This window comes from Coregonus clupeaformis, chromosome 15 (assembly GCF_020615455.1).
Source record: "Coregonus clupeaformis isolate EN_2021a chromosome 15, ASM2061545v1, whole genome shotgun sequence".
NCBI classification, from domain to species: domain Eukaryota; kingdom Metazoa; phylum Chordata; class Actinopteri; order Salmoniformes; family Salmonidae; genus Coregonus; species Coregonus clupeaformis.
The window spans coordinates 33618749-33690837 of NC_059206.1; the positions used below are offsets into that span (position 1 = coordinate 33618749).

General features: G+C 43.8%; 2 protein-coding genes and 1 long non-coding RNA gene across 3 annotated transcripts; 1 reads left to right on the forward strand and 2 right to left on the reverse strand.

Annotated features, from left to right (window-relative positions):
- Positions 1 to 578: 578 nt before the first annotated feature.
- LOC121583489 (transmembrane protein 132C-like) lies at positions 579 to 53951 on the reverse strand. Its single transcript, XM_045225110.1, has 9 exons — positions 53462 to 53951; positions 44216 to 45125; positions 14783 to 14926; positions 10989 to 11160; positions 9737 to 9880; positions 4820 to 5028; positions 3564 to 3861; positions 3291 to 3482; positions 579 to 2116 (listed from the first exon to the last, which is right to left on the reverse strand). Exons 1-9 carry the CDS (start codon positions 53526 to 53528, stop codon positions 659 to 661), a joined length of 3594 nt encoding a protein of 1197 aa, XP_045081045.1. The 5' UTR covers positions 53529 to 53951; the 3' UTR covers positions 579 to 658.
- On the forward strand, positions 36213 to 37922 carry LOC121582572. The gene is made up of 2 exons (XR_006003375.2): positions 36213 to 37154; positions 37598 to 37922. It is a non-coding gene; the product is annotated as an uncharacterized LOC121582572 (long non-coding RNA).
- A 12300-nt stretch (positions 53952 to 66251) lies between the features above and the next one.
- LOC121583336 (F-box only protein 15) lies at positions 66252 to 70650 on the reverse strand. Its single transcript, XM_041899515.1, has 12 exons — positions 70303 to 70650; positions 69992 to 70150; positions 69719 to 69823; positions 69543 to 69615; positions 69258 to 69424; positions 68840 to 69040; positions 68625 to 68754; positions 68441 to 68523; positions 68148 to 68293; positions 67917 to 68041; positions 67048 to 67206; positions 66252 to 66792 (listed from the first exon to the last, which is right to left on the reverse strand). The coding sequence occupies exons 1-12, from the start codon at positions 70446 to 70448 to the stop codon at positions 66682 to 66684; spliced, it is 1605 nt and encodes a 534-aa protein (XP_041755449.1). The 5' UTR covers positions 70449 to 70650; the 3' UTR covers positions 66252 to 66681.
- Between the last annotated feature and the right edge of the window lie 1439 nt (positions 70651 to 72089).

Sequence of the window (72089 nt, forward strand, 5' to 3'; positions counted from 1 at the left end):
TTTGAATAAATATCCACTCAAAAGGGAGGTCTGTATAAAATAACTTTACAATAATATATTTGATAAATATTGCATTTTCTCTGACAAATTGTACAAACTCTAAAGCTATTCTGTTGAGGAAAATATACAAAGGCTGGAAAGCGTATAACCACATACAAATAATGTCTTTCATGTTGCATTTACCCTGACAACTGGTATAAAGTGAATGCTGAAATTATTTTCTGGAGGCACCATACACATTTTCAAAAGAGAAAGGAAATAAAACAGTAATTAAATGCATTTAAACAGTTAGAAATGTGTAATGAATAATCTGTAGAAATATACATTATTTACAGTTATAACCATACAACTTTTTTCACCATCATGTATTAATGAGGTCTGGTCATTAATTTGGTCATGTGTGTGACTTAATGGAATGCAGGTGACTGTACACCTATTAATCTGTGTATACTCTATGTGTACTAGAAAGTGTATCCTCACTAAGTTGTACCCATTTAAACACTTAAACAGGTTCAGAACACACAAATGCATGCACACGCACACACACACACACGGACACACACACACACACACACACACACACACACACACACACACACACACACACACACACACACACACACACACACACACACACACACAGAACCCATGGGGAGTATCACTGTGGTTGGCCCAGGGGTGTGACTACAGGCCACAGCATGTCAGGTAGTGGCCCCTGAGGCTCCCCAGCTCCCCCAGCCTGACTGGCCCAGTTAAAGTCCACTCCGTTCCTCTTCAGGGCAGCCAGGTGCTTAATGTCTAGCGTGGTGAAGGTGGTGAACTGGACCTGGTTCCTCTTGCTGGTGGGGGAGTGGAGTGGATTGCTGTGGGTGGGCTTGACTAGGAGGGTGGCTGAACGCTGAGCCATGGGGTCCAGGGTGGGGACCTGCTGGGAGCTGCTCCTCCTGCCCAAGGTGGCTGTCCTCTCTGGGATAGCACTGATACTCAGGCTGCTCTGCAAGGCCCGGTGGCTATCTGTGGAGCATTGTCTCTGCAGGCTGCGGTGGGACTCAATAGAGCCGTGGTTCTCCCGATTGAGGGTGGAGACCTGGGGTGGGTTGCCCGGCCCTGGCCCTGTGGTGGTCCCCAACCACACCCAGTCGTGCCTGTGCTCCTTGGGGCCGTTGGGGTCTGGGTTGCCCTGGACGGCGGTCTTATTGACCCGGAAGCAGAGATTATAGGAGGCGCAGTTGAGCAGGAATGCCAGGATGGCCAGGACAGAGACTCCCACCAGGGCGAAGATGCCAATCTCCAAGTCTGACATGGCTTTGAACGTCTTCACCAGATCACTCTCCACCACCTGGGGCGGCTTGGGCTGCTTTTTCTGGGGTGGTGCCTCTGCTTTGGGCATCTCTTTCTTCTGGTTGGGGTTTTCCACCAGGTTCCCCCAGTCTCTCCTCAGCCCCTGTCCTCTGCTGAGGCTTCTATCCCTGCCAGGTATGCTAGTCACCTGAGGTTTGTCCGTGCCAGGTTTGCCCATGGTGGTGGTATTACTATCAGTGTTGGTGGTGGTGCTGCTGATGCCCTCTCTAATGGTAGAGATGCCACCTCCAGCCACTTCCTGAGCCCTGGCTGTTGATGTGGTGACATCACTTATAGTGCTGTCCTGGCGGTCTGGCACGGTGCTCCTGAACGAGCGTCTGTCTCCGTCCCCCTCGGTCAGAGCCCGTGGTGAGGTCACAACTGCCGTGAGTTCCAGTGTTGATGTCATGACTGGTTTAGGCTCTACCTCTGACTCTGAACCATCACTGCCATAGCCAGCAGCACCACCACCAGTGCCCCCTCCGTCCGTCCTGCTGCCTTTCTGGAAAGTGACCCTAAGAAGCCCGTTGCCCACCACCAGCTTGCTCTTCCTCTTAGACTTCTGGCACTCCTCACAGATCCTCAGCTCAGCCTTCACCAGCGCCCCCTGACCCTCGCCCTCCACCACCACAAACGCTGACTGGGGGGTCCGGCGCACGGTCGCCACGCTCTTGTCCCCCGAGGTCACAGTCAGGGAGTAGACGCTGCGGTCGAAGAGGTCCAGAGGGGTCACTGAACCGTCACTGAACTGGACCCAGCAGCTGACCAGTGCCTCCTAAACATAGAAATAACACAGAGACAGGATCAGGAGAGGGCTTGGAATTCTCTAAAGTAGGTCAAAATACAACCAGGAAATCAATATTCTCCCCATGTGCAGAGTGTTAGACATACAGAACATCAATTAATTTCCAAATATTCCATAAATAGTTGTGTTAATGCATAAGAGTAGGTAGTAAAGCAGGAGCTGATATGATTTTGCATCTTTCCACAGGATTCTCAAGCTACCCAATGATTCACAATTCCACAGTTATTTCAATTCCTGCCTTAGCGTTTTGCACGTTGGGTTGACATGATAGCTAATCCCTCATTTTGTCAGTATCTAAGAATTGCCTCTGTTAATCTCATTATAATTAGCTCGGAGGCTATTGTATCACAGACCACAGTCCTATCACATCATGGCGTGAAACTCAATTTAACCACAGGGGATCAATATCACTATAGATGGAGAATAAACACCATTAGCACTAGCCACCAGATGGCGCAATGTAAATTAATTACTCCCACCACAGTCAGTCCAATAGAACCAGAGTGCTGTTAGCTGATAATGAACGATTGGAGCCAGAGGCCTGGCCTATATTCTGAGGCTAAATACATTATGCATAGCCCGGAATTGTACTTTACATAGCCCATCATAGAAACAATGGGCATGTGCGCTAACTCCGTTCAAATAGGTTGAGTATTGACTGGGTCAAGCTAGCGATTGGCCAGGCCCCAGGCAGCACAGGGCTGTCATAGTGCTGGTTATGGAGTATGGACTACTGACTAATGGTTTCCCCACTCACAGTTTGGGAAGTGTTTTTGAATGGGCATGCTGCCACGGCTAATGTGTGAGCTGTTAAACTGCGTCCATGCACTCTGTCTGGCTCACAGTGTGGCCACTGTACTACAGTCCTGAGCTGTGGACACCATTAACTCACCCACACAGGAATCACAGGGACAAACCACATGCTGCTAGGCTACCAGGTTACTGTTATTTACTGTGAAATTTATTTTTTTCTTGCTGAATATCTGTGAAGGGCTTTGAGGGTACAGGTTTTCCACTATTGCTAATAGTTTCACCCCCAGCTTCTGAATGGCACAATGTGTAGTTGGGGCTTGTTCTTTGGAAGTACTTTATTTTGAATAATAGGTTTGAATCAGGTATGATTCGAGATAATTTGTCTAGTTACCTGTTTGAGTCTCTGCATTACTTCCTGTGTGGTAGTCGTGGCGATGATGGCCCTGTTGCTCCCTGGGCTGAGCTGGAGGGACAGAGAGAGGCCAGAGACCAGCTGCACTCCCAGCTCTGTCACACTCACTTTGTCTTCCAGAACCCTGACCATCCGCTCAGCCAGGATCAAGTCAGACAGAGGAGACATCACCTGCAACATCATTCACACACATTAGCATACACACAAACAAACACACACACGCATGTACACACGCAAACACACACACATTACCTGTAGAGTGGTGGTCCCTGCAGCGCGTCCCTGCAGTACAGTCCCAGCCTGTAGTCTGGCTATAGATTGGTCTCCCACCCTGAGAGAGTAGCGCACCAGCCTGGTGACATCCACCTGCCAGTCTGGCCCCAGGAAACTCTCCAGAGACCCCTCCACTCCCCCTACCATGGGGTCTGAAGCTGGGTCCGACGGCTCGGCCACAAAGGGTGTGAGCACCCTGACCACAGTGTGTTGGTATTGTAGCATGCATCCCCTGCCCCTCCTCATCTCCTCCTCTTCCTCACTGTCCCAGCTGGTCCTGAGACAGAGAGAGATAGCGAGAGAGCAAGAGAGCGAGAGCGAGAGCGAGAGAGAGAGAGAGAGAGAGAGAGAGAGGGGGGGAAGTGAGAGAGTGAGTGAGTGAGTGAGTGGGAGAGAGAGAGAGAGATAGAGAGAGTGAGAGACAGTGAGAGGGGGGGGGGTGTAAGGCTATGACCACAGAGTAATGTAAAACTAAACTTTATTGTATACTCTTAAGAGAAAACTGTCAGATGGAAGAAGTTCAAGAAAAATCTGAGGGTTGAATGGTTTGGGTAGCTAGCTCTGACACCAACCATAACCATGTAAACACACAGTGTAGCTCCAGAGAAAACAACAACACCCTACACAATCTATCCATCCACCTCAGTGTATTGTGTGAGAACCAGGCAGCGGTAAGACACTCAGTATTTAGTGAGACCCTACTGACCTGTTTTCTGAGAGAAAGTCTATGTCCCTTCTACGGGGAATAACACACTAATGTAACTAAAAGTGATGTGATGATAGATTATTATTATAGAGTATAGTAATATGCATTAGTCAAGGCTGATAAGCTGGAGGATTTCCATTCCCTACCCTCTCTCTCATAGTACTTACTATACTGTGTGTATTTATGGATTAATCTATCTGTCTGAACAGTACAGCTCTAGTCTATGAGGCTGGTAAACAAACAGTATTTTCTGGTTTTAAGGCTTTAGGACTATGTGAAATCCTTATCACTATGCAGTGGGTCACTACTAGTGGCTCTTGTGATTATTTGTTATTACGTTTTGTGCAAACAAACTGTTGATTAAATCCTTCTTTGAATCCTTCATGAATGCCTTGCTCCAGCCTTGCTGCAGCAGGTCTTGGCATCAGCTCTCTCATTCTGTACTGTGCATTTTTAAATAGTACTGACAAAGGCTTAAGCTCTGCCAACATCGGTATGTGGAGAGCTGGTATTGTAAGCAAAACCATACCTCCTGTTGCCGGCGGCCACGGGGACCCTCCAGCCCTTGATCTGGCTGAGTTCGGGGTCGGCCACGTCGATAAGCAGTGGAAGGCGAGGCATCCACACACTCATCTCCAGTTGGGCACTCAGGTAGCTATAGGTGAAGTTGAGCACCATCCTCATCCTCCCCCTCGTCTCCTTCCCATTAACAAACACATAGTCACAACGATCCGACACCTGGGGGGACACAGGGGGAGGCTGAGTTATTAAAGAACACAACCTGAGTTGAGGAGGAGGAGTTATGTGACTTGGTTAGCAAGCTGAAATCTACTTGCCCATAATGTACTAGCCCATTACTTTCTATAAAATTTCAGGTCCCTGTGCCCATAGTCACATAGGCTTAGGCTAGATTCAATCCGGGCCACCGAGGATCCGCATTATAGTGCGATTAAAATGTTTCCGCTGCATATGTCGGTTCAATCGGAAATTACTGTAAAATTTTTAATTGCGTTACAGTGGCTTGCGAAAGTATTCACCCCCCTTGGCATTTTTCCTATTTTGTTGCCTTACAACCTGAAATTAAAATGGATTTTTTGGGGGTTTGTATCATTTGATTTACACAACATGCCTACCACTTTGAAGATGCAAAATACAAAAATGTGTGAAACAAACAACAAATAAGACAAAAAAACAGAAAACATGAGTGTGCTTAACTATTCACCCCCTAACCCCCCTCAAAGTCAATACTTTGTAGAGCCACCTTTTGCAGCAATTAAAGCTGCAAGTCTCTTGGGGTATGTCTCTATAAGCTTGGCACATCTAGCCACTGGGATTTTTGCCCATTCTTCAAGGCAAAACTGCTCTAGCTCCTTCAAGTTGGATGGGTTCCGCTGGTGTACAGCAATCTTGTCACGCCCTGGCTCTGGGGACTCTTAAATGTTGAGCCAGGGTGTGTAGTTCTATGTTGTGTTTTCTATGTTTAGTTTCTAGATCGTTTAGATCTATGTTGGCCAGGGTGGTTCCCAATCAGAGGCAGCTGTAGCTCGTTGTCTCTGATTGGGGACCATACTTAGGTAGCCTGTGGGCACTAGTGGGTTGTGGGATCTTGTTCCGTAAAGGTATGTTGTTTGTATGCTACCTTGGACTTCACGTTTCGTTTGTTGTTTTGTCGTGTGTTTAGTCGTTAATAAATATGAATGCATATCACGCTGCGCCTTGGTCCTTCTCGTTCATGAACGATCGTGACAGAAGATCCCACCAGACCTGGACCAAGCAGTGTGCCGAGGTGGAGCAGAGAGGATGGACTTGGGAGGAGATGAGCGACAGGCTGGCAAGAAGGAGGGAGGCCCTGATCACGGGGGGCACACGGTGTGGACGACGAGGCAGCAGGAGGCCGTGACAGGGCGGTTCCGCTGGTTAGCAGAGGAGGCCACCAGATTAGGGGGGCCATTGGTTTAGAGGGAGCAGAAGGAAAGTGTAGAGGCACGGCGAGAGGAGCTGGTTAGGCAGCAGAAGGAGCGGGGGTTAATGAAGGAACCCAGTCCCGCTCCTCGCACCAATCAAGTGGTGCGTGTCTCCAGTCCGGTTCGGCCCGTTCCTGCTTCCCGCACTAAGCCAGTGGTGTGTGTTCCCAGTACGGTTCGGCCCGTTCCTGCTCCTCGCATCAAGCCAGTGGTGCGCGTCGCCAGCCCGGCCCGGCCTGTTCCTGCCCCTCGCACCAAGCCAGTGGTGCGCGTCGCCAGCCCGGTCCGACCTGTTCCTGTCCCTCGCACCAAGTCAGTGGTGTGCGTTGCCAGCCCGGCCCGGCCTGTTCCTGCCCCTCGCACCAAGCCAGTGGTGCGCGTCGCCAGCCCGGTCCGACCTGTGCCTGTCCCTCGCACCAAGCCAGTGGTGCGCGTCGCCAGCCCGGCCCGGCCTGTTCCTGCTCCCCACACCAGGCCAGTGGTGCGCGTCGCCAGTCTGGTACGGCCCGTTCCTGCTCCCCGCACCAAGCCAGGGGTGCGCGTCATCAGCCAGGTTCGGCCCGTTCCTACTCCCCGCACCAAGCCAGTGGTGCGTGTCCAGTCCGGCACGGCCCGTGCCTGTTCCACCGGAGCAGAGCAATCCGCTCCACCGGGGTCCAATCCAGCTCCGGTCAGCGGCTCCACTCCGGAGCCAGAGCAGTCCGCTCCACCGGTGCCTGGTCCAGCTCCGGTCAGCGGCTCCACTCCGGAGCCAGAGCAGTTCGATCCACCGTCGTCGGGTCCAGCTCCAGTCAGCGGTTCCAGTCCAGACCAGGGGTGCAACAGGGAGGCGGATAATAGGTGGTGGTCACGCCCGGAGCCGGATCCGCCTCCGAGGCGGAATGCCCACCCGGCCCCTACCCTGTTATGTTTAGGTTGCGCGGTCGGAGTATGCACCTTTGGGGGGTACTGTCACGCCCTGGCTCTGGGGACTCTTAAATGTTGAGCCAGAGTGTGTAGTTCTATGTTGTCTTTTCTATGTTTAGTTTCTAGATCGTTTAGATCTATGTTGGCCAGGGTGGTTCCCAATCAGAGGCAGCTGTAGCTCGTTGTCTCTGATTGGGGACCATACTTAGGTAGCCTGTGGGCACTAGTGGGTTGTGGGATCTTGTTCCATAAAGGTATGTTATTTGTATGCTACCTTGGACTTCACGTTTCGTTTGTTGTTTTGTCGTGTGTTTAGTCGTTAATAAATATGAATGCATATCACGCTGCGCCTTGGTCCTTCTCGTTCATGAACGATCGTGACAAATCTTTAAGTCATACCACACATTCTCAATTGGATTGATGTCTGGGCTTTGACTAGGCCATTCCAAGACATTTAAATGTTTCCCCTTAAACCACTTGAGTGTTGCTTTAGCAGTATGCTTAGGGTCATTGTCCTACTGGAAGGTGAACCTCCGTCCCAGTCTCAAATCTTTGGAAGACTGAAACAGGTTTCCCTCAAGAATTTCCCTGTATTTAGCGCCATCCATCATTCCTTCAATTCTGACCAGTTTCCCAGTCCCTGCCGATGAAAAACATCCCCACATCATGATGCTGCCACCACCATGCTTCACTGTGGGGATGGTGTTCTCGGGGTGGTGAGAGGTGTTGGGTTTGCGCCAGACATAGCGTTCCTTGATGGCCAAAAAGCTTCTTCCATATGTTTGGGGAGTCTCCCACATACATTTTGGCGAACACCAAACGTATTTGCTTATTCTTTTCTTTAAGCAATGGCTTTTTTCTGGCCACTCTTCCGTAAAGCCCAGCTCTGTGGAGGGTACGGCTTAAAGTGGTCCTATGGACAGATACTCCAATCACCGCTGTAGAGCTTTACAGCTCCTTTAGGGTTATCTTTGGTCTCTTTGTTGCCTCTCTAATTAATTCCCTCCTTGCCTGGTCCGTGAGTTTTGGTGGGCGGCCCTCTCTTGGCAGGTTTGTTGTGGTTCCATATTCTTTCCATTTTTGAATAATGGATTTAATAGTGCTCTGTGGGATGTTCAAAGTTTCAGATTTTTTTTTATAACCCAACCCTGATCTGTACTTTCCCACAACTTTGTCCCTGACCTGTTTGGAGAGCTCCTTGGTCTTCATGGTGTCGCTTGCTTGGTGGTGCCCCTTGCTTAGTGGTTTTGCAGACTCTGGGGCCTTTCAGAACTGGTGTGTATATACACTGAGATCATGTGATAGATCATGTGACACTTAGATTGCACATAGGTGGACTTTATTTAACTAATTATGTGACTTCTGAAGGTAATTGGTTGCACCAGATCTTATTTAGGGGCTTCATACCTAAGGGAGTGAATACATATGCAAGCACCACTTTTTATGTTTTAGATTTATGTTTTAGAATTTATTGAAACAAGTAATGTTTTTCATTTCACTTCACCAATTTGGACTATTTTGTGTATGTCCATTACATGAAATCCAAATAAAAATCTATTTAAATTACAGGTTGTAATGCAAGAAAATAGGAAAAACGCCAAGTGGGATGAATACTTTTGCAAGGCACTGTATAACGCAGATCTTATTCCGTCCGGATTTAATCTATCCCTTAGCCATCTAAGATTTATCCATCTAGGTGCTGAGAGAGAGAGAAGAGAGAAAGAGCATGCTGTGGAACCATCATATTGTGTCCGTGTGTATGTGTATGTGTATACAAATGTATCCATGCTCGGGAGTCTGGAGGATCCTTTACCCTGACCCAGTGAGGCCCTTTGCTCTAAGAGGGGTCACTGACTGGGAAGAGAGAGTGATATAATAACTGGAAACAGTTCTACAGTCTTCATAAGTCATAATAAACATACAGAAATACAAACCCACCCTTACCTTGAAAAGACCAGCTCAGGTGAGTAACCTCTTAATGGAAAACGATAGGCAATAATATCCTTTCCTCACTTGCTCTCCTGTTCTTTATCTAGCTTTTTCTCAATTTGCTCGGTGAATGTCCTCTGTCTCTGTCTGTCTCTCCCCCTCACTGTCTCTTTTCATCTCTCCGTCTCTCTCTCTCTTAATGGAGTAAAGTCCCTATGCCCTTGGCTCCACGAGATCCTCTTTTATACAACATCTGCTCTAATAACATGCATTTCTCATGCAAGTATGATTTTTAGTATGGTTTTAGTATGGTCTCTGAATGATTCTGAATGTGATAGTCATAAGTCTTGTTCTCTTGCAACATACAGATATATATAGGATCTTAATTTGAGCCAGTTTGCTACAGCAGGAAAATAATTCTGCAGCAACAGGAAATGTTACTTATGATGTGGATTATAATTAATGGACATTTTTGTAGGGGTTGATGCAGAGTCTGAAATGTCAAAGTGGAAATTGTAAACTTCAGCAGCCTTTTAAACCTCTAATACACTACACATGTTAAGTTATCATGCAACTAGGTGATCAAATTAAGCTCCTACATCTGTAGAAAAACAGTGAACATTGAAACAGGGCTTCCAAAGCTGTACCTTCAGCACATTCTCGTCAGTTGACCTGCAGTTGGTGTAGTTGGTGACATCGGTGACAGAGCCGTCAGCCTCCACAGCCAGAGTCCTGACTGGGACAGACACTTTCTTACCAGTCAGAACAGCTGTGTTCAGCACGTCACTGTCCTACAGGGGAAAGACAAGACCGAGTGACCGTGTAAGGCAGGCATATAACAACACACACACATTTACACAAAGATTGGCATGCACATGTACACACACTCGCATGAACACACACAGAAACACACAATCACACAATCACATGCACACGCACTCATGCGCTTCCTTGTACAGTTAAGTCTGTGCATGTGTTTAACTGCTTACATCCTTAACATAAATAGACAAATCAAGGTTGGTCTACGGCTGATAAGATCTCTCTTATAGCTCTATAACCCCTCTTTGAACATGGGTTTAAAAGTGTTTTCTGGCCATGATACTCTCTAATAATGTATTTTCTAATCTAGGAGGCATGGGGGTTGATACAGTGGCTGATGACCGTATGGCCTAGCTGATGTAGATTTAACTGCAGCTCTCGACAGATGTTGCAGGCCAGCCTGTAAGTCATTCTAACTCAGCAGCACAGCACAACAGCTGCTGACCGAGATTCAGAAATTCTCTAGTTCTGCCTCTGAAAGTCACCCAAACTGACTACCAGTACAATAAAGTTGTATTATATTGTATTGTATTGTATTGTACAGACCTACTGTACTGAAGCAATCCCTATGGGATTTTTAATACCAACACCGCTGTGAAAAAGGGCTTCATTCCTGTCACAAGTACACAGGTGGTATTACGACCTTCTGACAAACCAGATCTATACTTAGTACTTGTACTTTTGGAAAAATCGTATAAAGCATAGTGGCTTTGTTATGAAGATGTTTCATTCCTCCCTATGGGGTCCGTTTGATCCTCAATGAACATCAACTTCATTAACACTGAGGGAGAGTGTGACCTGGGCCAGAACAGCCCTGATGTTATCAAAGCTAGAGGCCAATGGAGCTGGCACTCAGCTGTACAACAATTAACACATCAACACCCGCCTGACATCCCCCTCTCCAGAGCTCTCCCAATCATTTACACAAGCGCTTTATTGTTCCTTTATAGCCCACACCTCCGCCATAAAACACTGCTGTGCCATACAAACCCAGGTGCATTTGCACACAGGTGCATGCACGCATACAAATAAAATGCCACACGTGCACACACATAAAAGGCACGCACACACACTCCTCACCATGACCAGTGGTGTCAGGCCCACGTAATCTCTCTGGGTGGTATAGATCCTCATGACGCCAACATCCTTGATGTTTCCTGTTTCAAAACGCCATGTGATCATCTGGCTCTCTAATTGTTGCTCAGTCAACTCCTTGGTTTCAAAGTCAAGCTGCAAGACCTCCAACAGACCCCTGTCAATCCAGAAATACAGTTACAGTAATATGGACTTGGTCTTTTACCAAATAGGGTTATCTTCTGTATACCATCCCTACCTGATTGGCTCAAATGCATTAAGAAGGAAATAAATTCCACAAATTAACTTTTAAGAAGGCACTCCTGTTAATTGAAATGCATTCCAGGTGACTACCTCATGAAGCTGGTTGAGAGAATGCCAAGAGTGTGCAAAGCTGTCATCAAGGCAAAGGGTGGCTATTTGAAGAATCTCAAATATAACATATATTTTGATTTGTTTAACACTTTTTTGGTTACTACATGATTCCATATGTGTTTTTCATAGTTTTGATGTCTTCACTATTATTCTACAATGTAAAAAAATTTTTAAAAATAAAGAAAAACCCTTGAATGAGTAGGTGTGTCCAAACTTTTGACTGGTAGTGTCAAAATGTATGCACTCACTAACTGTAAGTCGCTCTGGATAAGAGCGTCTGCTAAATTACTTAAATGTTAAATGTAAATGTAGTGTACTTATTCATCAATAAAAGTGATTGGACAGGATTCCATTGGGAACATTTTCACCATGATTCCACTCAATTACTACACCACAGGAATGGAGGAGAAAGAGGTGGTAATTCCCCCTATTTTTCCTGGAAACCCTCTCTGGGGGCTTTGGGGGTCGTAGCTTGTAAAGCTGTGGTCTTATCATCAGTTTCAGAGTGCTGGGGAGGGGGTGGGTGGGGGGTTAACTTCTGTCCACCCCTCTGGGTTTTCACTGGTCTGTTCACTGGTTAATACCGCTGCAAGACTTGGAATATCTGGGCTCCCAATCTTGCCCGGAATGTGCCTGCCAGCGGTTAAGCCCGGATAACGCACTGAGGATTACTGATGATTACATATAAGTGGGTCGGACAGGCAGCGCGCTGAGCCGGGTTGGAGTGTGTGTGTGTGTGTGTGTTTGTGTTTGTCTGAGGGGGATGGCATGTGCGGGGAGGATGCTGGGCGGTCCACGGCGGTGGAGTTGCCGTACCAGGCTGTAATGCAGTCCGACAGTATGCTCTCGATGGTGCTCCTGTAGAACACTGTGAGGGACCTTGGGGACAGGCCAAATTTCTTCAGCATCCTAAGGTTGAAGAGTCGCTGTTGTGCCTTCTTCACTACGGTGTCCGTGTGTTTTGACAATTTCAGCTCCTCAGAGATGTGTACGCCGAGGAACTTGAAGAATTTGACCGTCTCCACTGTTGATGAGGATGGGGGCGTGCTCCTTTGTTTTGCTGACGTTGAGGGAGAGGTTGTTTACCTGGCACCACCCCGTCAGTGACATCATGGAGAAATATTCTAAACTGTTCATATCAACACAGTTGATCCCTCCCCCACTGCGATATACAGGAGGATTACTAACGTTATTACAGATATCATGATCATCTCAAAGAGCATTACAAACAACTGATTGAAATTGTCAACTACTGTATGTTATTACTTGTAGTTATAGGGCAGGTTTCCCGGACACAGATTAGTGCTACAGTCTATTTCAATGGAGATTCTCTATTGAGGAATGCTTTTTTAGTCCAGGACTGGACTTGATCTCTGTCCCGGAAACTGGCCCATATTGCGTAAGATAATAACTAGGGCCCAGAGTTTTTCCTGATCACATGACCTGACCAGGAAAAACATACGTATAACATATCTTATAGAAACCAGGGGAATTAGTGCCTTAAGCAAATATCAGTGCAACTGTGCCACATCTATGCATTAAAAAAGTACTTTGGACAAATATTTGAATAGTCCCTTCAGTCTATTTACAAGGACAGTGATTAAATACAATGCAACAGAGATCTGCTCCACACAATAACCAGCTGTATGCACAGCTGCCGGGACCACACCAACAAGGCAACTGATTAAAGTAATTCGCTTTTTTCTCTCGATCAAGTTCTAGATTTGCAATCTGTTCTTCTTCCTGACATTTTAACGAGGAGAATTCTGAGAATCTGGAAAGCTATAACAACCTGTTTGTTTCTTCTACCTTTCTCTTTGGACAAATGCTGTACATCAATAATCTCACACTTCTCATATCAGTAAGAACATGACAAAGGAACGCCATTGTTAAGATTTAAGAGAGCCTACAAAAGCAGTGGCGGCTCCTGAAAAAATTCTCAGGAGGGGCAATTTTTCTGATGATTTAGGTGACCTACACACATTTTTAAAAAGATATGTCCAGCAACAACATGAAGACAGGGGCAGCATATAAGTCAATACCAGAATCATTTATTGACTGATCTCAGGGAGTGCTCCTAATCTCAGCTTGTTACCTGTATAAAAGACACCTGTCCACAGAAGCAATCAATCAATCAGATTCCAAACTCTCCACCATGGCCAAGACCAAAGAGCTCTCCAAGGATGTCAGGGACAAGATTGGAGACCTACACAAGGCTGGAATAATAATAATAATAATAATAATAATATGCCATTTAGCAGACGCTTTTATCCAAAGCGACTTACAGTCATGCGTGCATACATTTTTGTGTATGGGTGGTCCCGGGATCGAACCCACTACCTTGGCGTTAAGCGCCGTGCTCTACCAGCTGAGCTACAGAAAGTGGATACTCAGGGATGCGCATCGCAATTGTAAAATGTCAACACAATTGGAGACACCACGTCATTTTTGGAGACATGTTATTGACAGTAAACTATTGTAGATGCGACTGCTAACTAAATAAAACATTTTAGCTGGCTAGCTAATCATCTTAGCTAAATGTGGGGCAAACAATTCAGTTATTTACCGTTAATTTGAGGGATTGGGGTGAAAGAAATCGAGTTACATAGTGATACTTTACGATATACTGTATTGACAATATCGCAATATAACCATATCCACCCTGTCCAAAGTCTCTACTTGGTCTCAGTTCTCCAGTAAACTTGTGATTATCAACACTAACCTCATCGTTGTGGCGGCGGACAGCTAGCCTGTATCCCTCATCCAGTTGAGTGGCAATGTTATTTTTTCGTTCGTACCATTTTTTGGAAAATCCTCGGGTGTAGGACTTCCCCCTTTAGTAGAAACCTGTTGAATTATTAAATTTGGTCTGGGAGGTCCTAATTGTTTCGTTGCCAATTTATCTTCATTTGTTCGCCGACAAAAAGGAAATTCTTTCAAAGACACAATCGAGTTGCACTGAAGCCTAGCCATGTTGATAGTAGTAGTGAATTGATTGACGCTGCTACCCTCTCTTTTCTTAGTTACGTTCATGTGACGAAAGCGCGTAAGTGCAAGCCCACAGACACCCATTGAGATTGTATTGAAGGCTCTGAAATTTGAAAAAAATAGATTTTACATGGGAGTCTATGACAGAAGTTCTGGGCGATTTTCAATCTGACTGAAATCGCCCCAAAAGGGGGTGGAGCCATTTGAAGCACCGACTTTAGCCTGATTCGACATTTAGTGGCAGTGTGGCACTGTGGCAGATCAGACGTATAGATTACAACACTGATAACTACTGTTGCCGTGATATAATTGATTAGAAAAAAAATCCCTTCCTTTTCCCGTTTGGCAGTGCGTCGCCCATATCGCCCTATTGAACAGGCCGTCCCTGTACAAAAGTGAAGATGTTTGAGGAAAATTAAGGGCTACTAAAAACACACCTTTTCCCGGTGATGGCGGTCTTCCTCTGACACACAACGGCGATGGTGTTTGCACCCCCTCTGCCAGGCTCCAGGGCGATGTCCCATAAGGCTGAGTCACTGGGCCTCGCTGTACTGAACGACATGCCCTTCCTCACTGTGGCTCTGGAACACACAGACATACACACAGGTCAGTTAACACACACATATACACACAGGTCAGTTAACACACACATACACACAAAGGTCAGTTAACATACACATACACACACAGGTCAGTTAACACACACATACACACACAGGTCAGTTAACACACACATACACACACAGGTCAGTTAACACACACATACACACACAGGTCAGTTAACACACACATACACACACAGGTCAGTTGACATACACACATGAAAACACAGGCTACTTAAGGGGAACACTTGAGGTGATCTCAGCAGCGTAATCTGCTTGAGTATTATTGAACCATGATTGACTGCTGCAGGGGAGGTGGAGCTATCTAAGGATCACCTGAGAGCCTCATATAATGATAGTGGCCTGACATAGTCAGCACAAGGCTCAGCATCTAAAGCTGCCTTCAGGCAAATTCTCACATGACACACATTCACATCAAAACATGCAGTGGTTGGTCAAAGATCAATCTAGAGGAAGATCAACATGTTGATACTACCAGTAGGATTATACACTCAGAAAAAAAAGTGCTATCTAATAATAATAATATGCCATTTAGCAGACGCTTTTATCCAAAGCGACTCACAGTCATGTGTGCATACATTTTTATGTATGGGTGGTCTCGGGGATCGAACCCACTACCCTGGTGTTACAAGCGCCATACTCTACCAATTGAGCTACAGAGGAGCTCTAGAACCTTAAAGGGTTCTTTGGCTGTCCCCAACCCTTAGAACAACACTTTTTTGTTTCCTGGTAGAACCCTTTTGGTTCCAGATAGAATCCTTTTTGGTTCCATGTAGAACCCTTTCCACAAAGGGTTCTACATGGAAGGCAAAATGGTTCTACCTGGAACCCAAAAGGGTTCTACTTGGAACCAAAAAATGGTTCTCTTATGGGGACAGCCAAAGAACACTTTTGGAACCCTTTTTTCTAATAGTGTATGTATACCTGCGTGTGTGCATTTCTAGGTGGTTGGTCTCAGTGTGTGTGTGTGCTGTGTGTGTGTGTGTGTGTTATCTGTACTCTCTGGTCTGTGTGTCTAACGAGGTGTGGTGACAGACAGTAGAGAAGTGATGTTTACCTACCTGCCTACAGACAGAAAATCAGCAGGCACATCTTATTCCCATCAGCGCTAAGTTAGCTGTTGCTGGGAACCCACTGATCATTTAATCTACTGCTGCTGCCTGATTCATCTCCTCTATCACTCCAGTCAAGAGCAGAGCGGGAGACCTCATTACAGGTCTATTGGGGTGGGAGGACCAGGCAAGACGGCAGCACCAAGCCCTCATACAGACTCTATCTCAGGACAGGGTGACCCAGAGTGGGTAAAGAATGCTCTCTGGCATAGCCTGACCATGTAGACCTTGTCATCTGACTTATTCTTGGAATGATTGAATCATATATGCCATTTAGCAGACACTTTTATCCTAAGCAACTTACAGTCATGCATGAATACATTTTAAATACAGTGAGGGAAAAAAGTATTTGATCCCCTGCTGATTTTGTACGTTTGCCCACTGACAAAGACATGATCAGTCTATAATTTTAATGGTAGGTTTATTTGAACAGTGAGAGACAGAATAACAACAAAAAAATCCAGAAAAACGCATGTCAAAAATGTAATAAATTAATTTGCATTTTAATGAGGGAAATAAGTATTTGACCCCTCTGCAAAACATGACTTAGTACTTGGTGGCAAAACCCTTGTTGGCAATCACAGAGGTCAGACGTTTCTTGTAGTTGGCCACCAGGTTTGCACACATCTCAGGAGGGATTTTGTCCCACTCCTCTTTGCAGATCTTCTCCAAGTCATTAAGGTTTTGAGGCTGACGTTTGGCAACTCGAACCTTCAGCTCCCTCCACAGATTTTCTATGGGATTAAGGTCTGGAGACTGGCTAGGCCACTTCAGGACCTTAATGTGCTTCTTCTTGAGCCACTCCTTTGTTGCCTTGGCCGTGTGTTTTGGGTCATTGTCATGCTGGAATACCCATCCACAACCCATTTTCAATGCCCTGGCTGAGGGAAGGAGGTTCTCACCCAAGATTTGACGGTACATGACCCCGTCCATCGTCCCTTTGATGTGGTGAAGTTGTCCTGTCCCCTTAGCAGAAAAACACCCCCAAAGCATAATGTTTCCACCTCCATGTTTGACGGTGGGGATGGTGTTCTTGGGGTCATAGGCAGCATTCCTCCTCCTCCAAACACGGCGAGTTGAGTTGATGCCAAAGAGCTTGATTTTGGTCTCATCTGACCACAACACTTTCACCCAGTTCTCCTCTGAATCATTCAGATGTTCATTGGCAAACTTCAGACGGGCCTGTATATGTGCTTTCTTGAGCAGGGGGACCTTGCGGGCGCTGCAGGATTTCAGCCCTTCACGGCGTAGTGTGTTACCAATTGTTTTCTTGGTGACTATGGTCCCAGCTGCCTTGAGATCATTGACAAGATCCTCCCATGTAGTTCTGGGCTGATTCCTCACCGTTCTCATGATCATTGCAACTCCACGAGGTGAGATCTTGCATGGAGCCCCAGGCCGAGGGAGATTGACAGGTATTTTGTGTTCCTTTCATTTACGAATAATCGCACCAACTGTTGTCACCTTCTCACCAAGCTGCTTGGCGATGGTCTTGTAGCCCATTCCAGCCTTGTTTAGGTCTACAATCTTGTCCCTGACATCCTTGGAGAGCTCTTTGGTCTTGGCCATGGTAGAGACTTTGGAATCTGATTGATTGATTGCTTCTGTGGACAGGTGTCTTTTATACAGGTAACAAGCTGAAATTAGGAGCACTCCCTTTAAGAGTGTGATCCTAATCTCAGCTCGTTACCTGTATAAAAGACAACTGGGAGCCAGAAATCTTTCTGATTGAGAGGGGGTCAAATACTGATTTCCCTCATTAAAATGCAAATTAATTTATAAAATTTTTGACATGTGTTTTTCTGGATTTTTTTGTTGTTATTCTGTCTCTCACTGTTCAAATAAACCTACCATTAAAATGATAGACTGATCATTTCTTTGTCAGTGGGCAAACGTACAAAATCAGCAGGGGATCAAATACTTTCTTTCCTCACTCTACATTGTCCTGGGAATCGAACCCACTGTCCTGGCGTTGCAAGCGCCATGCTCTAGTAACTGGGCTAAAGCATGTATGTGTATTTGGTGTGGGTACAAGCAGTCAGAGTATTCCTTAAGCTTGTGTTTACGTGTGAGCTACAGTTGAAGTCGGAAGTTTACATACACTTAGGTTGGAGTCATTAAAACTAGTTTTTCAACCACTCCACAAATTTCTTGTTAACAAACTATAGTTTTGGCAAGTCGGTTAGAACATCTACCTTGTGCATGACACAATGAATTTATAATTCACTGTATCACAATTCCAGTGGGTCAGAAGTTTACATACACTAAGTTGACTGTGCCTTTAAACAGCTTGGAAAATTTGAGAAAATGATGTCATGGCTTTAGAAACTTCTGATAGGCTAATTGACATAATTTGAGTCAATTGGAGGTGTAGCTGTGGATGACTCAGTGCCTCTTTGCTTGACATCATGGGAAAATCAAAAGAAATCAGCCAAGACCTCAGAAATAAAATTGTAGACCTCCACAAGTCTGGTTCATCCTTGGGAGCAATTTCCAAACGCCTGAAGGTACCACGTTCATCTGTACAAACAATAATACACAAGTATAAACACCATGGGACCACGTAGCCGTCATACCGCTCAGGAAGGAGACGCGTTCTGTCTCCTAGAGATGAACGTACTTTGGTGCGAAAAGTGCAAATCAATCACAGAACAACAGCAAAGGACCTTGTGAAGATGCTGGAGGAAACAGGTACAAAAGTATCTATATCCACAGTAAAACGAGTCCTATGTCGACATAACTTAAAAGGCCGCTCAGCAAGGAAGAAGCCACTGCTCCAAAACCGCCATTAAAAAGCCAGACTACGGTTTGCAACTGCACATGGGGACAAAGATCGTACTTTTTGGAGAAATGTTTTACATTTACATTTAGCAGACGCTCTTATCCAGAGCGACTTACAGTTAGTGCATACATTATTTTTTTTATTTTTAATTTTAATACCCCCCGTGGGAATCGAATCCACAACCCTGGCGTTGCAAACGCCATGCTCTACAAACTGAGCTACATCCCCTGCCGGCCATTCCCTCCCCTACCCTAGACGACGCTGGGCCAATTGTGCGCCGCCCCATGGGTCTCCCGGTCGTGGCCGGCTACGACAGAGCCTGGATTCGAACCAGGATCTCTAGTGGCACAGCTAGGACTGCGATGCTGTGCCTTAGACCACTGCGCCACTCGGGAGACTACATGTTCTCTGGTCTGATGAAACAAAAATAGAACTGTTTGGCCATAATGACCATCGTTATGTTTGGAGGAAAAAGGGGTCCCTTGCAAGCGGAAGAACACCATCCCAACCGTGAAGCACGGGGTTGGCAGCATCATGCTGTGGGGGTGCTTTGCTGCAGAAGGGACTGGTGCACTTCACAAAATAGATGGCATCATGAGGAAGGAAAATTATGTGGATATATTGAAGCAACATCTCAAGACATCAGTCAGGAAGTTAAAGCTTGGTCGCAAATGGGTCTTCTAAATGGACAATGACCCCAAGCATACTTCCAAAGTTATGGCAAAATGGCTTAAGGACAACAAAGTCAAGGTATTGGAGTGGCCATCACAAAGCCCTGACCTAAATCCTATAGAAAAATAGGTGGGCAGAACTTAAAAAGCGCATGCGAGCAAGGAGGCCTACAAACCTGACTCAGTTACACCAGCTCTGTAAGGAGGAATGGGCCAAAATTCACCCAACTTATTGTGGGAAGCTTGTGGAAGGCTACCCGAAACGTTTGACCCAAGTGAAACAATTTAAAGGCAATGCTACCAAATACTAATTGAGTGTATGTAAACTTCTGACCCACTGGGAATGTGATGAAAGAAATAAAAGCTGAAATAAATAAATCATTCTCTCTACTATTATTCTGACATTTCACATTCTTAAAATAAAGTGGTGAGCCTAATTGACCTAAGATAGGGCATTTTTACTAGGATTAAATGTCAGGAATTGTGAAAAACAGAGTTTAAATGTATTTGGCTAAGTTGTGTGTAAACTTCCGACTTCAACTGTATATAACCTACATGTGTACATCAATCTGTCGATTACAGTTTATAAAATTACAATATACATGTAACCATCTGTGTGTATATCTATCTACGTGAGAACATTGTTCTTTGTCCATGTGTCTGTTTGTGATTGATATAAGTGCCTGTGACATTGTTTCCTAATCAGGCCAGTTGATTGTGTGGCATAATCCTCTCTGTTCTGGCACGACAAGCCACAACAAAACTTGATCCAGAGGCCAGACAGCATGTCTGTTCCTCCAGCTAACATGAAGGCTTGGAAAGGGGACAGAAAATAATAGGGACACGTGAGACTTCAAGGCGTGGGCTGAGACCTATTGATAGATTTTGGAGGGAGAACAGGGAAGTTGAATTGAGTTGAAACCGCCATAGCAATGTTTACGCAGTCAGTGCCTTTGATACAAATCCCTACTTGTACACATTTCTTATACTGGTAACTGGAGGCCACTAGCAGTATCCACACCCATCGGATATAGTGATTATAATATAATAGCCATATCTAGGGAAGCCAAAGTTCCAAAGACTGTGTATAAGCGATCGTACAATAGGTTTTGCAATGATTCCTATGTTAAAGATGTGAAGAAATATGTGTTGGTCTGATGTGTGTAACGAGGAACATCCTGACGCTGCACTTGAAGTATTTATGAAATTACTTCTTCCGGTTACTGACAACTATGCGCCCATAAAGAAACTGACTGTTAAAACTGCCAAATCCCCATAGATAGATGGTGAATTGAAAAACTGTATGGCTGAGAGGGATGAGGCTAAGGAAATGGCATATATGTCTGGCAACAAACAGATTGGCAAACATATAGTAAATTGAGAAATCACGTAACTAAACTAAACAAAAAGAAGAAGAAACTATACTATGGAACAAAGATAAAATAATATTAAGAATGATAGGAAAATGCTCTAGAGTACCTTAAATGAAATTCTAGGCAGAAAAGCTAACTGAGCTCCATCCTTCATTGAGGCTGATTGCTCATTCATAACAAAACCCTTTGATATTGCCAACCACTTTAATAACTTTTTTGTTGACAAGAGCAAAAAATGCTGAACCTTCATATTCATGCATAACGGACCAAATAATGAAAGACAAGCACTGTAGTTTTGAATTCCGCAATGTCAGTGTGAAAGAGGTGAAAAAAGTATTATTGCTATCTATGAATAAGGAACAAACCACCTGGAACCGACAACGTGGATAGTACATTTCTGAGGTTGGTAGCGGAATACGTTGCGACTCCTATTTGCCACATCTTCAATCTAAGCCTAGAAGATGGAGTGTGCCTTCAGGCATGGAGGGATTCCGCTGTCCATAAATAGCAAAGCACCACCCTTTGATGGTCCAAACAGCAGACCAATCAGCCTGTTATAAGTGCTTAGCAAACTTTTGGAAAAAATCGTGTTCGACCAAATACAACGTTATTTTACACAAAACAAATTAACAATAGACTTTCAGTATGCTTATAGGGTAGGGCACTCAACATGCTCGGCACTGACACAAATGATTGATGATTAGCAGAAAGAAATTGATAATAAAAATATTGTGGGAGCTGTCTTGTTAGACTTCAGTGTAGCCTTCGATATCATTGATCATAACGTATTGCTGAAAAAACGTAGGTGTTATGGATTAACATCCTCTGCCTTATCACGGATGGACAGTTACCTATCCAATAGAACACAGAGGGATTTCTTTAATTGAAGACACTCTAATGCAAATTCAGTTGAGTGTGGTGTACCGCATGGCAGCCGGCTTGGACCATTATTATTTTCTGTGTTCACTAATGACCTTCCATTGACCTTGAATAAAGCCTGTGTGTACTTGTACGCTGATGACTCAACAGTATACACGTCAGCTGCAACAGTAAAATAAATAACTGACACCCTTAACATAGAGCTCCAGTCAGTTTTAGAATGGTTAAATAGCAATAAGCTGGTGTAAAATATCTCAAAAATTAAAAACATAATTTTTTGGGAAAAGAAGGACATAGGCAAATTGCAGTTGGTCTAAATCAGAGCACCACGTATTGCACATAGAGTGCATTCGGAAAGTATTCAAACCCCTTCCCTTTTTCCACATTTTGTTAGGTTAAAGCCTTATTCTAAAATTGATTAAAATAATGTTTTCCCTCATCAATCTACACACAATACCCCATAATTACGAAGTGAAAACAGGTTTTTAGACATTTTTGCAAATGTATTACAAATAAAAAACAGAAATATCTTATTTACATAATTATTCAGACCCTGTTCTATGAGACTCGAAATTGAGCTCAGGTGCATCTTGTTTCCATTGATCATCCTTGAGATGTTTCTACAACTTAATTGGAGTCCATCTGTGGTAAATTCAATTGATTGGACATGATTTGGAAAGGCACACACCTGTCTATATAAGGTCCCACAGTTGACAGTGCATGTCAGAGCAACAACCAAGCCATGAGGTCAAGGGATAGTCCGTAGAGGCACAGATCTGGGGAAGGGTACCAAAACATTTCTGCAGCATTGAAGGTCCCCAAGAACACAGTGGCCTCCATCATTCTTAAATGGAAGAAGTTTGGAACCACCAAGACTCTTCCTAGAGCTGGCCGCCCGGCCAAACTGAGCAATTGGGGGAGAAGGGCCTTGAAACAGGGAGGTGACCAAGAACCTGATGGTCACTCTGACAGAGCTCCAGAGTTCCTCTGTGGAGATGGGAGAACCTTCCAGAAGGACAACCATCTCTGCAGCACTCCACCAATCAGGCCTTTATGGTAGAGTGGCCAGACAGAAGCCACTCCTAAGTAAAAGGCACATGACAGTCCGCTTGGAATTTGCCAAAAGGCACCTAAAGGACTCTCAGACCATGAGAAACAAGATTATCTGGTCTGATGAAACCAAGATTGAACTCTTTGGCCTGAATGCCAAGCGTCACGTCTGGAGGAAACCTGGCACCATCCCTACGGTGAAGCATGGTGGTGACAGCATCATGTGTAGGGATGTTTTTCAGCGGCAGGGACTGGAAGGCTAGTCAGGATCGAGTGAAAAATTAACGGAGCAATGTACAGAGAGATCCTTGATGAAAACCTGCTTCAGAGTGCTCAGGACCTCAGACTGGGGTGAAGGTCTACCTTCCAACAGGACAACGACCCTAAGCGCACAGTCAAGACAACGCAGGAGTGGCTTCGGGACAAGTCTCTGAATGTCCTTGAGTGGCCCAGCCAGAGCCCAGACTTGAACCCGATCGAACATCTCTGGAGAGACCTGAAAATAGCTGTGCAGCGACGCTCCCCATCCAACCTGACAGAGCTTGAGAGGATCTGCAGACAAGAATGGCCTACTGTAGGCCTACTTCATCATTATCCTCTGCCTGCATCCCTCATCCCTACCTGTAGCCTACCTGCCTCTGGTATAATGCATTTCCACCTCTCACTCTATCAGTCTTGCGTGTCCATCTTCCTGAATTAAAATGAGATATTCTAACAAATCAATCTTGCTGACAAAGCGTCATTAAATAATGCTAAGTTATTTAGCTATCGTGTGGATGAAGGGCTGTTTTTTAAAAATATATAGAACAATCATCCAGATAGTGCAACTACTGCATAGGCAACACAATAATATCAGACAGCGACAAGCTGGCCCGGCCAAATGCAAAAATGTGCGGGAAGTGCACAAGACAATGTTGGTGGGAAGTGCAGGAGACAATGACACTGTCATAGGTGGCTTCTTATAGCCTATAGCAGGGGTCGGCATTGATGCTACTATTTCTAAAGTTCTGCTTGCCAGTTATGATTTTCATAAGCATTGTAGGTTACCTAACTGTGCCCAAATATTGTCTAACTGTCCAAAAACTAAATAATTGTATAGCTGTCTACTAGACAGAGGCCTTATTAATGTCACTTGTTAAATCCACTTCAATCAGTGTAGATGAAGGGGAGGAGTATAGGATTATTTTATGTATCATTATGGCATATGTAGGGAGATGCCAAAGGTAAAATATAATAAACATGTTTGATATTTTATAATCCAGATACATGCTTAAATAAGGAATATAGACATGAAGTATATGCTGTGTTTTAAATGAATGTATGTGTTCTTTCACAGAGGCTCTTAAACAGTGTGCATTACATTAGTTTTTTAAGAAGGGGCCTAAGCCACGCAGCCAATAGAATGATAGAATGAGAGGCTTCATATAGAAAAAAGCATTCATGACATTTTGGAGTGGATAATGTATAACAGCTGGACGTTGAAAAAGAGGGGTGGTGCAGAGTGCAGAACTAAAAAAAAGTTAGGAATGTATGCATGTTTTTTTCATATGTGTGTATATAAGAGATCTCTAAGCCAGAGGGAGACAGTTGCTCCATGGAGCAAACTCAGGCTTTGTTATGCAATAAAGTCTAATTCTTGAATTCACAAGCTCCTGTGTCTTGAGAGATATTTTTGAGTTGATTATCTCTTAGTCAAATATTTATACGACAGGAGACAGGCTAAATAAGAATTGTTATGCATTGAATGGGCAAAACAAAATATTTAAGTGCCTTTAAACAGGGTATGGTAGTAGATGCCAGGTGCACCGGTGTGTTAAGAACTGCAATGCTGCTGTTTTTTTCACGCTCAACAGTTTCCTGTGTATCAAGAATGGTCCACCACCCAAAGGACATCCAGGCAACTTGACATAACTGTGGGAAGCATTGGAGTCAACATGGGCCAGCATCCCTGTGGAATGCTTTCAACACCTTGTAGAATCCATGCCCAGACGAATTGAGGCTGTTCTGAGGGCAAAAGAGGGTGCAACTCAGTATTAGGAAGGTGTTCCTAATGGTTTGTATACTCAGTGTATTTGCTCTCATAGGTAGGTCTTTGAATTTCCGTTTGGAATATGAATTGCTTAGCAGGGCGTTGTCTTATAAAATACTAATGTCTCATTATTATTTTAACTTAGCTGACTGCCTGTTTGAAACTGCACATAGAAGAAATCCTCCTCCATGAGCTCTGTTACAGCATCTGTGAATGCTGTTGGAGGGAACAACAGTCAGAGGATGATGGGGGGGGGGGGGCAGCATCAGAATAATGAGTGTGGCTATTAAGTGATAGCCCAGCGGCTTAAATTCCCACCACGCTGCCAGACAGACAAGTCTTAATCTCCACACACACACACACACACCGTCAAGGAAGCTTTATAAATATAATAACAGAGATTTAAGTACAGGGGGTTAGACACAGACACACACACAGATGCATGCACACAGGTGTTATGGATGTCACACTGCTTGCTTAGTGAGTAGCGCTTCCTCCTGATTCAGCTCACACGAGGCACAAACCCAGGACCTCACGAGCACACGTGATCGCCCTCCTTGACAATGTACCAACCGTTTGAGCTATCGAATTTCAGTAACATTTCAAGCTAGCTGTGGAGTGAATTTACGGTACGTTCTTAACTCCGTTACAGAGGCATGCATGCACACACACACACATACACACACACACTCTCCCCCTGTCCCGTCTAACTGCTGGGGCGTGTGATTCAGTCATACACACACAGACTGGTGCTCAGTGACAGCTGACAGTCTGATCAATACTATCCCAGGCAGGTCTGGGTCGAGGTCTGGGTCAGGAGCCAGACTAAATCACTCTCAGCTAGGTTCACTGAGGCAAGGCCAGCACTACAGCCAAGCAATCTACCAACCAAATATATCATTACTCCTACTAAGATAAATGAGGACCTTTTTTTATCTCAATCTAATGGACCAGTATCAGGAACGAGAAGTGATTCAGACCAACAGTGATTAATTTGCCTGAGGAGGAGGATGGCAGTGGGGGGCAAAGCCTGATGACAACACTCTATTTTCAGTCTGGCTGGATCAGTAAACAGTCCAAGTATGAGATCAGGAAGGGGAAAGGAAAAGTCAAAGAGGAGGTTGATTAAATAAATCATTTGCCTGAGATCACGTTGAAAAGGTGGGATATGAAGAGAGACTTGTCTGTGTGACTTCCTCAAAGTCAACTCATCATCATCTCATTTATAATCCTTTACAGCTCCCCTCTTCATCTTCTACCTTCACATCTCACGCCTTTACAATCTGTTTAGTGGGGAACAGCCAACAGGCTATCAACAGGCTATCAGCTAAATAGAGTGCTGCCGGAGACCTCCTGAACCTCCCCTCAAGCACAGCACAAACTCATCATCAAAATAGCACTTTTCAAAATACACAAAGTTATCATCCCCTGGCCTGAATTTGACAAAGTATTAATTTGTTAGGACCAACCAATCATATTTGTTCAGGTAAAAGACAGGGCTGCCTGAAATGTCCTTAGGTTACCCGCAATCCTGTGGGGCAAATTAAATTACATGCGGAAAATGAACTGCCATGCAACAGTCGTTTCCGCCGACCTAATTTTCCCAGCCAACCATGCAGCAGGAGAACAACAGAGCGGGCTCATTTTCATAGATTACAGTAGGTGTCTGTGGATTTGTCAGTCAGAGTTCACTTAATATCTAATGAGAGTCGCCCAGACTCTGTAAACTCATATTAGCTTCACACACATTTTAATTTCTACATCCTAGATTTCGATGATCAAAATAGTCCTTAAAGCTTAGACTAGGGGAAAAATATGTTTTTATTAAAATGTGAGCTTAGTATACTTTGTGGGTTTTGTTATTTTCTCAAATGAGGTAGACAGTGTTTATAAACACACTGATATGATAAGAATCCAATTCAGTCACAATATTTTTTTTCACAAGTAACTTTAAGTGTAATATTATATGCTGATATATGCTGTATACTGTATGCTGATATTGTACAGTGGGCTTTTTCATAGAAAGAAAGAGTGACAGGGATGCCCACTTTGGACAGACTGGAAATGGATGGTAGAGCAGCAAATATGCTTACTGTAAGTGAGAGCCTTGTTCCAATGACTGTGGGACTGGGACCCCTGTCAAACACACATGCACGTACGACCACACGCACCCACACACACAAACTCACATAAAAGTCCAGTAATGGAGCCGTGGTCAGATCATCTCTCACAAAAAGGGTTAACCTCTCGATTCGTTTTCAATCAGGACAGGGATTATCTGTCATAACCCTGAGGGGTTTGGACTCAATCTTGGGCCGGGAGGAGTGAAGTGGAGCAGGGATTTTCCCTCATCTCTGAGCCAAAGCCAAGTCAGGCCAGGCTGGGCCAGCCTCCACATGGCCTTAAACACTGGGCTCAGACCCTTCAGTCCTCTCCCCCTTTCTAAATCTCAGTATGGGGCTATGAAAAGCAATGGGACTCAAGCAGAGAGGCCTAAGAGCATCTGCAGTGGGTCAATGGATTTGGGAAGTTCAGGTGGCATAGAGATTAATCTCTCAAATAAATATAATATCAAGGACATGAGGGGTTAAGAGTCTCTCACCAAATTTTCCTCAACGCTACAAGTCCAGGTCAGTTTGTATTTTTGGGGGTATTTATTAGGGATCCCCATTAGCTGCTGACAAGGCAGCAGTTACTCTTCCTGGGGTCCAAACACATTAAGGCACTTACATCACACATAAAACAAAAGATAAAACAGTACATCATATAACATTATTACACCACTACATACAGTGCCTTCGGAAAGTATTCAGACCCCTTGACTTTTTCCACATTTTGTTACGTTACAGCCTTATTCTAAAATTGATTAAATAAATAAAAATCCTCAGCAATCTACACACAATACCCCATAATGACAAAGTGAAAACAGGTTTTTAGAAATGTTCAATATTTTTTTAAATAAAAACAGAAATACCTTAAGTATTAGGACCCTTTGCTATGATACTCGAAATTGAGCTCATTTGCATCCTTGAGATGTTTCTACAACTTGATTGGAGTCCACCTGTGGTAAATTCAATTGATTGGACATGATTTGGAAATACACACACCTGTCTAAGGTCCCACAGCTGACAGTGCATGTCAGAGCAAAAACCAAGGCATGAGGTCAAACGAATTGTCCATAGAGCTCCGAGACAGGATTCTGTCGAGACAAAGATCTGGGGAAGGGTACCAAAACATTTCTGCAGCATTAAAGGTCCCCAAGAACACAGTGGCCTCCATCATTCTTAAATGGAAGAAGAGTGGACTCCTCAGTAAAAGGCACATGACAGCCCACTTGGTGTTTGCCAAAAGCCACCTAAAGACTCTCAGACCATGAGAAACAAGATTCTTTGGTCTGATGAAACCAAAATTGAACTCTTTGGCCTGAATGCCAAGCGTCACGTCTGGAGGAAACCTGGCACCATCCCTACGGTGAAGCATGGTGGAGAACAGGTAGGGTTGGCAGGTAGATTAGTGGGTAAGAGCGTTGTGCCAGTAACCGAAAGGTCACTGGTTCTAATCCCCGAGCCGACTAGGTGAAAAATCTGTCGATGTGCCCTTAAGCAAGGCACTTAACCCTAATTGCTCCTGTAAGTCGCTCTGGATAAGAGCGTCTGCTAAATTACTAAAATGTCAATGTAAATGTAGAACAGGTATTCTGAGTGGATTTCTAGTCCCACTCAGGAGGCATGCACACCATCCACCGTTTCCGAGTATATTACTCGCTAATGTTCAGTCCCTGGACAATAAAGTAGATGAGTTTATGGCAAGGATCTCCTTCCAGAGAGACATCAGGGACTGTAACATACTCTGTTTCACGGAATCATGGCTCTCTCTGGATATACTGTCCCCGTCCATACAGCCAGCTGTGTTTTCAGTACATCGCGCAGACAGGAATAAAGAACTCTCCGGGAAGAAGAAAGGTGGTGGTGTATGTTTCATGATTAACTACTCATGGTGTGATTGTAATAATGTACAGGAACTCAGGTCCTTTTGTTCACCCAACCAAGAATACTTCACAATCAAATGCCGACCGTATTACCTCCCAAGATAATTCTCTTTGGTTATAGCCACAGTTGTGTATATCCCCCTCAAGCCGATACCACGATGGCCCTCAAGGAACTAGACTGGACTTTGTGCAAACTGGAAACCACATATCCTGAGGCCGCATTTATTGTAGCTGGGGATTTTGAGGAAAACGCTACTGAAGGTCTATCAACACATTGCCTGTAGTACTCGCTTCAAAAACTCTCTACTATTATTACTCTCCCTTCCGGGATTGCTACAAGGCCCTCCCCCGCCCTACCTTCGGCAAATCAGATCACGACTCCATTCTGCTCCTCCCTTCCTATAGGCAGGAACTCAAACAGGAAGTACCCATTCTAAGGTCTATTCAATGCTGGTCTGACCAATCGGAATCCATGCTTCAAGAATGTTTTGATCACGTGGACTGGGATATGTTCCGGGTTGCCTCTGAGAATAACATTGACGTATACACAGTGACTGAGTTCATCAGGAAGTGTATAGGGGATGTTGTTCTCACTGTGACTATTAAAACTTACCCAAACCAAAAACCGTGGATAGATGTTGGCATTCGCGCAAAACTGAAAGCGCGAACCACCACATTTAACCACGGCAAGGTGACTGGGAATATGGTTGAATACAAACAGGCAAAACATCAGTACAGAGACAAAGTGGAGTCGCAATTCAACTAGCTGGCTACCACCCAGTTACTCAACCCTGCACATAGACATGGAAACACTAGTCACTTTAATAATATTTACATACTGCTTTACTCATTTCATATGTATATGCTGTATTCTTCTGTATTTAGGTCAATGCCACTCCGACATTGCTCGTCCTAATATTTATAAATTTCTTAATTCCATTATTTTACTTTTAGATTAATGTGTACTGTTGTGAGTTGTTGTTAATACTGCACTGTTGGAGCTAGGAACACAAGCATTTCGCTACACGTGCAATAACATCTGCTAAATATGTGTATGTGACCAATAACATTTGATTTGATTTGATTTAGTCCAGGTACGACAAAACTAGGGCCTGTGGGACCTGCCTTGTTGATAGTGTTGTTAAGAAGGCAGAGCAACATTTTATTATGGACATACTTCTCCCCATCTTAGCTACCGTTCAATCATGACAGTTTACAATCCAGGGTTACTCAAAGCAGATTAGTCACCTCAATTTGCTCAATTTCCACATGATTCATTACAAGATTTAGTTGAGGTTTAGGATTTAGTGAATGATTTTTCCCAAATACAATGCTTTTAGTTTTTGAAATATTTAGGACTAACGTATTCCTTGCCACTCATTCTGAAACTAACTGCAGCTCTTTGTTAAGTGTTGCAGTAATTTCAGTCGCTGTAGTAGCTGACGTGTATTGTGTTCAGGAATCAGCATACATAGACACACTGGCTTTACTTAAAGCCAGTGATATGTGACTCGTTTCAGGAAACTAGGCGTATGTCGCGGGTCACTACTTCACAGGAGAGGCATTTGAACGTAAACTTTATTATTTTTATCAAAATGTGTTTTTTGGCAGAAATGCCTTCTGGAACATGTGAACTTTCATATGCCTTAATAACAAACTTGTATGCCTCTGCAAATACGAATACAATTGTTAAATTACGAGCATAGTTGGTTTAGCCACAGAAAAAGACAGCAACCTTCCCGCTAGCCATGATTGGCTGAGATAATGAGTGGGCTGGACATATCGAGAAATGAGTTCGGATTGGTTTGCCATATAGCACACTTCTGTTTATTTGAGCTGGTCAGTATGTGTAGGTAATCCTGTCTAACGCGGCTCTTTTTTAAATATATCGCTTAATAGAATTGCATAAGTGTTGCTCTCCACTTTCTGGTAGACCGAGTTTTGAAATCAGTGGAATTAGAGTATGATTTCTAAGGAGATGAAGAAAACACCTGTCTCCGGATTACATCTTCAAACTAAGGGCAACCATGGCATCCGTGACAGGGAGAAGCATCCAACCATGATGTATACGGGTAAGATAGTTTAGCTAGCTACATTTTCAGATATTAAATTTGGACAGAAAGTCATTTTCATTTCAAGTTAAAGTGTACTGTTAGATAGCTAGCTAACGTCAGCTGGCTGGCTCACTAGCTAACGTTACGTGTATGATCTTATTATTCGTATCTCAGAGCCATTTGCTTTGCTAGTTATAGCCTAATGTTAGCTAGCAAACATTGAACCTGGCTGGTTAGCTAGCTAGCTACACGCCTTAACAAAAGACTCCACTATGCAAGTAACCATTTCAATAGAATGTCACTGCGACAACTGTTGATAGACTTAGCTGGAAAATTCGCTCTGGCTATCTACTCCATTTTCAGAGCACTCTCGTCTGAGTGTGCCAGAGCGCAGAATAACTGACAAAGGTCCCCTGTAGCTCAGTTGGTAGAGCATGGCGCTTGCAACGCCAGGGTTGTGGGTTCGTTTCCCACAGGGGGCCTGTATGAAAATGTATGCACTCACTAACTGTAAGTCGCTCTGGATAAGAGCGTCTGCTAAATGACTAAAATGAAAAATGTAAATTTACTCAACACCCGTTGAATATGGCCGGTGTCAGTAAACGTTGGCTAAAAAGGGTAAATTGTTGCCAGCAACACAGTTGCAGTCACCAACACTCTGAATAACATCTAAACAGCTCTGCTAGGGCGAGTAAAATGGTCATTGAGCTGTTCTCTCATTTGTGTCTGGAACAATGCTGAATGGGTGTAGACAAAGAAGAGCTCTCCAGTAGGTACCAAAACATTCAAAGGCCATTTTCTCAAAATGTAGGTTACAAGATGATCAAATTTCAAAGCAGAATTACTTTCCCATTGTTCCTCAAATGCAGTGTATGATATACCATTTTGTAGCTCTGTGTCTCTGCTTTTATCTAATGATGTCATCCCTGTGCTGTTTGTAACTACCCTGGTAGGTTGACTGATAACCTGAACCAGGTTTCAGGCACTGGTTACAGTTTGAAGCTTTTTCTTGAGTGGATGGCTTGATGAAAGCCAGTCAATATTGAAATCACCCAGAAAATATACCTCGCTGTTGATATCACATACATTGTCAAGCATTTCACACATATTATCCAGATACTGACTGTTAGCACTTGGTGGTCTATAGCACTTTCCCACAAGAATGGGCTTTAGGTAAGGCAGATGAACCTGTGGCCATATTACCTAACAGTATTTAACATGAGCTCCTCTCTAAACTTTACAGGTTCTGAAAATAGACCGCAACACCGCCCCCATTGGCCTTTCTGTCTTTTCTGTAGATGTTATAACCATGTATTGCTACCACTGTATCATCAAAGGTATTGTCTAAGTGAGTTTCAGAGATAGTCAGAATATGAATGTCATCTGTTACTAGCAAGTTATTGATTTCATGAACCTTGTTTCTTAGGCTACATATGTTAATGTGGGCTACAGTGGCTTGCGATAGCATTCACTTCCCTTGGCATTTTTCCTATTTTGTTGCCTTACAACCTGGAATTAAAATTGATTTTTGGGGGGTTTGTATCATTTGATTTACACAACATGCCTACCACTTTGAAGATGCAAAATATTTTTTCTTGTGAAACAAACAAGAAATAAGCCAAAAAAACACGGAAAACTTGAGCGTGCATAACTATTCAACCCCCCAAAGTCAATACTTTGTAAAGCCACCTTTTGCAACAAGTAAAGCTGCAAGTCTCTTGGGGTATGTTGCTATAAGCTTGGCACATCTAGCCACTGCGATTTTTGCCCATTCTTCAAGGCAAAACTGCTCCAGCTCCTTCAAGTTGAATGGGTTCCGCTGGTGTACAGCAATCTTTAAGTCATACCACAGATTCTCAATTGGATTGAGGTCTGGGCTTGGACTAGGCCATTCCAAGACATTTAAATGTTTCCCCTTAAACCACTCGAGTGCTGCTTTAGCAATATGCTTAGGGTCATTGTCCTGCTGGAAGGTGAACCTCCGTCCCAGTCTCAAATCTCTGGAAGACTGAAACAGGTTTCCCTCAAGAATTTCCCTGTATTTAGCGCCATCCATCATCCCTTCAATTCTGACCAGTTTCCCAGACCCTGCCGATTAAAAACATCCCCACAGCATGATTGGGCCTCCTGTAGCTCAATTGGTAAAGCATGGCGCTTGCAACGCCAGGGTTGTGGGTTCGATTCCCATGGGGGGCCAGTATGAAAAATGTATGCACTCACTAACTATAAGTCCCTCTGGATAAGAATGTCTGCTAAATGACTAAAATGCAAAAGATGATGTTGCCACCACCATGCTTCACTGTGGGGATCACTCGGGGTGATGAGAGGTGTTGGGTTTGCACCAGACATAGCATTTTCCTTAATGGCCAAAAAGCTCAATTTTAGTCTCATCTGATAAGAGTACCTCTTCTATATGTTTGGGGAGTCTCCCACATGCCTTTTGGCGAACACCAAACGTGTTTGCTTATTTTCTTCTTTAAGCAATGGCTTTTTTCTGGCCACTTTTCCGTAAAGCCCAGCTCTGTGGAGTGTATGGCTTAAAGTGGTCCTATGGACAGATACTCCAATCTCGCTGTGGAGCTTTGCAGCTCCTTCAGGGTTATCTTTGGTCTCTTTGTTGCCTCTCTGATTAATGCCCTTCTTGCCTGGTCCGTGAGTTTTGGTGGGCAGCCCTCTCTTGGCAGGTTTGTTGTGGTGCCATATTCTTTCCATTTTTTTAAATAATGGATTTAATGGTGCTCTGTGGGATGTTCAAAGTTTCAGATATTTTTTTATAACCCAACCCTGATCTGTGCTTCTCCATAACTTTGTCCCAGACCTGTTTGGAGAGCTCCTTGGTCTTCATGGTGCCGCATGCTTGGTGGTGCCCCTTGCTTAGTGGTGTTGCAGACTCTGGGGCCTTTCAGAACAGGTGTATACAGTGGGGAGAACAAGTATTTGAAACACTGCCGATTTTGCAGGTTTTCCTACTTACAAAGCATGTAGAGGTCTGTAATTTTTATCATAGGTACACTTCAACTTTGAGAGACGGAATCTAAAACAAAAATCCAGAAAATCACATTGTATGATTTTTAAGTAATTAATTTGCATTTTATTGCATGACATAAGTATTTGATACATCAGAAAAGCAGAACTTAATATTTGGTACAGAAACCTTTGTTTGCAATTACAGAGATCATACGTTTCCTGTAGGTCTTGACCAGGTTTGCACACACTGCAGCAGGGATTTTGGCCCACTCCTCCATACAGACCTTCTCGCAAATTAATTACTTAAAAATCATACAATGTGATTTTCTGGATTTTTGTTTTAGATTCCGTCTCTCACAGTTGAAGTGTACCTATGATAAAAATTACAGACCTCTACATGCTTTGTAAGTAGGAAAAGCTGCAAAATTGGCAGTGTATCAAATACTTGTTCTCCCCACTGTATATACTGAGATCATGTGACACTTAGATTGCACACAGGTGGACTTTATTTAACTAATTATGTGACTTCTGAAGGTAATTGGTTGCACCAGATCTTATTTAGGGGCTTCATAGCAAAGGGGGTGAATAGATATGCACGCACCACTTTTCCGTTATTTATTTTGTATATATATCTTTTGTATGGACTATTTTGTGTATGTCTATTAAATGAAATCCAAATAAAAATCAATTTAAATTACAGGTTGTAATGCAACAAAATAGGAAAAATGCCAAGGGGGATGAATACTTTTGCAAGGCACTGTATTTTTAGCACTTTTCTGGGATGCTTGATTGTTTTTATTGCTTTACTGGGAAGCTTATCAGAAGTAGACATGCTCATGATATTTATGTTTGAGCTGATAGTGCAGGGTGAGCTGCACACAGTGGACTTCCTACTAGGGCATACCGCCTCAGTGCTTAAAGTATAACTCTGGTTCATAGGCACATTTTACTGCATACAATAGCTGTAGGATCAACAGAGGCATTCAGGGCAGTTATGAGACCATCAATTATGTTACATTGTGTTTGCAAACGCCCCTGGGATAATGTACATTTGCTGCAGCATTAGGACAACTCAGCGACACAATGGTAGGGATTAACTGAGCTGGTCTTGGGTCATTGATAAGTGATTGTCTCAATGCAGTTTCAGGTGTTCTATGAGGGCAGAAGTGTTCGGAGATGATTAAACTTGTTATATTTTTGGCAGTCACAGGTCCCATTCAGACAATAAGTAATCTAGGGGAGGTTTTATCTTTTGCTATCTGTATTGAATATCCCACCCTGTGCCTTGTATTCATATAATAGGATATGAACTGTGGATTAACACAAGGTTAGGGAGAACGGGATGAAAGTAACACTTTTAGTTTTTTTCCTTATAACTCAGAGATCGATAGAGCTAAAGACACCATATTGTATGACAAACAACTTATATATGTCCTCTACCATTAGCAACTGTAATTTCATTTATTGGGTAAATTAGTTGAAATTAAATAGACAGAGAACAGAACTAACGCAACGTTACTTGTGTACCTGCCGGCGGGGCGGAAGTAACACAGCCTTGGGACATAACAGCTGGCAAGAAGTGCACAAAATCTGTCTTTACATTGACATTTTACTCATTTAGCAGACACTCTTATCCAGAGCGACTTATAGTTAGTGCATTCATCTTAAGATAGCAAGGTGGGACAACCACATATCACAGGCATAGAAAGTACATTTTTCCTCAATAATGTAGCTGTCAGTAGAGTCAGAGCTAGAAGGGGGGATTAATTAAGATACTGTTTGAAGAGGTAGGGTTTCTTACCTCAATGTTTCTGGTTTGTAATGCTCATTACTTTCCACAAATGTCATGTTTGTGGTGATTTGAATAATGAATGCTATAGGTTCGAAATGTATGAAAATGAACCATGCGTCAGCATCACAATGTTGTGCAACCACAATATTTTGCCTTACAATATTAATCAGACTAAAATGGATCACATAATAGCTATATTAACCATCATTTTCTCATCTCACCTTAATGGGAATGTAGTAGGAGATGTTTTTCACCATTTTCAATGACTATTCATGCTTAGCCCTACCAATCAGGTGCGCTCCAGCTCTTCTTGTCATGCGCAATCCTCGTGTCTTGATAGAATAAACGTCCTTTATTCTCTTCAAAAACGGCAAACTCATCATTCTTATCACATTTCCATGGATTGACATAAGGTAATTGACTCCCAGAATCATAAAGATATATATTTTTAACCACTAACATGTCGATAAAAACGTATGTGAGAAGCTGATCCATCAAGTCAATTGATTAAGGCATAATTCTAATGATGTCATATATAATTCTCAAACATTCAGTCACTTGTTGATATTTTGTTAACATTATAAAAGCAATATGAGCTAGAGGACACAATGGCCTGTGCTTAAACATTTATTTTATTCCAGGTCATCAGTTTACATTGTGTTACTTTCATCCCACCTGTCTCTCCTGTAGTTCTCACAAGCTAACACCCAAGACTAGCTAACATGATACTTGAAACCTATGCTGTCATTTAGTCACTAAGGGGTGGTTTCCCGGACAGAGTTTAATTTAAGTCAGCACTAGCCTAATTCGACTTAAATTAATCCAGATTTAAAAATGGCTTTCTGAGACGTTGCTTAGCTTCAGATTAATTAGTTCTAGACTATGGAGTCCCAGACTAATGTAAGTAAGGACTAAACAGTTAATCTTTGTGAAGCCTAATTAGATTAACGATTTGCACTTGGTGCTGACCTGAGGATGCGTAAAAAAAACAGGGATGGGACACTAATACATAAGCATTGTGTGGAATTGGAGCAATTCACCTAAACCAAACAATGGACGGAGGTAAAAGAAAACGTTCAAAGAATTTCAGTGACTTTGAAAAAATACTCCTGAAGCTAATTGTGTCAAACCACCCAATTATGACAGCATGATTCATCAACAGAAAAACAAGAAAAAGAATGCCTGGACTACCATTTGTAATTAATTCAACTCAAATTGAAAAGTGAACAAAAGGTAAGATACTGTATTTATTGTTTGCCCACTACAAATCAGAGTCACTTTGAAATGTTAGTTTTGTTGTGTAACACAACACAGTGGGGCCTAAATGCATTTTTGTGACAGAAATGTAACACAAACAACATTATACATAATTACTAATATAATTTCTATATTGTCATATATTTCTATGGTCCTGTGGAAAAACATCAACTTAAAGAAGACAAATGCTGTTGCTCGTAGGGAGCGTTTCAAGACTGGTGGTGGACCCCCAGTAAGACATTTTACATTTAGATTTTTGTCATTTAGCAGACACTCTTATCCAGAGCGACTTACAGTTAGTGAGTGCATACATTTTCATACTGCCCCCCCCCGTGGGAAACAAACCCACAACCCTGGCGTTGCAAGCGCCATGCTCTACCAACTGAGCTAAAGGGGACCGTAGACAGATGAGCTGGGGGACTTGTTGCCAGGGATCATTGATAGCCAGTAACCCCTGGAAGGTATCCCCGATGATGACGATTTGGACAGTTCAGATGGGGGACTGTTTCAATCCTCATTTGGTAGGACAGATTCATTCAACATGTGCCATCCCCGGAATCCAGGGAACATGTAATGTTGTCAGTCATCTCTTGCACTCCCATAATAAAAATTATGTAAGAACTCAACTCTTGAAAAAATAATGTTCTCTAATGCAGCAATGTAATCATTTTCTAGAGCTTGGAGGGGATAAGACAGGATGAAGGTCAGCCCACTACATCTACAGAAGCCAGGAGGGAAGATTGTGTCACTAACCCAGGCCGGAGGACAAAGACAAAGAGGCTGAGCATGCATGAGAAACTGACCATGGAATTTCATGAGCACAAACTAATGTATTTAAAAGAAGAGCATGATATGAAAATGCAGATCCTTCATGTTGAGTTGACTATGAAGGAGGAAGAGAGAAACAGGAAGCAGCAGCAGTACCAATGTTCTTCTCAAACCAGCACCAGTTCGGGGTCCTGATATTTCCATTTGTGAATTAAAAACCTTTTTTTACCAATCCATGGCTACTGTTTGCTTCAATCACTTGAGCTATCTTTGTTATGAGAACTGCTGCATAGCAAAAGCATCTCTGCAGGCTAGTCCATTTCTGTCATTGTCTGCCTCAACCATGGGAACATCTGGGTCATTCTCATCTTCAGTGCGAGGACCTGGTCAGCCATGCTGATTGAGGTAATTGTGAAGCACTGCTGTTGCAATTATTACAATGCAGCATCATCTTGGTTAAAAGCGCAATGTGTTTCTGAGACACTGGAAACGACTCTTCCATACACCAAACGTGCACTCCACTACACCTCTGGTGCGGATATGGGCTTGGTTGTACCGTTGTTGCTCAGGTCCTATTGCATGAAGATAGATGGGAGAACAAGTAGTTGGTTTATGCATACCCACTGTCACCAAGTATGATTCCACTATGTTGTCCTCCTTCAAGCTTAGATTACAAAGAGGAGTTTTGCTAAATCCTTGAGTCATGAGTTGTACCTTTCCAGCGTACAACAATGTTGGAGAACTGCAAATTGGGAGTGCACACACTTTGTACATTTATTGAGAACCAGTTTTTACAATTCCTGTACTCCACAGCATCTGCTGTAGAGGGAAACTTGATGGGAATATGACATCCATCTATACAGCCAATGACTCCAGGGAAGTTCCCATATTCATAGAACTCTACCTTTTAGTTGGCTCAGGCAGCAGCATCAGGGAACTTTATATAATTGTCTTTCAGTTCACATATAGCATTGCAGACTTTGTGGACTATTCTGCATTCAGACGGTTCACTTACACCACACAAATCTCCTGTTTCACGATGGAAGGGTCCAGATGCCAAAAACCTCAAGGTGACCAGTACTTGTAGGGAAGGAGGGATGGGCCTTACCCTACGAGAGTCAGACGAAAGCCTTGGCTGAAGCAAATCAAATAAAATAAAATAAAATTGTATTGGCCACATGCGCCGAATACAACAGGTGCAGACATTACAGGGAAATGCTTACTTACAGCCCTTAACCAACAGTGCATTTATTTTTAATAAAAAAGTAAAATAAAACAACAACAAAAAAGTGTTGAGAAAAAAGAGCAGAAGTAAAATAAAATAAGAGTAGGGAGGCTATATATACAGGGGGGTACCGGTGCAGAGTCAATGTGCGGGGGCACCGGCTAGTTGAGGTAGTTGAAGTAATATGTACATGTGGGTAGAGTTAAAGTGATTATGTATGAATAATTAACAGAGTAGCAGCAGCGTAAAAAGATGGGGTGGGGGGGCAGTGCAAATAGTCCGGGTAGCCATGATTAGCTGTTCAGGAGTCTTATTGCTTGGGGTAGAAGCTGTTGAGAAGTCTTTTGGACCTAGACTTGGCACTCCGGTACCGCTTGCCGTGCGGTAGCAGAGAGAACAGTCTATGACTAGGGTGGCTGGAGTCTTTGCCAATTTTGAGGGCCTTCTTTTGACACCGCCTGGTATAGAGGTCCTGGATGGCAGGAAGCTTGGCCCCAGTGATGTACTGGGCCGTACGCACTACCCTCTGTAGTGCCTTGCGGTCGGAGGCCAAGCAGTTGCCATACCAGGCGGTGATGCAACCAGTCAGGATGCTCTCGATGGTGCAGCTGTAGAATTTTTTGAGGATCTGAGGACCCATGACGAATCTTTTCAGTCTCCTGAGGGGGAATAGGCTTTGTCGTGCACTCTTCACGACTGTCTTGGTGTGTTTGGATCATGATAGTTCGTTGGTGATGTGGACACCAAGGAACTTGAAGCTCTCAACCTGTTCCACTACAGCCCCGTCGATGAGAATGGGGGCGTGCTCAGTCCTCTTTTTTTTCCTGTAGTCCACAATCATCTCCTTTGTCTTGGTCACGTTGAGGGAGAGGTTGTTATCCTGGCACCACACGGCCAGGTCTCTGACCTCCTCCCTATAGGCTGTCTCATCGTTGTCGGTGATCAGACCTACCACTGTTGTGTCGTCGGCAAACTTAATGATGGTGTTGGAGTCATGACTTGGCCATGCAGTCATGGGTGAACAGGGAGTATAGGAGGGGACTGAGCACGCACCCCTGAGGGGCCCCCGTGTTGAGGATCAGTGGGGCAGATGTGTTGTTGCCTACCCTTACCACCTGGGGGCGGCCCATCAGGAAGTCCAGGATCCAGTTGCAGAGGGAGGTGTTTAGTCCCAGGATCCTTAGCTTAGTGATGAGCTTTGAGGGCACTATGGTGTTGAATGCTGAGCTGTAGTCAATGAATAGCATTCTCACGTAGGTGTTCCTCTTGTCCAGGTGGGAAAGGGCAGTGTGGAGTGCAATAGAGATTGCATCATCTGTGGATCTGTTGGAGCGGTATGCAAATTGGAGTGGGTCTAGGGTTTCTGGGATAATGGTGTTGATGTGAGCCATGACCAGCCTTTCAAAGCACTTCATGGCTACCGACGTAAGTGCTACGGGTCGGTAATTATTTAGGCAGGTTATCTTAGTGTCCTTGGGCACGGGGACTATGGTGGTCTGCTTGAAACATGTTGGGATTACAGACTCAGTCAGGGACATGTTGAAAATGTCAGTGAAGACACTTGCCAGTTGGTCAGCACATGCTCGGAGTACACATCCTGGTAATCCGTCTGGCCCTGCGGCCTTGTGAATGTTGACCTGCTTAAAAGTCTTACTCACATCGGCTACGGAGAGCGTGATCACATAGTCATCCGGAACAGCTGGTGCTCTCATGCATGCTTCATTGTTGCTTGCCTCGAAGCGAGCATAGAAGTGGTTTAGCTCGTCTGGTAGGCTTGTGTCACTGGGAAGCTCGCGGCTGTGCTTCCCTTTGTAGTCTGTAATAGTTTTCAAGCCCTGTCACATCCGACGAGCGTCAGAGCCGGTGTAGTACGATTCAATCTTAGTCATGTATTGACGCTTTGCCTGTTTGATGGTTCGTCGGAGGATATAGCGGGATTTCTTATAAGCGTCCGGGTTAGAGTCCCGCTCCTTGAAAGCGGCAGCTCTACCCTTTAGCTCAGTGCGGATGTTTCCTGTAATCCATGGCTTCTGGTTGGGGTATGTACGTACGGTCACTGTGGGGACGACATCATCGATGCACTTATTGATGAAGCCAGTGACTGATGTGGTATACTCCTCAATGCTATCTGAAGAATCCCGGAACATGTTGAAGTCTGTGCTAGCAAAACAGTCCTGTAGCTTAGCATCTGTGTCATCTTACCACTTTTTTATTAACCGAGTCACTGGTGCTTCCTGCTTTAGTTTTTGCTTATAAGCAGGAATCAGGAGGATAGAGTTATGGTCATATTTGCCAAATGGAGGGCGAGGGAGAGCTTTGTATGCGTCTCTGTGTGTGGAGTAAAGGTGGTCTAGAGTTTTTTTTCCTCTGGTTGCACATTTAACATGCTGGTAGAAATTAGGCAGAACGGATTTAAGTTTCCCTGCATTAAAGTCCCCGGCCACTAGGAGCGCTGCCTCTGGATGAGCGTTTTCCTGTTGACTTATGGCCTTATACAGCTCATTCAGTGCAATCTTAATGCCAGCATTGGTTTGTGGTGGTAAATAGACAGCTATGAAAAATATAGATGAAAACTCTCTTGGTAAATAGTGTGGTCTGCAGCTTATCATAAGATACTCTACCTCAGGCGAGCAAAACCTTGAGACTTCCTTAGTATTTGATTTTGTGCACCAGCTGTTGTTTACTAATATACACAGACCGCCACCCCTTGTCATACCAGAGTCAGCCATTCTATTCTGCCGATGTAGCGTATAGCCCGCTAGCTGTATGTTATCCATGTCGTTGTTCAGCCACGACTCGGTGAAACATAAGATATTACAGTTTTTAATGTCCCGTTGGTAGGATAACCGTAATCTTAGGTCATCCAATTTATTTTCCAATGATTGAAGATTGGCTAATGGGATTGATGGGAGTGGCAGTTTAGTCGCTCACCGTCGGATCCTTACAAGGCACCCCGACCTACGTCCACGATATCTCCGTCTCTTCCTCATGCGAATTACGGGGATTTGGGCCTTGTCGGGTGTCTGTAGGATATCCTTCGCGGCCGCCTCGTTGAAGAAAAATGATTTGTCCAATACGAGGTGAGTAATCGCTGTCCTGATATCCAGAAGCTCTTTTTGGTTATAAGAGACGATGGCAGAAACATTATGTACAAAATAAATTGCAAATAACGCGGAAAAACACACATAATAGTACAATTGGTTAGAGGGCTGTAAAATGGCAGCCATCTCCGGCGCCATTTTCGGAATGGCAAACAAATGATGTCAGCTGCATTTTCTTTGTACATACGGGAATGGTCACGGAAATAGATTTTAGTCCAGGTAATCCATTTTCCTCCATTGCCAAGGTCAACTTGGGTGCCAACATCCATTAATCGGAAGTTAAACCTGCCTCTGGCCAGGTTTAATTTAAGCCTTCACTTAGATCTAGATTAACTCTAATCGTCCTTCTGGAAATCAGACTTTTAAAATCTAGACTAGGGCAAGTCTGCTGACTATTTTAAACCATGTCTGAGAAATGGCATTTCAGTTAGTCCAGTTTAAAAGTGCAATTTAGTCTAGGATTAGGCTTCATCTGTGTCTGTGAAACCGCCCCTAGATGGGTTAAGAAAATTACATACATTTGGAACCTTAAACAACTAAACACAACTCTACAGCCGAAAAAACTTCCAGGTCCCTTTTTCTTACTTACATCGCTCAAAACCACTTCTTTTTTTATAACTAGGCGAAACATGGGCAGATTGGGCAGTTTTTTGCTGGGAGCTCGTCCTCCGCATTAGGAACGTGTTGACTTTACTACATCATTCTATCTTCTGTGTTATCTGAGAAAATGGGCATGTTACTTTCTCCCCTACGCTTTGGGATATCACTGTATCATAATATTTTCTGCTGTTTCTTCAAACAAAACAAGTGGAAGAGTGGAAAATGCAAACTTCCGCCGATTTAAATGACTTTAAGGTATACTGATCTAAAACATTCCAATAAAAGCAATTTTATTCTGCTCTGTGATGTGCATCCAAGGCAGCGAGTAGAGCCTTTGCAAAACAGATTGAATTGTGTTTTGGCGCGATAGAGCTGCCTGCGTAATAAGTTTCATCATAAGGAGTCAGGCAGTTGTTAGTTATTTGTTTTCTTGCTCCATTAAATGTATGCATTATGTATGAACTAAAATATCCAGAGATCCCTGTTCAAACGTTAATGGGATGTTAAGATATGAAGGCTGCCAAATCCATTTCCCAATTATTTCCCTGTCTATGGAAGAGCGCCTTCTGAACCTCTTCCAGTCGGGAGTGAAGTAGACGGGGACTAGCATCCGACAAATCTGTAATCTGTTTAGGGAGCTGAACGGCAAGACGACTCCCAGCCACACCAGCGTTCAACCGTCCCACAGCACGGCCTTGGTGACACGCCCTGGCGCCATTCAAGTGGCCTTAAGTTACCATTTAAATGCATGGAACTTGTCCTTCTCATACATCATGGTGATACACTTTTTCCACAAGACCTAAAATGGCAATACAAATAATTATTTGTCTCTAATTTTTAACAAGAGTTTAACATTTGTTACGTGTTCTGGGAATGTGTTCATAATCCATACAAAAATCATATTTCTTCATTTTCTGTTAATTATGGATTTATGTTCTGAGCCAGGGGCCAGCACATTATGGTAGCATGCGTCAAGGTAACAGAGAAGGCACAGTAAGACTTAGTGATAAAAGTAATGATGCATTAGTATGATCACATAATATAGACCTAAACTAACATTAAGCAAATAGGATGTAAAATTGATCAGAGGAGTTCATCAATAGTCATTAAAACCCATTAGTGAGTTAGAGTGTATCAGTGCATAAAGAATATGTTCAGCACATGTTTAGACAACACAAAACAGTACAATACAATATATAGACAAAGTAAGGTCATATCAACACCATTATGTGAAACTTCACAGCTAATGTATCAGACTATCTGATTGTGACCTGGATATTCTAGCTATGGACTGAGAGAGGCACACAGACAGACAGTATATCCAAGCAGTGCTCTTGCCTAGGGCTGTACAATTAATTGAATACACATCAAAATCGCAATATTGACATGTGGAATATCCAAATCGCAAGAGATTCATATGGCATGCTATATTCTGACATTTTCATATTGCATGCAATATTTTTAACCGCTGCGTGTAATGTCAGTTTTTATAATTTACTCAAGTTTTTTTCTCCTCTCGTGGCTGCATCACAATTGCAATATTTGGCAAAAAAAATCACAATTAGGTTTTTTTCCCATATCGTGCAGCCCTACTCTTACCTAAGAGTGAAGCTCTCCACAGCAGACACACTGGACAGGAACACATAGAAGGTGGCCATGTCGGTGGTCCTCAGTGGTTTGGAAGAAGTCTGGACCACCACGGCTCCCCCTAACCTCAGACGCAGGAACGTAGGGTTTCCAGGTGGTGCCTTTAGGAGGTTGACACTCCCTACCCTCCTCATGGGTATACCAGACCCCACCGAGCCGCCCCTCCCCACCCCGACATGCTGCAGGCTGTCCTGGGGCGCACACTGGCCTGTCCAGTCCCATCGGCTCTGGAAGTAGATCTCCACGGGGTTCCCTTGCACCTCTCCCCGTCTATCCCTGCTGCTGGAGCTGGAGGAGTGGCTGGCGGGGCTGAACCAGGCCGGGTCGGGCTTCAACTGGGCCACACAGAACCCCCCTGGGGACAGCAGGCACGCCCCCCGCACCTCCTGCGTCTCACAGAAGGCATACGCCATCACACAGTGAGCCCCCTCCTCCGTTCCCTTCCTCCCACTACTACCCCCCTCCACCCCCTCCCCAGCACTGCCCCCACCAGCGTCACCTCCACTGACCATACTAGGCATGTGAAAAAGGATCCTGATAATGGGGGCAGAGGAGCGAACCTGGCGGGCCAGAATGACAGGGAGGATCCTGCGACTGCCAAGGAGCAGCTCTGGGCCGATGGGTCTTTCCACAGACAGGGAGCCGAAGGTGACATTGACGGCCGGCTGCAGGAACCCCGTCCCCGGGTTGGTAATGAGGAAGGCCTGCCTCTGGGCCTGCAGGCTGGAGTTCCCCAGCAGCTCCTGGCTGTACTCCCTCAGCAGCAGGTGGTCTGCATTGAGGATCTGGTAGCCCACTGAGGGGTAGACAGGGAAGGGAGCTTGGTTCTTGGTGTCCTTGGACATCTCCTGGCAGTGTACACCTAGAGGATGAGATATCAAATACAGCTGTTAGGATAACGCAAAAAGAAAGCACAGAGCAAATGTATGCCTGTTCAAAGTTAATAGTAGCATTATTATGGATTTGCTGAACATTTGGTTTAAAAGTTGAATAATGGTGGATATAAAAAGCTGAGGCCATTCTCATGCACAGTTACCCATGTTTATTCAGTGGAATTCTAGAAGAGATTACCCAACTTTTCAGGGTAGGTTTGCTGAAAACCAGCCACTCATCACACTAAAAGTCCTAGCTAGCCCACTGCCCTTCTGCCTCACTATACAGTCCATCATGATACAGCCACACATAACAGACACACGCAGACCGACACAACACAAACACATTACACACACACGCACACACTTTTACACTCATCATATGCTGCTGCTACTCTGTTCTTTATTTTACTCTTATTATTATCTATCCTGATGCCTAGTCACTTTACCCTGCCTTCATGTACATATTTACCTAAAATATCTCATCCCTCTGCACATTGATCTGGGACTGGTACTCCCTTTATATAGCTTCATTCTTGTGTATCTTATTTTACTCCTCGTGTTACTATTATATTTTTATTTTTAAACTCTGCATTGTTGGGAAGGGCTCATAAACAAGCAATTCACAGTAAAGTCTACACCAGTTGTATTCGGTGCATGCGGCAAATACAATTTAATTTGATTTGATATCCAGCACAATCCCTTTCATTGTAAACATCAACAAGAACAGGTTATCAGCTTAGCTTAACAGCAGAGTGTTACAATAACAAGGCAAATTATGAGTCAACTTTATCTAGGAAGTATTTTTCTACCACAACTTCATGGTCCGTATATGTTGAATCCTGTTGTAATATACAGGCTATTGTACCGTGTCTGTGATAGGCCAACATTGCACAGTGGTCTTCAGAAAGCTACAGGGTAGCTACATTACACGGTAATTACAAAATACATGCTGTTGAAGCAGAGAATTGCAACAGTTGTTAAAATACATAACATAACTTGCAACAACTGTATAACATCTAACCTGGTGGACACTGTTGTGACAAATATGTGCTACAGCAGGAGTTGGATCCTTAAATGCTGTGGATGTACACAATACATATGCTGGCTTCAATAATGCACATACAGTATGAAAGCCCATGGGATACACAGCCTTATTATACGCTGAGTGTACAAAACATTAGGAACACCTGCTCTTTCCATGACAGCATCCCCAAATTCTCGAGTTGGCCTCATGCCTGTCAAATATCAAGCCACACAAAGCACCGGGGCCCAGATGGACTACCGGACAAAGTACTGAAGGTCTGCGCCCAGTCAAGGGAGTCTTCACACTGCTGTTTCAACTCCTGCTGAGCACCTGCACAGCGCCAAACTCCTGGAAGGTGCCGACCATTGTACCGGTGCCTAAGAAGCCAGGGGCCAAATCACTAAATGGCTTTCGACCTGTGGTCCTCACACCCCTTCTGGCCAAATGCATGGAAAGGGTTGTCAGTAAGCACCTTACCCTGTCCATAGCAGATCAACTGGATCCGTTACTGTTTGCCTATAAAGCACAGAGGGGGACTGAGCATGCTACCCTGACCTTGGTAAACCTTGGTAGTCACCTTCAATATGCAAAATCATATGATTCATTTTATTTATTGATTTTAGTTCAGCTTTCAATACAACGCAAATACACAATGCTGAAACAAGTACTGGACCTGAATGTCAACGGAGGCTTCGCAGGTTGGATCAAGGACTTTCACCGTTGTTGTTCTCTATCTACCCTAACGAGATGAAGACCCAAGGAAACAATGTGAGCCTTTTCAAGTACGTGGATGACATGGCTCTAGTGGGACTTTTTTAAAAAGATGCTACTTCAGATGAGGACAGCTATTTTAAACAGGCCAACAAACTTCAAGAATGGTGCCAGTCAAGTGCCCTCCACATCAATGTGGACAAGACAAAGGAGCTGATCATCAATGGCAACAACCTGCCAAAGTCCCAACCATTATCCCTGAATGACCATCCAGTGGAGGTGGTTGAGTGTTTCAAATACCTAGGGACACAAATTGATGACAAGTTGAGCTTTACAAAGAATGCAGACTGTATTTTTTTAAAGCAAGCCAGGGCCTGTTTTTATTCAGGAAATTGAAGGAGTTTGGGGTCAGCCAGGATGTTCTGGAGAGGGTGTACAGCAATCTGGTGGAGAGCATCCTCAAGTTCAATATGACAGTCTGGTATGGCAATCTGAGTGTGAGGAGCAAAAGCAAACTGACCAGAATAGCAAACACAGCCAGCAAAGTAATTGGTCAACCACAGGCACAGTTGAGCAGTCTGTTCCAAAAGGCAACCAAAAGGAAGGCACTGGCTGTTGTTGGAGACCCCTCCCACCCTCTACACCCTCAGTTCGAGAGGCTTCCCTCTGGCCGGCGTTTCAGAATGCCCATGGCCAAGAAGAACGTGTTGAAACATTAATTAGTTCCTTGTGCTGTTGGACTACTAAATGCAGTGCATTCGGAAAGTATTCAGACCCCTTGACTTTTTCCACATTTTGTTACGTTACAGCCTTATTCCAAAATTGATTAAATAGTTTTGTTTCCTCATCAATCTACACACAATACCCCATAATGACAAAGCAGAAACAGGTTTTTATACATTTTTGCACGTTTAAAAAAAAACCCGGAAATATTACATTTACATAAGCATTCAGACCCTTTAATCAGTACTTTGTTGAAGCACCTTTAGCAGCGTGCAGAGCCTCGAGTCTTCTTGGGTATAAATCTACAAGCTTGGCACATCTGTTTTTGGGGAATTTCTCCCATTCTTCTCTGCAGATCCTCTCAAGCTCTGTCAGGTTGGATGGGGAGTGTTGCTGCACAGCTATTTTCAGGTCTCTCCAGAGATGTTTGATCGGGTTCAAGTCTGGGCTCTGGCTGGGCCACTCAAGGACATTCAGAGACTTGTCCCGAAGCCACTCCTGCGTTGTCTTGGCTGTGCGCTTAGGGTCGTTGTCCTGTTGGAAGGTAGACCTTCACCCCAGTCTGAGGTCCTGAGCACTCTGAAGCAGGTTTTAATCAAGGATCTCTCTGTACATTGCTCCGTTCATTTTTCACTCGATCCTGACTAGCCTTCCAGTCCCTGCCACTGAAAAACATCCCTACACATGATGCTGTCACCACCATGCTTCACAGTAGGGATGGTGCCAGGTTTCCTCCAGACGTGACGCTTGGCATTCAGGCCAAAGAGTTCAATCTTGGTTTCATCAGACCAGATAATCTTGTTTCTCATGGTCTGAGAGTCCTTTAGGTGCCTTTTGGCAAATTCCAAGCGGACTGTCATGTGCCTTTTACTGAGGAGTGGCTTCTGTCTGGCCACTCTACCATAAAGGCCTGATTGGTGGAGTGCTGCAGAGATGGTTGTCCTTCTGGAAGGTTCTGCCATCTCCACAGAGGAACTCTGGAGCTCTGTCAGAGTGATCATCGAGTTCTTGGTCAACTCCCTGACCAAGGCCCTTCTCCCCCGATTGCTCAGTTTGGCCAGGCGGCCAGCTCTAGGAAGAGTCTTGGTGGTTCCAAATTGCTTCCATTTAAGAATGATGGAGGCCACTGGGTTCTTGGGGACATTCAATGCTGCAGAAATGTTTTGGTACCCTTCCCCAGATCTGTGCCTCTACACAATCCTGTCTCTGAGCTCTACGGACAATTCCTTTGACCTCATGGCTTGGTTTTTGCTCTGACATGCACTGTCAACTGTGGGACCTTATATAGACAGGTGTGTGCCTTTCCAAATCATGTCCAATCAATTGAATTTACCACAGGTGGACTCCAACCAAGTTGTAGAAACATCTCAAGGATGCACCTGAGCTCAATTTTGAGCCTCATAGCAAAGGGTCTGAATACTTAAAGTATGTAATTAAGGTATTTCAGTTTTGTATTTTTAATAAGTTTGCAAAGAAATCTAAAAACCTGTTTTCACTTTGTCATTATGGAGTATTGTGTGTAGATTGATGAGGGAAAAATACATTTAATCCATTTTAAATGGCTGTAAGGTAACAAAATGTGGAAAAAGTGAAAGGGTCTGAATACTTTCCGAATGCATTGCACTTATCTACAGTAGCGATGCGTGGGTAAAATCAACATATGTGTTGTGATAATTATGCTGTTTGCTCTATAACCTGTTAGTTCATATGCCTTGTGACTATAATATATGCCTAAAGTCAAGACAATAAGAAGACACAGTGGCAGAATAGATTCAACCACACCTTTGTTTCATCACAAAACCGCAGAGTAACCTCGGTGAAGTCCACAAAGCATATTGCATGTAACAAACAGTTACATGACCTACAGCATGGTAAAGAAAGTTCATATTTCCGACATTTTCAGACTACTAAACAACTATTGATTTAGAACCACAGAGAATTACTGCAAGTCGCTAAGAAAGCAGGAGCTGCCTCCACTATTCCAGCACCATGTCAACTTCAACATTTCAACATCATCAAATCACCTATGCTTAGTCTAATACAGTGACAACTAAAACTTAGCAAAAGCAATTTAGTCCAATCAACGTAAGCTAAATATGATGTGGCTGTCCATGGTTCTGCTTGTGTGTGTGTTTGTGCGTTCGTTGCAAGTAGAAAAAACATGTTGACTCACCCTACTTGTAGAGAAGTGCCAATGGCATCCTTCTCTCTTTCTTGTTGACGAAACGGTCTATGACTCTGTCATACAGTACATGGTTTTATTTTTTGTTGTCCTAGGCTACCTGGCTAAAATGCTTGCTCACTAGCCTCATTGTCGAATTGCTGCAAAGAAACCACTACTAACGGACACAAATAAGAAGAAGAGACTTGCTTGGGCCAAGAAACACGAGCAATGGACATTAGACCGGTGGAAATGTGTCCTTTGGTCTCCAAATTGGAGATTATTGGTTCCAACCGCCATGTCTTTGTGAGACGCGGTGTGGGTGAACGGTTTATCTCTGCATGTGTATTTCCCACCGTAAAGCACGGAGGAGGAGGTGTGATGGTGTGGGGGTGCTTTGCTGGAGACACTGTCTGTGATTTATTTAGAATTCAAGGCACACTTAACCAGCATGGCTACTACAGCATTCTGCAGCGATACGCCATCCCATCTGGTTTGGGCTTAGTGGGACTATCATTTGTTTTTCAACAGGACAATGACCCAACACACCTCCAGGCTGTGTAAGGGCTATTTTACCAAGAAGGAGAGTGATGGAGTGCTGCATCAGATGACCTGGCTCCACAATCCCCCGACCTCGAACAAATTGAGATGGTTTGGGATGAGTCGGACCGCAGAGTGAAGGAAAAGCAGCCAACAAGTGCTCAGCATATATGGGACTCCTTCAAGACTGTTGGAAAAGCATTCAAGGTGAAGCTGGTTGAGAGAATGCCAAGAGTGTGCAAAGCTGTAATCAAGGCAAAGGGTGGCTATTTGAATAATCTCAAATATAAACTATATTTTGATTTGTTTAACTCTTTTTTGGTTACTACATGATTCCATATGTGTTATTTCATAGTTTTGACTTCTTCACTATGTATGTAGAAAATGTAGAATGTAGAAAATAGTAAAAATAAAGAAAAACCCTTGAATGAGTAGGTATTCTAAAACTTTTGACCGGTAGTGTATGTTTATGTGATCCGTTTAATGTAAGGTGATGTCAAAGAAAAATGGCCATCCTGGATGGACAACAATGTTTTATTATATTCTATTCTGTTCTATTTTATTGTGTATGAATGCCGTTCAGAGGATGAATGTGCAAGACAAAAGATTGAAGTGCCTTTGAACAGGGTATGTTAGTAGGTGCCATGCGCACTGGTTTGTATCAAGAACTGCAACGCTGCCGGGTTTTTCACGCTCAACAGTTTCCTGTGTGTATAAAGAATGGTCCACCACCCAAAGGACATCCAGCCAACTTGACACAACTGTGGGAAGCATTGGAGTCAACATCGGCCAGCATCCCTGTGGAACGCTTTTGACACTTTGTAGTGTCCATGTCCCAATGAATTGAGGCTGTTCTGAGGGCAAAAGGGGGTGCAACTCAATATTAGGAAGGTGTTCCTAATGTTTTGTATACTCAGTGTATATCTCAATAGAAACAGCCCTCCCACCTCTGCCGTGCCAGAAGATACTGTAACTAACTATCTCTTCATGTGTCTGAGAAAACGAGCGACCAGCACTGTGAGGCTCTGTTGGATGACTATCTGTCTGTACAATAAACAACGTGTCACAACTCTGGTATGCAGCAGCCGGCAGACACTTAACCTTTCTCTCACTGACAGACCCACCAGCTTCCTCTTCCTCAGACTACACGGCCGCCATCGTTAAAGTGCACCGGCGGAAATTGAAGGTTGATCTGGACATGCCGTGCATCTTTGAAGTAATTTGTCAAAAGACGATCCGCATGTCAAGCCTCAAACACCTGAGTGTGCTGTTCTGTTCTCAATTAGTTGGCTTTAGACAACAAGAACATAATGATACAGTTCCACAGGGAGGCCAAACACCCTCATGTACCACTGATCACACTGATCAGCCATGCAGAATATTAATGAGAAATCATTAGCATTTTGTTAGAAGGGAGTAAGCAATCGCTGGCCAATTATTATTGGGGAAACGGAAGGGTATCGCTGCCATTCATGGCTCAACCTATGTGACCTTTCTATTACGAAGAGGATCAAATAAAATCACATTTTCCTTTCCAAGGATAAACCGTGTTTGTGGAGGGTCATAAGGTGAAATTGTGCACAAAGCAAATATTAATGCTTCTTTACTTTCTTTACTTTCTAATCCCTCTACAGGCTACATCTGCACTTAGGCACAAGTTGGATATCTTAATGAGTGGACAGCAATGGAAAATAATACAGTCATGCATATTCATGTCCAAGCAGGGAGGACATCAAAAGACTGACCTCTATCATTTTAATACACACGTGAAGAACACAGCAAGGGCCACTATGGAGGGATGAGAAGGCACAGACACACAGACACACAGACACACAGACACACAGACACACAGACACACACCGAAACAGCAGTGTGAAATCGTTATCATCAGAAGACAGACAGCTTGGCTTCATTTGCTGTCATGCAGGACAGGTTATGTCCAAACAAACACAGTGGCTGTTTCCTGACATCCAGCCCTCTCGAATCCCTCTGATGATGATTTCCACTCTAGCACCACATTCTCTGGCCAAACTGACCCCAAAACACACACACGTCTAATAAACAAATCATGTCTGCAACTGCCCCCACCACCACGTGTGACTGTACCTGCACCACCCCATAATTGCTGGACTGCTGGGTGAAAGAGTGGTACTGTCCACACAAGAGGGTTCAAGCATAATGATTGCAATCTGCTAAATGACTAAAATGTAAATGTAAATGTTAAGGTTTTAGTGCTATAGATGTAGGATCTTAATTTGAGCCAGTTCGCTACAGCAGGAAAATAATCCTGCAGCAACAGGAAATGTTAAATATTATATTAATTATAATTAATGGACATTTTTGTTGGGGTTAGTAAATTTTTCGTAAGGGAAAATCAAGTCTGAAATTTCACAGTGGAAATTACAAATTTCTGAAGCCTTCTTAAACCTCAAATACACTACAAGTCTTACATTTCCTGCATTGCAGGAAAGTTGTCCTGCAACAGAGTGATCAAATTAAGTTCCTACATCTGTATGCTCAACATTAATCTATTACCTGATATTACCTGAGAGGCGTCCGTTGACCCAACATTCCTCAAGTGCTTTTCATTAGTCCAACTATCACAGAGTTCTCATATTTTTAGGGAGATCTCAAATGTATAAATTCTCATGAATACTAAAGATTACAAGTTTACTAGACTCTTTCATTCAGTAATGCATGGGAAAATATGCACTGTATATCAAAACAGTAGTCATGCCAGAATACTTTCCAGCAAACATAGGCCTATGGTATCTCAAAGCATTAACTTATTATAACATTCATGTTCTTTTCAGGATCATCACTTATAAGTGCAAAGTGAAAAGCAATTTTAAAAAAAGTTTAGATATATTTTTTTATGTAGTATGTAAATAGGAAAGGCCATGTATTCAATGAATGAATGCCTCTACATCAATGTATGGGCCTACTGTAATAAAATAAGCTTTTCCCTCAAATGTGTTTCCAACTGTCAAACTGTGTTTTTTTATCTGTTGATCAAATGTTTTAACTTTTTGTGAGTTCAGTAAAGTACACTCAAGTACATCTGGGTGGGAGAATCAAAATAAATTAGAATGGACAAAATGAAAAAAGTATTAATCTCAAACCATTTCATAATCACCATCTATCACAGCAAAGTGGATCCTTACCTGTCAGAAGTGTGAACATAAATACTGTGACAATTGGCAACAACCAAAGGAGAGGAAAGTATAGCATCTTGGCAAATTGGAAAGTCCTGATTATCTAGAGGAGCGCTCTAACAACGCACGAAGAGAACAGCGTCTGACTTTCTGCTCTCAATTAACACACATCTCTGGTAATTTACATTTCTTCAATCCCCAACAAAGTAAAGGGCTCTAATGAAAATATATAACTCTATGTTAATAACAGATGTAACGGTAAATTCCTGTTCCGAGTAATAAATGAAGTGTTGTTTAGATCCACCAGCTTGGGTATCCACATTACGCTACTTTTTGGACGTTGCCCCCGTCTGATTTTTCTGCGTAAAATTCACTTTCGCTTCTGGATCGCCAAGTTGTAGAACAAAGGTCCACGTTGTGGGCTGCTGCTTCTTTTACATCAACCGTTTATTGTGAACGCAACTAATAACAAACTCCACAGAGTAGACTGCGAATATGTTATATCCTGTCCTGCATATAGAATGAGTGAAAATCAGGCTGCGTGCTGTGCCCATATTTCGTCAGATTAACGACTCTCGTGCGTAATCGCCGTGGGGGAAAGGGCTGCGAGGAAATGAAACGCATGAGAGGTCAATGGGACTAGTGATTTCTCCATGATTTATTTAGGCTGTCCCATTTGGAATATGTTGTGCTACTACTATATAGGCTACAATTCATAATAGGTCTAGAAATACTTTGTAGGCCTATATGTCTATATATGTTATTTGACGTAATAACTATGCTATTTTTAGTCTATTTGTTATTTTGTCCTCTGTTTTTGTAGCCTATTGACAGTGGTGTAGTGGGGGCTATATGCAAGTATATGTTTTCAGTGGGCATTGCTTATACACTCTTAGAAAAAAGGGTTCCAAAAGGGTTGTTTGCAGATGCATAGGGTTCTACCAAGAACCATTTTCATCTGAAGACCCCTTTTTGGAAGATGAGGGTTCTTTGTAAGGCAAAGGGTTCTACCTAGAAACTTTTTCATCCTAAGAACCGTTTTTGGAAGAAAGGGGTCTTTGATGATTATTTGGAAGGCAAGAAGGGTTCTAAAAAGATCTGTTCTGAATCTGAATAAGCTTTTTATTGTATTATTTTCTAATTTTTTTAAATAGTGCCTTGAGCATTAGTGTTTACCTCAGTGTTTAAACTTAATCCTTCAACATTTTAAAGATTGATGTGAGAGTGTTTTAAACTGTACCTATATGAGAATATTTGTACCCAGCAAATTGTGTTACCTACAGTGGCGACCCATCATTCAGGGCAGGTGGTGCAGAGCCCCACATTAGAAGTGCCCATCCAAGAAGGCTCAAGGTCATTGGCCACAGATAAAATGATGTCAAATCACGTTATATCTACATTAGCTTTGATTGGACTGATCATGTCAACATCATACTTTCAAAATCTTAGCTAGCAGTCATCATCATGAATCAATTCGAGAATCTACTGGCAAATCCTTTTTAATCCTTGTCATATGAAGAGAAATAATGAAGAGAAATTATAGACAAACTGTATCAGTGCTCATCGGCCATTGGACATAAACATTACACCACAAGTTGGAAATCACAAATTCAACAATGAGTGGTTTGGAAGGAATCAGTGACAGTGGCTAACTGCAAGCATTGCATAGCAATCACTCACCTGCAATTCAGTGGAGTGGCTGTGTGGTCCCAAGTCTGGGTTTAAGGGTCTCTTTTCCAAGCTTAAAATGATAAACATTCAACAGTGGCCATGCTGTCAATCCAGCATGATTTCTGCCGTGGTCAAAACAACTGTTAACTCGGAACTGGTAAATCTGACTTCAGTGAGTTCAAAACAACTGGGAACTCAGGAAAAAACTAGCTCCGACTGGGAAAATACGTTTTGAACGGACATCCATCTCGGAATTGTAAATCGGGAACTCGGGCCTCTTTCTAGAGCTACGACCTGAAGATCACTGACGTCATCATGATTCGACCGTGTTTTTTCCAAGTTCCCAGTTGTCTTGAAAGCACCATAAATCCAGAGAATGCCAGACTTTGATGATAAAGTTTGATGACAAAATTTGCCCACAAAGGACCGCAGCACCATCTTCCTGTTCAAGTGAGCACAGCACAACAAGGTGAGTCCAAAAATGTATTGTATGCTGCTGCATAAATTATGTAATATGCCAGTGAGATATGTATACCGTAGCTAAGAAAGTAATACTAAGTGTATGTTGTGTAGTAAGCTGTTAGTGGCCCATGTGCCTCACCCTAATAATTTGGTCTATTTTCCCCTCTTAATTTCGCCTACTGTTCTGACTTCGTAGTGCACATGTAACCTATAACCTGTTTTAGAGAAATTTAATAATTGAATATTGTAAGAGCTTTCATTGTCTACTTAAATGCCCCCTTTATTTATCCTACGGTTCTGACTTGGTGTACATTTCAAAAGTGCTGAACAAATGGTTAAATTAACTACGTCCGTCCTAGCTCGCTCATTATGTCTTAATCGAAATTACGGATTGCCTCTTATCCACTTGTCGTTCCCTTATGCCATAGTTTGCACATGTCAATTGTCAGTAGAAACCACATGTGTTTAAGCAAGTCAGCCATATCAGCTATGGTTTTTTTAAAGGCAGTAAATGAGGCTGAATGAACTGTTTCGCTGCCAGACAAGGCTTCGCTGATAGCCATGTGTAGCAGTGGTAAGGTGTTGGGACTGCTGTTGGGACTCTGCTGTTGGGACAGCTTATGTAGGCCCTAACAGTTTGTGGGAACTGTTTGGCACCATTATAGTGCAATTAATGCATTGTTTAATGTTGTGTTGTGTTGTGTAGTGGCTTTGCTGGCATACATCCCCCCAAAACAATTTTGTTTGCCCCACCAAGATTTAAATGCTAAAATCACCACTAGTGTTGATTTTTCAGTGTAACATTTCAGTGTAACAAAGAGGGGAAAAAACTCTAGACCACCTTTACTCCACACACAGAGACGCGTACAAAGCTCTCCCTCGCCCTCCATTTGGCAAATCTGACCATAATTCTATCCTCCTGATTCCTGCTTACAAGCTAAAACTAAAGCAGGAAGCACCAGTGATCAGATGACGCAGATGTTAAGCTACAGGACTGTTTTGCTAGCACAGACTGGAATATGTTACGGGATTCTTCAGATGGCATTGAGGAGTACACATTTACATTTACATTTACGTCATTTAGCAGATGCTCTTATCCAGAGCAACTTACAAATTGGTGCATTCACCTTATAGCCATCACCACATCAGTCACTGACTTCATCAATAAGTGCATCGATGATGTCGTCCCCACAGTGACCGTACATACATATACCCCAACCAGAAGCCATGGAATACAGGAAACATCCGCACTGAGCTAAAGGGTAGAGCTGCCGCTTTCAAGAAGTAGGACTCTAACCCAGACGCTTATAAGAAATCCTGCTATGCCGTCCGACGAACCATCAAACAGGCAAAGCGTCAATACAGGTCTAAGATTGAATCATACTACAACGGCTCTGACGCTCGTTTGATGTGGCAGGGCCTGCAAACTTTTACAGAATACAAAGGGAAGCACAGCCGCGAGCTGCCCAGTGACACAAGCCTACCAGACGAGCTAAATTACTTCTATGCTCGCTTCGAGGCAAGCAACACTGAAGCATGCATGAGAGCATCAGCTGTTCCGGAAGACTGTGTGATCACGCTCTCCGTAACCGATGTGAGTAAGACCTTTAAACAGGTCAACATTCACAAGGCCGCAGTGCCAGAAGGATTACCAGGATGTGTACTCAGAGCATGCGCTGACCAGATAGCAAGTGTCTTCACTGACATTTTCAACCTCTCCCTGACTGAGTTTGTAATTCCTACATGTTTCAAGCAGACCACCATAGTCCCCGTGCCCAAGAACGCACTCACATCTGTAGCCATGAAATACTTTGAAAGGCTGGTCTTGGCTCACATCATCACCATCATCTCAGACAACCTGGACCCACTCCAATTCGCATACCACCCCAACACATCCACCGATGTCGCAATCTCTATTGCACTCCACACTGCCCTTTCCCATCTGGACAAAAGGAACACCTACATGAGAATACTGTTCATTGACTACAGCTCAGCGTTCAACACCATAGTGCCCTCACTAAACTAATGACCCTGGGATTAAACACCTCCCTCTGCAATTGGATACTGGACTTTCTGATGGGTCGCCCCCAGGTGGTGACGGTAGGCAACAATACATCCATGTTGAACCTCAACAAGGGGCCCCCGCAGGGGTTGCATGCTTAGCCTGAACACCGACAATGATGAGACAGCCTACAGGGTGGAGGTCAGAGAACTGACAGTGTTGTTCCAGGACAACAACCTGTCCCTCAAAAAGTTATACAGCTGCACCATTGAGAGCATCTTGACTGGCTGCATCACTGCTTGGTATGGCAACGGCTCTGTATCCGACCGCAAGAAGCTACAGAGGGTAGTGTGTACGGCCCAGCACATCACTGGGGCCGAGCTCCCTGCCATCCAGGACCTCTATACCAGGCGGTGTCAGAGGAAGGCCCGAAAAATGGTCAAAGACTCCAGACACCCAAGTCATAGTCTGTTCTCTCTGCTACCGCACGGCAAGCGGTACCGGAGCACCAAGTCTGGGACCAAAGGGCTCCTGAACAGCTTCTACCCCAAAGCCATAAGACTGCTGAACAATTCATTAAACGGCTACCCAGACTTTCTGCTTTTGACCCCATACCTACATGTGCATAGTACTTCAATCAATCACCTAACCAAACCTACATGCACATAATATTACCTCAATCAATCACCTCAACTACCTCTTACCCCAGTTCACTGACTCGGTACCGGTACTCCTTGTATATAGCCCTTTATAGCCTCATTATTGTTATTTTATTGTGTTATTTTATTGTGCAAACTCTCCCCATTGAGCAGTAGACTGTATCACAGTGACATCCAGATAGTTGCTATATATATTACAATCCTACTCAAAATAAAAATCAAGTGGGATGGAACAAATTGGCCATGTTAGCTATACCTGCAACATTTGATAGCCTACAGCTAGCTTACAGCTGGCCCACCTGCCCGGTGGGAAACAACTGCCCAGTGGGAAGCAACTCACGTACACCTCGGTACATTGGTCATTCGCACCGGCTTGTCGTTACGTTAGCTAATTGGCATGTCACAGAGACATCCAGAAGGTGACTAATACTACAAGTTATTTCTCCCTCGCCCATCGAAATAAACATCACTTTCTTTTACAAGTTTTAACTAGCGCCATGCTGCTGTTGTTGCCAGCTAGCCAGCATAAACTAGCTAGCTGGGAAGGGCTAATCAGGACTACTGACTGAACCGAATCCATTCCTCTTGACACTTGACTCTCAGGTGCACGACATTCGTCATCAATTTGGGCACCCGGCATGTCCATATAGCTTTTCTCTAGCCAAATGGTCTCTTGCTATGTGCACAATGGAATTAGAGGGCAACTATACCCTCCTAAAAAAAAATGTATATACCCCATCATGGAGTTAGAGTTGAGACTAACAAGCCTACAGTAATTAGAAATGTTGTTTATGTAAAGGGAACTGATTCATCTGTAATGCGCATGTACACATGCGTATGTCCAGATGTTCAAACGCATCAAAGGGACAAACTAATTTAGATACATTTTGCTCACTTAGGCCTAAAAGTATCTGAAATATATATGGAATTCTAAAACTTTGCGCACTAGTGTAATTCCCTTAATTACATAAAATCAATGAATGAGGCAGCAAAACTTTAATACGCAAGGCACATCCGATGCCCATTTGAAGACTGTCATGGGCCTACATGGCAGATGCTGTGCAGCGCAGTTGCATACCAGCGGCCCCTATTGACCACTGTTCACATTCTTCAGCCTACCGACAGACAAAAATGTGACACGTTTCAAACCAACCCCTCGCTTCTATGACAAAGCACTTCAGTGATTCTCCATAGATCTGAAAGAACTGGATGCAATTTGAAACCCCCACCTGACCTACCAAGGGTTGGTGGAGATATATCAACTTGGTCTCAGAGCATTTTGTATTATTCTGTACATAAATCTGAGACACTCCATTTAGTATGATATGTTACGTTTCATATGCTATGTATTAATTTGTGTATGTCCATCATCCATTCGTATGATATGTTACCAATAGCAATTCGTACAATATGTTATGAATTTGCAAAACGTACAATGTGTTACGAATTTCTAAACGTATAATATGTTACGAATTCCAATTTGTTGTGGCTAACGTTAGCTAGGCTAGGGGTTAGGGTTAAGGTTAAGAGTTAGGTTAAAGGGTTAGGGGAAAAGTTAGCTAACATGCTAAGTAGTCGCAAAGTAGCTAAAAAGTAGTAAGTAGTTGCAAATTAGCTAAAGTTGTCTGTGATGACATTTGAACACGCAACTTTTGGGTTGCTAGACATTCAGGTTATACGCCCACCCATCCACCCTGACCAACCACCCTTCTTTCGTTTTTGCCTTAAGTAACCTTATGTCTTATGTAACCATACCAAACCTAACATATCATACAAATTTGAATGCGACGGATGTCACTAAACCTTACCCAGTGCTCTCAGATGAGTTACTGTATTCAATTGACCCTATCCTATCTCGGTATATTCATGTATGATTGCCACAAAAAAAATCTGGCGATGTGCCCTTGAGCAAGACACTTAATCCTTCATAAATACACATTTGATTGACCTAACCCTAATTGCTCCAGGGTCGCCATTGATAATGGCTGACCCTGGCCGTAACCCCACTCTCCGAGGATGTCTCAGGGGATGTTGGGATATGCCAAAAACACATTTCCAATTCACACATGAGTATAATACACACTTGTGCATGTGTTAATTAGGACAAATATAAGCACCCACCAAACTATTATTATTATGCACTCCTAAAATCTGTCTATACTGCATTTAATCTTAACCCAGTCTTGTTCTAAAATTTCAGGCCCTCTCTCGATGTGGTACACTGAACATCACTGTGTGTAAGATATTAATTTAAATGCCATGCAGCCTCCCATGATGGCACCCTGCAGGGGCAGTGGAGAGATGATGAGATGGGCATTTTTAAGACCGAACGGAGGTGAGGATACGGCTCATCAACGCCGTGTCATCTCTAGATCCACACCAAGACTGTGGCTGAATGCCTGGCTGGCTGAGAGAACATCAACTTTACTGTAAACTTACAGGGTTTACAGTAAAGCCAATTTTATTGTCAGACCTGTCCTGTCCCAGACTCCCAGTGTCCTGTGGTTTGATGGTCACTTGTTGTTTGTCTATGCAAGGACACCTGTGGTAACACTCCTTAATGCCTGAAATAAATCAACCAGCCAGGTAGCATGGCTGCCAAGCTGACGCTGTCCTGCTTCAGCGCGTTTTGCTTTTTAATGGGGGTGACATGAGTGCCAAGGTAGCAGCTTTATGCAGGGACAGACTAATTTCCAAATAAACATCCCATCCCTTAAAATAAATATGTGTCTTAGATAAATTAAAGTGCCTGCAAACAGCAATAAAGAAGGGAAACCAATGTAGCCCAATTGTTTCAGGCAAAAGAACCAGAGGGAGTCTGTCGTAATCCATCCTGGACCCCCTAATGTGCGATATGTTTAACATTGTCAAAAGACCCTCTACCACAAGCCAAACTAGGCCTGGTGGTTTTAAATGAGGAGTATTAATTTGTGCTGCAGTGTTAGGAGGGAGTTTTGGCTCTCTACACTTATTAAAGCTTCAGCAACGTGCACGTTGGCGGTGGTAGCTGTTGGGTCTGGGAATGGTTCCAGGTCTTAGCTGTGCCGTTCTAGACATGCAAACATGCTCTTACGGCTGCTGTTAATGGAAGGAACCGTGTTAAGAGGTGGTCTGGTCACTGGTGTTGTTGGCCTCAATAAACTAGCTACACAGTATAGGTGGTCAAAAGGTTGAATGGTCATCTAAAATGAGTCAACCCTGTTCAATCCTGATTACCGACAGGAAGCTGGATGGATGTCCAGCTATTCAGACAATTCAGCAGAGAAGTATGAGTCCCTAATATGGTGATTGGTAGGAGGAGCTTAGTGAGGACGAAAGAGAGACTGAAAGAATGCATAAACCTGTGGGATAAAAACAGCAAATGATGTGTTTGGGGCTGTCACTGTGCGTCACCCTGTTACTGTGTGTCACCCTGTTACTGTGTGTCACCCTGTTACTGTGTGTCACCCTGTGTGCTCTCCCAATTCTCCCCTCTGTTCTTGCTCTGAAATTAGAATAGATTATTTTATCTTCGGTCCTAAAATGAACACTTTAATAATCAATGGTTCAGGAAGCATGGCCTCGCTAAAGACAAAACCTAAGGTATAGTACAATATGTGTAGTATTATGTACAGTGAGGGAAAAAAGTATTTGAACCCCTGCTGATTTTGTATGTTTGCCCACTGACAAAGAAATTATTAGTCTATCATTTTAATGGTAGGTTTATTTGAACAGTGAGAGTCAGAATAACAACAAAAAAATCCAGAAAAACGCATGTCAAAAATGTTATAAATTGATTTGCATTTTAATGAGGGAAATAAGTATTTGACCCCTCTGCAAAACATGACTTAGTACTTGGTGACAAAACCCTTGTTGGCGATCACAGAGGTCAGACGTTTCTTGTAGTTGGCCACCAGGTTTGCACACATCTCAGGAGGGATTTTGTCCCACTCCTCTTTGCAGATCTTCTCCAAGTCATTAAGGTTCCGAAGCTGACGTTTGGCAACTCAAACCTTCAGCTCCCTCCACAGATTTTCTATGCGATTAAGGTCTGGAGACTGGCTAGGCCACTCCAGGACCTTAATGTGCTTCTTCTTGAGCCACTCCTTTGTTGCCTTGGCCGTGTGTTTTTGGGTCATTGTCATGCTGGAATACCCATCCACGACCCATTTTCAATGCCCTGGTTGAGGGAAGGAGGTTCTCACCCAAGATTTGACGGTACATGGCCCCGTCCATCGTCCCTTTGATGTGGTGAAGTTGTCCTGTCCCCTTAGCAGAAAAACACCCCCAAAGCATAATGTTTCCACCTCCATGTTTGACGGTGGGGATGGTGTTCTTGGGGTCATAGGCAGCATTCCTCCTCCTCCAAACACGGCGAATTGAGTTCATGCCAAAGAGCTCCATTTTGGTCTCATCTGACCACAACACTTTCACCCAGTTCTCCTCTGAATCATTCAGATGTTCATTGGCAAATTTCAGACGGGCATGTATATGTGCTTTCTTGAGCAGGGGGACCTTGCAGGCGCTGCAGGATTTCAGTCCTTCACGGCGTAGTGTATTACCAATTGTTTTCTTGGTGACTATGGTCCCAGCTGCCTTGAGATCATTGACAAGATCCTCCCGTGTAGTTTTGGGCTGATTCCTCACCATTCTCATGATCATTGCAACTCCACGAGGTGAGATCTTGCATGGAGCCCCAGGCTGAGGGAGATTGACAGTTATTTTGTGTTTCTTCCATTTGCGAATAATCGCACAAACTGTTGTCACCTTCTCACCAAGCTGCTTGGCGATGGTCTTGTAGTCCATTCCAGCCTTGTGTAGGTCTACAATCTTGTCCCTGACATCCTTGGAGAGCTCTTTGGTCTTGGCCATGGTGGAGAGTTTGGAATCTGATTGATTGATTGCTTCTGTGGACAGGTGTCTTTTATACAGGTAACAAGCTGAGATTAGGAGCACTCCCTTTAAGAGTGTGCTCCTAATCTCAGCTCGTTACCTGTATAAAAGACACCTGGGAGCCAGAAATCTTTCTGATTGAGAGGGGGTCAAATACTTACTCCCTCATTAAAATGCAAATCAATTTATCACATTTTTGAAATGCGTTTTTCTGGATTTTGTTGTTGTTATTCTGTCTCTCACTGTTCAAGAAAACCTACCATTAAAATTATAGACTGATAAAAATTTTTGTCAGTGGGCAAACGTACAAAATCAGCCGGGGATCAAATACTTTTTTCCCTGACTGTATAGCAGTATACTTACCATTAACCGTACGATTGCCCCATACTCAAAAATATTTGGGATCCTTTTCCTGACTTGCAGTCCTGCCAATTCCAATCTAGGTGAAACATGAAAAGAACGTCCATGAATGATCTGTAAGGTCCCAGGTCACTGGATGATTGGTGGCTTTGTTAACCTTTGCTGACACTAATCCTGTTCAGAGATTGACATTAAAAGCCACTTAATCATAGAGATAGAGGACTCATCTTTATATCTGTGCCTTTATAGCGTCTGTGACAGCATGAGCAGCGCCATTGAGGCTACAACCCATAGGAATCCCCACCCAGTTGACTACTTTGACTACTTTAAAATGACGGAAGCATGGTGGAAGCACTCAATGGCGCTGCCCATGCTAAAACTGCCTTTTGGCCACTAGTGAAATCTATCATTCTCTATGGTCTTAATCTGTCTTCAACCTCTCCACTAGCTGAATGATGATGAGATGGACTTCATTGTATCCATCAAATCTGAGCTGAGAGATGACTGTAAATCAAATATGCCCAATACAGTGATGTAGGCTATAGTGAATCTCATGACTAATCATTAGCTCATACAAGTTTTTAAGACAGTAATAATTTATGAAGCCCTGTACATTGTTGTTAACATGGCCTCCACACAACCTCTAGAGAAATCTGAACCATACTCTTGAGCTGCCTATATGGACTGACAATAATGTAGGTTCAGTCCAGCAGTCAGTCAGTCTGGCAGTCAGTCCATATAGGCAGCTCAAGAATATGGTGCAGATTTCTCTAGAGTTTGTGAGGTAGCTCTGGGAGCTCTCCAGAGCCGCAGCGATGGGAGGCAATGCCCCGTGGCTAGCCCACTGTGAACAGCCCAGATGAAGATGAATGGCTGGGGCCAGGCTGAGCCGCCTTCTCTCAGCGTCACTGGCATGACAAATGAATGTGGCACTCGAAGCGTGGCCAACATACACCTCACTCCGCCCCACAGGAGACTGGGATGAGTTACAGGCCAAGTGGAATTTTTACATTTTAGTCATTTAGCAGACGCACTTATCCAGAGCGACTTACAGGACCAATTAGGTTTAAGTGCCTTGCTCAAGGGCACATCAACAGATTTTTCACCTAGTCGGCTCTGGGATTCAAACCAGCGACCTTTCGATTACTGGCCCAACGCTCTTAACCGCTAGACTACCTGTCCTCCCACCGGTACCTGCTCTCACAGACTAATGAAGGGGAGGGCACAGTCCTGCCTTTAGCTACATCCTGCAGGGTTGAAGTGATAAAAGGCTATTCCATGTGATCTCACTTTTTTATTTGACTATTTCCCACCTGTGCTGACTTAGGGTTGTGCTTTTCTATAGCATAAATTCAGGACTCTAACACACATACGAACACACACAAACCCACACACAGGGTATACACTCAGGAGCCAGTTTATTAGGTACACCACCCCATTCACAAAAATGGAGTGGAAAATAATTGCCTGCTCCAACGAATCCCGTTTCCTATTACGTGAAACTGATGGCAGAGTCAGGATTTGGCGTAAGCAGCATGAGTCCATGGCCCCATCCTGCCTGGTGTCAACGGTACAGGCAGGTGGTGGTGGTGTAATGATGTGGGGAAGGTTTTCCTGGCACACGTTAGGTTCCTTGATAGCAAATGAGCAACATTTTCATTCCCTGAAAAATTCAGGCTGTTCTGGAGGCAAAGGGGGATCCGACCCGGTACTAGATGGGTATACCTAATAAACTGGCCACTGACTGTATGTCAGTAAAGCTTCTTTAAACAGGAACACATTCTCAAGACAAAAGTAAGCAGTCAAAATAACAGTGAGGGATTTAAACACATCTACCTGATCTTTATCATCTTTCTCTTTTTTAGTAATCCCTGCTGTCGGTTGAGGGGTCCGCAATATTAGGACCTGTGAAACATAATTATCAGAAAAGGCCACCCGAAGATGGATGCTTGGTACCGCCCCTCTGGAGGAGTGGTAGGTAGAATGGGTGGCGGAGATGAAGAGGTCAGTCGTTGAGAATTTTAAACATCCAATGGCCCCCAGGATCACTCAGGATCCGGAGGAGAAGAGGGCGGGGAGGGACCAGGATGCTGTGATGTATGAGCGTAATCTCCACTCTCTCACTTTTTCTCTCTGGCTTTCAGAACATACACAGGGCCCCTGTGCCAAATGTACTGAAGCATCGACTCGATGAACCCCAGCAGTTAATCGCAGCAGTTCTTTCCACTCAATCAATAACTCTTTACTGTAGCTAGCTACTGTACTGTATTGAACAATATTTGTATAAATGAAGGCTTGGATATGTTTTTGGCATTTGGAGTCAGTATGTAGAGATAATAATATTGATGCTTATAGGGAAAGTTGATCTGCGCTGTTAGACAGTTGGCATCAGCAGTTGTCCTGATTAGGTTCTAACAATGAGGTAGTATGCACAGTTGGTGTAATAAGTCTTCAATCGGCTTAGAGAAAAAAAAAGCAATCAGGGCCAGGGCTGTGAGGGAGCACTTGCAGCAAAGTACTTTGCTCTTTACCGGGACTGGAAATAGTGCTATTGGGGGGTAAAGATCACTGCTACCATCCTGAGAATGTAAAGTGTAATACAGTAGCACACAGGTTGATCCCTCCAGTTTTACTTTCACTTAGCTAGTAGTGCTTATAATTCATGCACTATGGCTGAGTAAAAAAACAACACCGAAATTTATAAATCAGAATATTTATCTAGAATCAGATAGTCTATCTGTAACAGAAAGTTTACAAAACCAAAATAGTTGAACTCTGTTAACCCATTTCACATGTAGTTTGTTCTTTATACTATGGCAAGACATACTTCAAAAAAGTAGGATTACATTTGACCAATGTGTACTAATGATTCACAAAACAAATAAAACTATATAAATATACAGAAATAATGAAAACTTGCCGGGGCAAACCCTCAAGCTTGAACTACTTCAAGCTTACTCAGAACAAAACACTCAAGTAAACTACGTCATCAATTTACATACTGTATACAGGCTCAACTGAGCATGTGGCAACACTTTACTTCAAGCTTCTGTCATGAGGCCTACATTATACTGCATAACAACAACATAACAGATGTCATAAACAGTTGTCAGCTGTCATGACTGTTTATGTCACCACTTTGTCATCATTATGAAGGCCTTAGGATAGAGTTTTGTAGTACAGCGCCACCTCTACATGCAGCATCAGTAGGTTCTCCCAAAGTGCTTGTTGACTTTGGCCGTGGCGATGAAGACTACCAGATTAGTGAGGAAGTACTGTCTCTGCTCTTCCAGCCACACAAGGTCCATCCTCACCTACAATAATAAAGAATACATACATTACTGTTAAATCAAATCTCCACTCACTGGTTGCTGCTCCCCATATGTGATCATTTACTTACATTAAAAGTTATGGGTGCTAATGTAAAATTTTAATATATACAGTACAGATACGTTTCCACTGACATGGTCCTTGTCAAGTAAACCAACCCAACCTTGCCAACAAAAAACAAACAAAAAGAAGCCTCTTCATCTATCCTCTGATGTGTGAGTCATGTGGGGTTGGTTTACCTTGCCTTCTTTATCCTGGTACTTGATCAGGAAATGCTGACCCTCGTAGTCGTCGGAGAAGGGCTCCTTGTTGTTCAGCGTCATAGACACGGGCGTGCTGACACACCAGAAGGGGTTCTGGTACTCATCCATCAGGGTCAAGCTCATCATGCAGCAGTTCTACAGAGAGAGAAAGGGACATAGAGACATAAACCATGTTTCCAAATCAAATCAATTTTTATTTGTCACGTTTCATAAACAAACAGGTATAGACTAACAGTGAAATACTTACGGGTCCTTCCCAACAATGCAGAGAGAAAAAAAGTGAAATAATAGAAAAGAAATCACGACAGCTGTGATGGAAACAGTAAGTTTGGATACAACTTTATAAATGCAGACAGATAATCTGTTCATTCGACATGGTGGGTAGGCTGTGCCTACCCGCACTGTATCTGAGAGCTGTTGGCTAGAGCGCATGTGCCAAGGCCAGAGTAGGCACATTTGCTATTTAACACAACAGTTTGTGACAAAACTATTGGTAGAGTTGAAAATGCGATGGAAACAAATTTAAACTTTAGATTTTTATTGGGTACATCAAAACTTAAGCAAAAAAGTACATTTTGTGTGCACTACGTCATCACACACTGATTTTTATCCGCAACAAGTCCGTTTGGTAGAAACGGCAGATTTTACAATATTTGCATGAAAATCTGTCACCAATTGGATTGAAAGCTAGCGAAAGAGAGAGAAATAGAGAGACAGAGAGAGCGAGTGAGCGCGAGAGACTATTTGTCAGCTGTTCTGTTATTACAATGACGCCATCATGTAGGCCTGGTGGTTCCAGTAAAGTGTAACCTAAACCAATCGGAGTCAGTGTTCCCCTACAGTACCTCCACGGTGCCCTCTAGAGCCTCACACTTCCAGGGCAGGCTGATCCTGCCAGAGAGAGGGGTGTGCTGGGACAGGCTTCCCCTGTTGATGACATTCAGCTGGATGAAACCACCATGGACCTGACCTGGACAACCACAACACACAACCAAAGTCAACTACAGATTGCGGTATGGTACAGCGGCCCAACGTGGTTCTAAAAAAAGAAACCCCCTGGGTAGTGGTTTCATTACTTTTGCTACAGTAGAGTTGAGAGAAGTGGCCGGCCATGATCTGGGTCAGAGTGTTGTGGAGTATAATGCGGAGCGTGTAACCATGGAGGCCGAAGTAAGGGTCCGCGTCGTCGAAAGGAGGCTTGTTCTCTGGCATCGAGTAGGGGCTGGGAATGAGAGAGAGAGAGAGAGAGAGAATGAATGACTATCTATCATGCATCCAACATCCTTTTCTGCTGAAATAGAAAAAACAGAATACAGTCAAGACAATTTGTTCAACCCTAGCCTGGTCTGGAGTCAGGTGCGCTGCATACCACATCGAGGTTCCCAGGAGACTCCTCTCCACCAGCCTGTGGTAGTGGAAGCTGGCCATCACAAAGGCAATGGACCACCGGCCCTGTAGAATGACACAGGGAAATCCCAAAAATTATCATCTTTATCAGGAAACAAACTAACTTAGCCGAGCAATTTTCTTATGATATGATATAGATGACATACCCTCCAGACGCCAATGATGATGCTAGGCGAAAAGAGTATCAGGGTGACAAGTTGGTCTCTACCAATGACCTGGCCACTCTTAGAGATGGTGTCCCTGTCAAACTTAGCCATCAGAGACCGCCAGCCAGGCCTGAGGGGAGAAGAGGGGAGCAGGCATTTCACTCAGAGGCAAGAAGAGACAAGAGAGAAAGAGAAAGAGAGAGACCGACACTCACTTATTGATATTAGGGGAGCTGAGAGCTTGTCTTTTGACACCATCTAGCTGTAAGGTAGAGAGCTGGTGGAAGGAGGGCCAGCGCCCGCTGCTCCAGCACACCGTCACGGACGAGTCAGAGAAGTAGGCACGGCTCTGCTCAAACGTCCCCTCCAACCCCCACTTGTCAGACACTGTGATCTCCCAGGTCACACGCTGGCTCCTGAGGCAGGGGAGAGGAGAACAAAATGCATTAAAGTAACTATGTAAACATAGTTGCGGACAATTTAATTGAATCTGGACCAATGAGTAGGTTCTGACAATATTACAGTAGCATTGGAGCCTCTGTTTGTGTGTGCCCTATAAATTGTATGTTTTATACATGGGCCTTAACAACAGAGGCAGTACAACTTTAGCACTGACTGCAGAAACTGTCTAACCTGAGGACTCTTTCAGTCTGACTGGGCAGGCCTGTGAAAGGGTTGATGTCTCTCAACTCCTTCCTCCACTTGGTCTCGTTGAAGCCAGCCATGGTCCTGAAGTACAGTCTTCTCCAGTAGCCCTCTGGTCTCTCCTGGACCACCACCGCACTCAGCTTATCCAGCACCTGGTGGGGGAAAACACCAATAATAATAGAAAAAGTACTGTGCATACAAGCATATAATGCTCATGTTCTTGGTGTGATATGTAAAAAAGAGTGTTATGAAATATGAATTGCACTGAACCTCATCCAAACGCTTGGGCCTCCACTTCTTACTGTGTCCAAACTCTGCAGAGTACATCTTGTGCCACATTCCACTGCAAGAAAAAAATGTGGGTCAAAAATGATCACGTAAAACCAGTCTGTAAGACCGTAGGGAGGAAGAATAGCCTACAATGTGACCAGTACTTCACTCCTTACTTGTTGTGGGCCATCTCATAGAATCGCTTGTTGATGAAGCCGATGGAGAAGAGAGAGAGGGCATCCAGGTACGACAGGATCTTCAGAAGGATCTCCGGTGGCATCCTAATAAAACACCAATTAGACATGATTCAAACATTTATTAGAATGCTCGATATTTCCCATCTAGTGCAAACACAATTGAGTAAGTAATCAGATTGCAGGGCATGGAACCAGTAACATATGCAACCCCTTTATCAGTGTCAAGTGGGTACCACAGCAACCCACTTTTACCTCTCTATGTGATTCGCGGTACACTCAGCTGGCTTGGCAGCATGTCCAGTAGACTTTGGAGGTCCCCTTGGCAGTGGCACAACTGGCTGACAGGGTACACTGGCCTTTGCTGCTTTCTTTTTCCTCTTCTTCTTTTGTGGCAGTGGTGCTGGTTCCACACTTGTAGTCAAGCATAGAAAAAGACAGAGATGCAACACAATTTTGAAATTAGCAAAAGTCAACAAAAGTTGAAGTCAGCTAGCTACAAGCCGGCTTTTTGGTGTTCAGTGCACACTGTGCAACAGGAGTTGATGACATCCCACAACTCCTACCTTTGAGTGCCCGGGGAAAATCCAGTCATTTTCTCGCAGAGTCTGCTGTTCTCTTTGCCTGTCGGTCCTCGACCCTCTGTTGGCTGGGCATTCTTCAACAAACCCTCTCTGAAACTGCGGAAAAGTTGTCCACGGCCAATAGCCATAGCTAGCTAGCTAGCTAGCTAGTTACCTACAACAGGAGAAGCTACAGATGCTGTCAAGTTCAAGTTGTGAGAAAGCTCTGTCTAACTAGGCACACTTTGCAAACCTGTAATGACACTACTCAAACAAGCCCTTTGGTTTGAAGTCTGCAAAAGCGCAGAGAATTGCAATTTCTACGTTCCCCCAACACGTGAGTGTTTGTTATTGTTGTTATCAAATTTAAATGTCCCTCTTTCGCGGGTGATAAGGTCTGCAAATGGTGAAGTAAAGATCACTGCTGCCATCCAGAGGATATAAAGTGTAAAAGTAGGCAGTGAAGCTGATCCCTTCAGTAGGTCTTCCCTTTTATCTGTGGTAGCAAGGCAATGCTGCAAAATCCATATTCAATTATGTTATTATAATTTTAATTCATGCAATATGGGTTAGAAATAATTTGTCATTCAGGTTACTGAGATATAAAAGGGAAATCACAAACATATCAGCCTAACGAGTCCACTGGTTCCACTCACACAGAACTACCTTACGCCTTGTCCTATTTCTCCCCTCTCTCTCCAGATGAAATCCTGCGACTGGTGAGGTCCGGCTACCCGACAACCTGCCTGCTCGACCCCATCCCCTCCTCCCTTTTCCAGACCATCTCTGGAGACCTTCTTCCATCCCTCACTTCCCTCATAAACTCATCCCTGATCACCGGCTGCGTCGCCACTGATTTCAAAATGGCCAAAGTTGCTCCCCTCCTCAAGAAACCAACACTCGACCCCTCTGACGTCAAAAACTACAAACCGGTATCCCTTCTTTCTTTTCATTCCAAAACACTTTAGCGTGCTGTCTCTGACCAACTCTCTCGCATTCTCTCTCAGAACGATCTTCTTGACCCTAACCAGTCAGGCTTCAAGATGGGTCACTCAACCGAGACTGCTCTCCTCTGTGTCACGGAGGATCTCCGCACTGCCAAAGCTGACTCTCTCTCCTCTGTTCTCATCCTCCTAGATCTATCAGAACCATCAGAACCTCCTCTCCACCCTCTCAGGGCTGGGTGTCTCAGGCTCTGCACACTCTTGGATTGCATCCTACCTGGCAGGACGCTCCTACCAGGTGATGTGGATAGGATCTGTATCTGCACCACATAGTGTCACTACTGGTGTCCCCCAGGACTCGGTTCTAGGCCCTCTCCTCTTTTCACTATACACCAAGTCACTCGGCTCTGTCATATCCTCACATGGTCTCTCCTATCATTGCAATGCGGATGACACTTAATTACTTTTCTCCTTTCCCCCTTCTGACATCCAGGTGGCGACACGCGTCTCTTCGTGCTTGGCAGATATCTCAGCTTGGATGTTGGCTCTCCACCTCAAGCTCATCCTCAACAAGACAGAGCTGCTTTTCCTCCACCTGGTGTTCAATCTTCCCAAGTTCTCCGGTCATCAGGACTGGTCATTCAACTGAGACTGCTCTTCTCTGTGTCACGGAGGCTCTCCGCACTGCTAAAGCTAACTCTCTCTCCTCTGCTCTTGTCCTTCTAGACCTGTCTGCTGCCTTTGATACTGTGAACCATCAGATCCTCCTCTCCACCCTCTCCGAGTTGGGCATCTCTGGCGCGGCTCACTCCTGGATTGCGTCCTACCTGACCGGTCGCTCCTACC

Excerpts from the sequence above, each read along its gene's own strand:
- LOC121583489 (XM_045225110.1), bottom strand. The coding sequence starts at position 53,528 with ATGCTATACTTTCCTCTCCTTTGGTTGTTGCCAATTGTCACAGTATTT. Across the intron at positions 9,881-10,988 it reads GCCTGACACCACTGGTCATG|GACAGTGACGTGCTGAACAC; the intron begins GTGAGGAGTGTG and ends TTTCCCCTGTAG. Across the intron at positions 5,029-9,736 it reads CTGACGAGAATGTGCTGAAG|GTGTCGGATCGTTGTGACTA; the intron begins GTACAGCTTTGG and ends GTGTCCCCCCAG.
- LOC121583336 (XM_041899515.1), bottom strand. The coding sequence starts at position 70,448 with ATGGCTATTGGCCGTGGACAACTTTTCCGCAGTTTCAGAGAGGGTTTG. Across the intron at positions 69,041-69,257 it reads CAGACTGAAAGAGTCCTCAG|GAGCCAGCGTGTGACCTGGG; the intron begins GTTAGACAGTTT and ends CCCCTGCCTCAG. Across the intron at positions 67,207-67,916 it reads CTCTAGAGGGCACCGTGGAG|AACTGCTGCATGATGAGCTT; the intron begins GTACTGTAGGGG and ends CTCTCTCTGTAG.